The sequence below is a fragment of the Myxocyprinus asiaticus genome, chromosome 32, assembly GCF_019703515.2.
Source record: "Myxocyprinus asiaticus isolate MX2 ecotype Aquarium Trade chromosome 32, UBuf_Myxa_2, whole genome shotgun sequence".
Lineage (NCBI taxonomy): Eukaryota > Metazoa > Chordata > Actinopteri > Cypriniformes > Catostomidae > Myxocyprinus > Myxocyprinus asiaticus.
In genome coordinates this window covers 26,068,683-26,140,771 of record NC_059375.1, presented here as the reverse complement: position 1 = coordinate 26,140,771, position 72,089 = coordinate 26,068,683, and the positions used below count along the sequence as shown (strand labels likewise).

The following is a 72,089-nucleotide window of genomic DNA, read 5'->3' as shown; positions in this document are numbered from 1 at the left end:
AATCTATGGTGATAACAATGCCAATATGTTCTATAAAAATAACTTCCTCTATGTTTTAAATGAATATTTTGTCTTTATTTTTTCAACAGGGTTATTAGTCCAGAGGTGTGAAGCTGAGAACAGTCCCCTCTCCACCTCTGAGTTTCTGCTCCAAAGCCTCACCCCAACCAGACTCCAGATGTTACTGATATTTTTTTGTGACTGTGCGGAAAACCAGAATTGAAAAAGACTTTCCCTGAGCCCTATAGCCTTTAGATGTGTGATGCTATCCCTCCTGCCCAGCTCTTTATCTATGATGATGCCATGCTATTCTCTTAAGTGTTGTTGTCATTCCTCTGCCCTTCCATTACAATGCCTCATCTAAAACACACACACTTCCAAACATACACTCTTTACACACAAAATAAATGGACTGGAAATGTGAAGCTCAGAGGCTGATATCAAAGGTTGACATGGTCTTTTAGGAGCATGGCTGAAAAAAATAAATAAAAAAAAATAATAATAATAATAATAAATTCCCGCATGACCAGTAATGTAAGAAAAGCAATACATTTACATTTCATCAGGGCATGTAGCAATGTGTGTTTGGATCTTTGTGAGATCATAGCCATGTTTGAATTTATTTAGTCTTGAAAATGCTGCAATGTACACAATGTCAAGTTGTGTGTACATTAAGAGATACATTATATTCTTTTAGTTCAGTATGTGTGGCAGAATAGAGTTACTGTGAGCTTGACCAATAGACTTAGTGTGTGTTTTGTTAGAATATTCTAAGAACAAATATGTTAATTCACAAAATATGAGATCATACTGTATACATAGATACTGTAAAACAAAGAATAATGATCTTAATGTAGCAGTGCTAGACTTGCAGCTCTTCATTAGCTTGTCTTTGTACACTTGAGATTTAGTGTTGATGAATATCGAAAGAGATTTGAACAGCAGAAACAATATAGTTGTCTGTTTTGTCTGTTGAAAAAAAAAAAAGGCGGTGGACCCCTTCAGGTGCTAGGACAGAAAGAAAGGAGTAAAGTCCTTCAGTGTTGTGGAAAGAGATCAAATCTTCAAACACATCCCGCTCTGTTCTGTCCTGACTTTGTTGCAATTCATGTGAAGTCAGTGTGCAGCCATAACAAGTCTGTGATACCTGCAATGTTAAAGCAATACTACAGCACCATTGCAAAGTTTGTGATTGGTCTGTTTTGTAACACTGTGCTATGCTGACTTTAGGCACAGTGTTTGACAGTGGGGATGTATGAAGTGATCCTTTGCTAATAAGATGAGTGTTTACACCTTCATTAAGCCTTTAGTCCCTCCCACTTGGCCACCCATACCCCTCCCTTGTCCTGTCACTCAACAGTGTGTTCAGATCCACCCCAAAGCTTGTGTCTGTTTTAGGTAACTAGGATAAAACTATCAAACATTGCAGTTTGTTTTTTCTTTGAAGCCACAAACAACTGAAGACTGCATGTTGCCTTATCAGCAAACTTACACCGATCAGCTACAACATTAAAACCACCTGCATAATATTGTGTAGGTCCCCCACATGCCGCCAAAACAGCGCCAACCTGCATCTCAGAATAGCATTCTGAGATTCTGTTCTTCTCACCACAGTTGTACAGTGCGGTTATATGAGTTACCGTAGACGTTGTCAGTTTGAAACAATCTGGCCATTCTCCGTTGACCTCTCTCATCAACAAGCCGTTTCCATCCGCAGAACTGCCGCTCACAGGATGTTTTTTGGCACCATTCTGAGTAAATTCTAGAAACTTCTGTGCATGAAAATCCCAGGAGATCAGCAGTTACAGAAATACTCAAACCAGCCCATCTGGCACCAACAATCATCCATGCGATTATCTGATCAGCCAATCATGTGACAGCAGTTCAGTGCATAAAATAATGCAGATACGGGTCAGGAGCTTCAGTTAATGTTCACATCACCCATCAGAATGGGGAAAAAATTTGATCTCAGTGATTTGGACCGTGACATGATTGTTGGTGCCAGATGGGCTGGTTTGAGTATTTCTGTAACTGCTGATCTCCTGGGATTTTCACACACAACAGTCTCTAGAGTTTACTCCGAATGGTGCCAAAAACAAAAACATCCATTAAGGAGCAGTTCTGTGGACGGAAATGCCTTGTTGATGAGGGAGGTCAACAGAGAATGGCCAGACTGGTTCAAACTGACAAAGTCTACAGTAACTCAGGTAACCACTCTGTACAATTGTGGTGAGAAGAATGTAATCTCTGAATGCTATTCTGAGATGCAGGTTGGTGCAGTTTTGGTGCCACGAGGGGTACCTACACAATATTAGGCAGATGGTTTTAATGTTGTGGCTGATCGGTGTATATTCACTTACACACACACACACACACACACACACACACACACACACACACACACACTGATATCTCTCACAGACACACCAAGTTAATGATCAAAACACAGAAACACTTCTCAGTCTTTCTTGAGTCTCTCTCTCTCTCTCTCTCTCTCTCTCTCTCTCTCTCTCTCTCTCTCTTTCTGACAAACACACACTCACACAAATGTCCTAGATACCTTTTAAGTTGGAATCAAAGCAGGCAAGCAGATTTTTATAAACTGTATAAGTGAAATAAAATGTTTTGTTAAAATCTACACAGTTGTATTATATTGATCTAAATTTGCTAGCAGGATTTGAGAACCTTTCCTTAGCAAATGTAGTATGCACTACATCTATTACAGTATGCACTAAAAATGTAGTGTGTCCTATGTACTATGCAGGACATCTACAGTACATGCACTACAAATGTAGCATGCATTAAGAATGTAGTAGTGACCATAACTGACCAGTCAGAATAAACTTATCCATACTTTCATCCATATACATAGTGCATACTTAACTCTGTAGCACATAAAAAGTACATGAAAACAACACATTTTGTTTCCAACCAAATGCGACTCCTGCGTCATACACCAAGTCTTGTGAAGGCATATGATCACTTTGTATGATGAACAGACTGAAATGTAAGTCCTTATTCACTTTAATATCAAATCAAATCCTTAATAAAGTCCATTAACAGTGCTGAAATCCAACATCGCAGCTACTTCAATAAAATTGAACCTTATTGGTTCTTGTGCGTCACACCAAAGAGGTTGAAGTTAAGTGAGTGAGTGAGTGAGTGAGTAAAGACTTTAATTTGTCTGTTTGTCATAAAAAGTCTACTTTCAGAAGACTTGGTATATAACACAAAATTCTACTTTTATGACCATTTTGGGTGCTTTATTAAGAATTAAAGTGAGTCCCTATTGCATTGAATTCAGCCAATGGGACATTCATTGAATTTCCTTTTGTGTCCACAGAATAAAGAAAGTCATATGGGTTTCAAACAACATGAGGGTGAGTAAATGATGACAGAATTATTATTTGAGGGTAAACTATTCCTTTAACATCAACTCTACCCACTAAATTGATGCCAAACAATATGAAATAAAAACAGCACTGTCCTATTTTTTCACACCACATCACTTGGAACTTAGGTTGTTACTGAAGGCAATTTTATTTTCAATATAGCTGAACTAAGCTTAGTTAAGACAGTAGAAGATAAAGAGAGATAGAGATTCTTTTCATTTCATTAACCGGTTATTAACCGTTAACCGACAACCAAGGCATGACAAATGCAAAACAGTCTATACTGGCTGAAACAAAACAGGCTCACATGACTGATGTGCATATTTTGCAATAGTTTTTACATTATCATTTTATTTAACAACTATATTTCCTTGCTATATTTCATAAACAAATATAGAATGGATCACCCAGTTAATCTTCCAGGTGATAACTTCTGGCAGTTTAACAATGCAAGTATAAAATCAGCCTTAAGGCAAGATCACATTGTACCTTTGTACGGCGAAGAAGGCGTGGCCGGACATTGAATGCAAAACACTAATTGCCAAGCAGCCTCTTTTTAATGCTGCACTTTATACTCTGTGAGTAATATTTCAAAGAAATTCATCAATAAAATGATATCCTTGTCCGATGTGAATATTCAGTGTAGCTGTGTACGAAACACCGCCCACTCAGAGGTCACTGCCAAACCAATCAACTTACTATTCAACGCGGTGAATTCACCCATAGAACTGCATACGTAGATGTCTCATTTGGCAATTTATAAGAGAACATGTAAAATACACAGTGGCAAGTCCTAAGATTCATGAGCCTAGGATAAACCAAGTTCATTTTATAGACAAACATTGCACTAATACATTTCTGAGGAAATGTCTGGTAAAAGAATCCTATCCTAGTCCTGTAAGACGAACTTACATTCTTAATCATCATAATAGAAAAGCCAGATGTGAAATGAGGAAATATATTTCTTATCCCATAGCCCCCAAATGCAAAGAAGTGCACTTTAAAATTATAAATGAAATCTATCCCACTAAGAGTTAAATTTAACATGGAAATCTCGAATGTATGCTTATTCTGTAATTCTGATATAGAAACAATGGAACATTTATTTTTTTATTTTTTATTTTTTTATTGCAACTCTGTACAAGGTTTTGGAGTGATATATACAACTGGTTGTAACAATAAATTCCTTTAATACCCTCTTTTACTTGGGATGTTGTTAAATTTGGAATAATATTCGATGACAAAAAAAATCTATTTTTTGATAAATAATGTAATAGTTTTGTCAAACGTTTTTATCCATAAATGTAGATACCTAAAAACACCACCCCAACTACACATTTTCAAAAATGAACTATCTATATACAGGTGCATCTCAATAAATTAGAATGTCGTGGAAAAGTTCATTTATTTCAGTAATTCAACTCAAATTGTGAAACTCGTGTATTAAATAAATTCAATGCACACAGACTGAAGTAGTTTAAGTCTTTAGTTCTTTTAATTGTGATGATTTTGGCTCACATTTAACAAAAACCCACCAATTCACTATCTCAAAAAATTAGAATATTTTGACATGCCAATCAGCTAATCAACTCAAAACACCTGCAAAGGTTTCCTGAGCCTTCAAAATGGTCTCTCAGTTTGGTTCACTAGGCTACACAATCATGGGGAAGACTGCTGATCTGACAGTTGTCCAGAAGACAATCATTGACACCCTTCACAAGGAGGGTAAGCCACAAACATTCATTGCCAAAGAAGCTGGCTGTTCACAGAGTGCTGTATCCAAGCATGTTAACAGAAAGTTGAGTGGAAGGAAAAAGTGTGGAAGGAAAAGATGCACAACCAACCGAGAGAACCGCAGCCTTATGATTGTCCAGCAAAATCGATTCAAGAATTTGGGTGAACTTCACAAGGAATGGACTGAGGCTGGGGTCAAGGCATCAAGAGCCACCACACACAGACGTGTCAAGGAATTTGGCTACAGTTGTCGTATTCCTCTTGTTAAGCCACTCCTGAACCACAGACAATGTCAGAGGCGTCTTACCTGGGCTAAGGAGAAGAAGAACTGGACTGTTGCCCTGTGTTCCAAAGTCCTCTTTTCAGATGAGAGCAAGTTTTGTATTTCATTTGGAAACCAAGGTCCTAGAGTCTGGAGGAAGGGTGGAGAAGCTCATAGCCCAAGTTGCTTGAAGTCCAGTGTTAAGTTTCCACAGTCTGTGATGATTTGGGGTGCAATGTCATCTGCTGGCGTTGGTCCATTGTGTTTTTTGAAAAGCAAAGTCACTGCACCCGTTTACCAAGAAATTTTGGAGCACTTCATGCTTCCTTCTGATGACCAGCTTTTTAAAGATGCTGATTTCATTTTCCAGCAGGATTTGGCACCTGCCCACACTGCCAAAAGCACCAAAAGTTGGTTAAATGACCATGGTGTTGGTGTGCTTGACTGGCCAGCAAACTCACCAGACCTGAACCCCATAGAGAATCTATGGGGTATTGTCAAGAGGAAAATGAGAAACAAGAGACCAAAAAATGCAGATGAGCTGAAGGCCACTGTCAAAGAAACCTGGGCTTCCATACCACCTCAGCAGTGCCACAAACTGATCACCTCCATGCCACGCTGAATTGAGGCAGTAATTAAAGCAAAAAGGAGCCCCTACCAAGTATTGAGTACATATACAGTAAATGAACATACTTTCCAGAAGGCCAACAATTCACTAAAAATGTTTTTTTTATTGGTCTTATGATGTATTCTAATTTTTTGAGATAGTGAATTGGTGGGTTTTTGTTAAATGTGAGCCAAAATCATCACAATTAAAAGAACCAAAGACTTAAACTACTTCAGTCTGTGTGCATTGAATTTATTTAATACACGAGTTTCACAATTTGAGTTGAATTACTGAAATAAATGAACTTTTCCATGACATTCTAATTTATTGAGATGCACCTGTATGTGGACTCGCTGAAAATAATGACTATTCCCCAAGCCAGAAAACTGTTTTCATTGTTAGATAAGTTTGGATTCATATAACAAACCCCTACAAATTTTATTTTATTTTTATTTATTTATTTATTTTTTATTTTTTTTTGTTTTCTACTTTTGTTTTGAATTATACTAATGTGATTGTGACCTCAGTCTGTTATGTGAAAGAGTTCATGAATAAGTTGCCAATTTTGTTGTATTGTAAACATTGAATCAACCAATAAAAAAATAAAAATAAAAAAAATGTCTCATTTGGCTGGGTCGGATACGTCAATCACGGCGCCATCTTGGAATGGTCAACAAGGAGATCTGTTTAAATGTAAGAGAATGGAGAAGAAGCCTGCATAAACTCCTTTTGTGTGGAAACAGTTCATCATGTAATGAATTGACTGACTGGGTAAAAAATTTCAGTTTGTTTGCCATTATATATTCATTTGTAGAGGACTTTATTTGCAGTTTGCTTTGGGAAAAAAAACTGTTTTAGGAGTGAAGTCAGGATTTTTTTATATCATCTAAAATACAGTACTGGCCAATGTTTATGGAAAAACAGATAATTTGAAAGTTGGCTGGAAAAGACAAGGGACTTTTGCAGACCGTGTCTGCCAATTTACATTCATGTGTTGATGGATGGCTCTTGACCTATCAAATATGGCGGACGTGCCGATGTATTGCGGTCCATAGAAACAGCTGCTTATAAGGGATCTAGGTATATTTATGAATTCACCAATAAGAGTTCACCAAACTTGAACTCCATGCTAAATCTGAGAGGGGAAAAGAGTGCACTGATGTAGCTTCTCCAAATATTAGAGATATGGGAAAGGGGGTAAAGAACAAGGGTAATGAACTGCATAGAATCTTGTATGAGCTATAGCACTGCTGGATTTTCATTTACAGTTGAAGTCAGAAGTTTACATACACTTAGGTTGAAATCATTAAAACTAATTTTTTTAACCACTCCACAGATTTAATATTAGCAAACTATAGTTTTGGCAAGTTGTTTAGGACATCTACTTTGTGCATTACACAAGTAATTTTTCCAACAATTGTTTACAGACATATTGTTTCACTTTTAATTGACTATATCTCAATTCTAGTGGGTCAGAAGTTAATTTTGTTTTTAAGCAGCTTGGAAAATTAGGAAATTAGACAATTAGCTTCTGATAGTCTAATTGGCGTCAATTGGAGGTTTACCTGTGGATGTATTTTAAGGCCTACCTTCAAACTCAGTGCCTCTTTGCTTGACATCATGGGAAAATCAAAAGAAATCAGCCAAGACCTTAGAAAAAAATTGTCTGGTTCATCCTTGGGAGCAATTTCCAAATGCCTGAAGGTATCACATTCATCTGTACAAACAATAAATCTGAACAAACACCATGGGACCACGCACCCATCATAGCGCTCAGGAAGAAGACGCATTCTGTCTCCTAGAGATGAACGTAGTTTGTGTGCGAAAAGTGCAAATCAATCTCAGAACAACAGCAAAGGACTATGTGAAGATGCTGGAGAAAACAGATAGACAAGTATCTATATCCACAGTAAAATGAGTCCTATATCGACATAACCTGAAAGGCTGCTCAGCAAGGAAGAAGCCAATGCTCAAAAACTGCCATAAAAAAGCCAGACTACAGTTTGCAAGTGCACATGGGGACAAAGATCTTACTTTTTGGAGAAATGCCCTCTGGTCTGATGAAACAAAAATTTAGCTGTTTGGCCATAATGACCATCATTGTGTTTGGAGTAAAAAGAGTAAGGCTTGCAAGCCGAAGAACACTATCCCAATCATGAAGCATGTGGGTGGCAGCATCATGTTGTGGGGGTGATTTGCTGCAGGAGGGACTGGTGCACTTCACAAAATAGATGGCATCATGAAGAAGGAAAATGATGTGGATATATTGAAGCAACATCTCAAGACATCAGCCAGGAAGTTGAAGCTTGGTCGCAAATGGGTCTTCCAAATGGACAATGACCCCAAGCATACCTCCAAAGTTGTGGCAAAATGGCTTAAGGACAACAAAGTCAAGGTACTGGAGTAGCCATCACAAAGCTCTGACCTCAATCTGATTTTGTGGGCAGAACTGAAAAAGCGTGTGCGAGCAAGGAGGCCTACAAACCTGACTCAGTTACACCAGTTCTGTCTGGAGGAATGGGCCAAAATTCCAGCAACTTATTGTGAGAAACTTGTGGAAGGCTACCCAAAATGTTTGACCCAAGTTAAACAATTTAAAAGCAATACTACCAAATACTAACAAAGTGTATGTGAACTTCTGACCCACTGGGAATGTGATGAAAGAAATAAAAGCTGAAATAAATAATTCTCTCTACTATTGTTCTGACATTTCACATTCTTAAAATAAAGTAGTGATCCTAACTGACCTAAGACAGGGAATGTTTTGTATGAACAAATGTCAGGAATTGTGAAAAACTGAGTTTAAATGTATTTGGCTAAGGTGTATGTAAACTTCTGACTCCAACTGTAAACTGAGACACTCCAAACAAACATCAAGCCAAAACATATTCATAAAGACCACACCACTCCTTAAGTACATTGCCCTTTGGGGATCCATCAGCCCACACCCAGTAGCCTACATAGAGCAAACTATAGACCTATCTATTTACAGTAGATGGGCCATTTACTTAACATAACAATTATACTGTTAAACATTTTTGTGAAAAAAAAAAAACAAAACAAAACAAAAAAACAAACAAATAATCACTGATTTCTCTTTATCAAAGAAAATACTTGCAAAAGTCAAGATATCAACATTTGATGTAGATGACAGTTTACGTCACATTGCAAAACTCCTGTGAAAAAACGTGATACTTCTCGCTACTGAGCTTTGCTTGCACGTGTCTGGAACAACTCTGTGAAATGATGACAAAGCTCTGTCAGTGTGTATCTTAGCTCTTAGGAGATTGTTAAATAAAAAAAGTCAGATACGTTGTGTTAACAACCTGTAATAAATGTTCCATGTACTTCAACTTAAAAACTTTAAGTTAAATTAACATGGCTTTACAAATTATTTCAACTTATTATTTTACATTTAGTTGAAAAAACAGTCTAAATGTAAAATAATGAGTTGAAATTATCTGTAAAACCACATTGATTTAACTTAAAACTTTAAGGCAGCAGTTGAACAAGTTTTAAAGTTAAAGTAGATGTTTTTTTTCCAGTGTAATATTTGTCAAAAGTGTTGTATTATTCTTCTAAAAATCTTCATTTGTGTTCAGCAGAAGAAAGTCATACACATCTGAGATGGCATGAGGGTGAGTAAATGATGAGAAAACTCATTTTTGGGTGAACTATTCCTTAAAGATATGGCTAGAGACATCTAATGTAAGTGTATATCTTTTTAAACATATTTTTCCAAAAATACTGTTCTACTCTTCCTGTATAAAAATACCGAGTGCACCTTTAACATATATAGGAGAAATTAAAACCTTGGAACATCTGTCATCCAATTAGAATCAAGCATTCAGCAGTACCATGAAATAAGGAAAAAAAAAAAGTAAAATAATTCATTCATTTTAAGTTGCGATTATTACTGCAGCAACAAGGGCACAGCTCATCGAATCCATAAACAATTCAATTTGCCACAGAGAACAAAAGTGTTTAGCTATGAAGCAAGCAAGTTACATGAGCATAGGCCAATCAGAACTAAAACAAATAAACAAACAAACTAAATACTCATACTTGTAAGCTCCATTTACCAAAACTTTGTTTACTTAAGTAAATTAAGGATGTTGAAATGTCTTCATACCACGCAAAGTATCAAAGAGACATGGGTTTCTAAATTAATGTTTGCCATGGCACCCTGTGAGGTTGAACTGACTAGCAAGGTCATTTGTCTTAAAAAAAAAAAAAAATGACAGACAGGATATGCTCCTCCCTCCAATGTCCCCAAGGACTAAGACCTAAAGTTGAGATGTAAAAAAATATATAGTAGAAAATATATTTACACAAAAACACATTTTCGTAATGGTTACAGTGCAGTAGCGGCAAGTGGGGTAAGTGAAGCCAGTGGGTAGGCCTTCACTAAACCACCCCTGCATCTAGAACTCTGTATCATTTGCTTATGTGAGAACACTCCCCATGTTTCTGGAAGTCAGACTCACAGCTTCAACTGCACAGCTTTCACTTCAGTAAAGCTCTTTCAATGGAAAAGTGACCACCTCAGGCAAGGTCACAAATACCTGAACATAAAGGCTGATTTATAATATTTGCTTGAGTAATGTGCAAAAAAAAAAAAAAAGTATTAGTTGGATAAAACAGTAATACAATTTTTTTTTAAATCATAATACTGTATAGATGAGTGCAAATTTATTAAAAAAGCATAGTAAACCTGTCTATTTCCCCATGCATACCCATAATGTACATTCAATTTGAAAAAATAAAATAAAAAAATAAACGACTTTTCACCTCTTGTCCTAAATGTCACTTCTTATGAGTGTTTCTCTGTGCGTTGTGAAAACAACTGTGACAAAAGTTGATTAGGTGTTTATGGTACTTTTATGGTGCTTTATTGTCTTTTTTGGAGCTTGACACAATATAGTTATATTTAATGGAAAAGAGTTGCTTAAAATCTTATTTTGAGTTCCAAGGAAGAAAGAAAATGTGAATTTGGACATCTCTCTCTCCCTCTGATCTCGTCACATCCTCGGCCATTATCATGAGGCCTTTAGGGAGAAAAAGGTTTTAGTGTTAGATAGATAAATAAATCAAAATTCTCTGACACTGCTAAAGAGAGTCAAAGGTGATTTTTATTTGTAACCCCCACATTTTATGGGACAATTTGCTAGCTAACTGCAAATGTTATAGTTTTCAGTCTTTCGATGGCTAGATTACTTCCGGTGCTAGTCAAATCTAGGCTCGTTAAATCTTGTCTTTAACTTCCCTGAACTCCAGAATCTCCAATTACAGGAAACAGGTGTAAAACTAGGTTAAATGCAGGCTATATACAGTATCTTTCCTTGATCAGAAAGTTTATATTCCTTGACACACAGGAGATGATGGTGTTCAGGTTGTGACTGTTTATTTTCAAACGAAAAGGCGGGAGGAGGCACACTAATGCACGCCAATCATCAAAGCTTGTGGGTGAGGGGACTGCATGATGCAAGTGCTGTGTGATTTATTTAAATAAGAAAAATTTTGTTAAATTAAAACATTAACACATGTATACACACAGTATATGTAATGTATACACACACACACAGATACACACAGTATACACAAAACAATTTAAAAGCGCACAGAATTTATGTCATATTCTTTGAACCATAACCAATTAATTGAAAATGAATCAATTAAATCAATATTTTTTATTTTATACAATCATAGTTGTTACCTATTAAACTAAATCACCTGCAAATAAAAATTCTTAGATAATGTTTATTTAGGCTATAGCCCAAATGGGGCCCAAACACCCTAAAAAAAAAACAAATATTGGGCAGCCTAACTGGGGCCCACAACCTTAACCAAGCTGGGGCCCACAATCAGCCCATCAAAGTGACCACTCTTACCCCATGCCCAGATGACATCCATATAACCCACTTAAATCCCATGTGGGTCCACTTGGACATGTTGGCCAGGGTGCAGGGGCGATCGGTCAGGTACCCAGAGAGCGTTGCTGCACTAGGCACCTGCCTACATCGCCTTTGCCAGGATCCGCTACTGCGTTTATCAATGTATATATGTGCACTTTCTAATGGATGTTGCTGCTGTTTTGCACCTGAAATTCAATTTCAAGGTTCAATAAACACCAACAACACCCTCCAGCTAGGCTTGTCTTAAATGTTTTGTCTCATAAATTGTAAGACTGCTTACTTCATGAGTCACATAAACCGGTATTCAAACCACATTAACTCTCCAACAGTAAATGTGAGTATTTCCTGTACTCCAGATATATTTGTTTTGTACTACTGCAATGTGTTTAATGCCATGCCCTGACTATCAACATTATACTGATGTTGGTTTATAATGTTGAAGCTGAATGACGGGTCTTATTCAACGATAAAATGTATTAAAGGAGACACTTTTCCTAATGGTGAATACTAATTTTATGTGTGTGAGTGGAAAAAGGCAGATGAAGAGACCAACAATAAAGAAAGCTGAAGACTCTTCTGGAGGTGGATGACTGAGTAGGGGTGTTTCTCATCTGAGGCTTTTGGGGTGTGTGTAAAGATGTTAAACATGACAATCTATAAGTAGATAAGTTTCTGATGCATACGCAGAGTTTGTGACTGACATGAGCTCTCGACAACACCAGACACCTCTAAACATGAACTTCGTCAAGGGTGCAGCAGACGGGAAGGTTGACAAGATAATTGATCAGGCTGGTAAGTCAGAAACATTTCTTAACCCCTTTAGAAAATGCATCTAAACTAGGGCCCTATGAAATCCATTTTAGCATCACAGTATTAAAGAAAGCATTAATGAAAACTTTTTACAGCATTCTTGATTGAGATATTGCTTAATTTAATGTAATTATTATTTAATTATTATTATTTGTTACTACATTGAATATTACATTTTACTATACAGTAGTAATATATTTCTGTTACAATTTCTTAAATTTGTTAAACTGTCTAGTTAAACTTTTTTGCAGAAAACCGAATTAAGCAATTTGAGTTAGTATGTTTTTGATGACATCTTCACACCTCCAGATAAGCAGTTCGCTATAGGGCTTATTATGTGTTTATTAAACTGCAAAAGGCTGCAATTTAATTATCTAATTCTATATGGTAGTCTGCATGTGCTGCACGCTTCAAACTTAACACGTGCTCTGCTGGCTGTAATATATCACAAACACAGTATGCACGTGATGCTTATGCGGTGTTACAAGTGTATGCAGCCGGCTTTACACATTCCTTTTGAAGCACGCAGTACATTCAGACTTTAATTAAATCTCAGCCTTTTGTGGTTTAATCATCACACTAGGACATAACGATTTTAATTTGATTAATTGAGAATATATTAATTTAATCCCAAAAAATAGTTATTTCCATTTTTATGACTAGACTCCATGATTCCGTCCTTGTTTTCTGCATGGCGGAAATCATAGGGCCATATTTAACTTATTTTGTCAGTTGAAAGAAACAGAATGAAATTTGCCTGAAAATGAAACAAGTACTCCTAACAACCAATTAAACACTTTCAAGATACTATTTGCATGAAGTGACATAATTGGTAGCATTAACTCTAATGTAACAATCAGCTGATGTTGCCAAAGAGAAAGTTGGAGCAATAATCGGAGGTGGAAAAGACATGAAAAAGGCAGCAGGTGCAAAAGACCCCAAAACAGGAGGTACAATGTTACTTTCACTGAAAGATCACAAACCTACTGGGATTTTTAAAATAAATCAGCTTAAATGATTTCCCACGCTCATATTTTAACCCTGACCAATGCATTCTATCTCCAGGCATTGGCGACATGAGTGGCAAAGGTGCCACTGACGCTGCAGGCAATAAAGCCACTGATCAGGCAACGGGTTTCGGGAAGATGTTAGGATGAGATTGCATTCCAAACCCCTCCCCCTTTTTCTGACTTCTTTGGCAGCACTGCCAAAACACTTATTATGTGTCTTCAGAAGCTGTATATGGTACTAGAAAACGACAATGTCTAAGCTGATAACTTAAAAAATAAAATTCTGTATTTATCAGAGGATGGTATAAAATCTTCTCCATATACTGTATAACTTACATGAAGCTCTCAGGTGACATGAATAAAAGAGATATAGAAAAAGATCAAATCAATAATGATTTCTTTTATTCTCAACAAAAAAAGGCAATATAAATTTCCAAGACAAAGTTCAGATATGGGTGCATAAGCTTGGTGGACAACTTACTCTAGGTTTAACATTCGTTGCACATTTACAACTAGCAGAACAGATCTCTACAAGTTATGGGGAGAGGAACTGGCTTTGATACAAACAAAACCTGTATCAAAATGTACTGCACACTTTTCAGCTAGAACTTCTAGAACATCTCCAGGGCAAAACATTGAGAGGAGACAAAAACATTGGTTGGGTTTTACTTTGTGTGATGTACTGCATGAACTACAATGAAAAAAGTAAATAATTTCTCTGTTTATAAATCTCCTGCTCATGTGTGTAAGGCATCTTTAGAGCTGTCTTTCATTACTGTAGCAATCACCATTTATATGGTTTGCAACAATGAACAATAAGAAAGTCAAACCTACCGCAAAATGAAAGAGGACAAAAATACACCAAGTTGAGCACAGTTATATTTTCAGGCGAGAGGAAGCAAGGATGGGCCAAAACAACAGTCAACGGACATTTAAAATTGTGCGCTACAGCTGCATTTTGCAAAGGACCACATAAGTCAACCACAGATCAATACAAAAATCAGGGACAAAATAAACATGTTATAACAAGACATACTTAAGAAACCTGATTAATTTTGTTTTGAGACTTTAGGCTACAAAATGTACAGCAAAGCAGTCAAACCTGCAGCCTCAGAACACAATAAACAACTTTAGAGTTCTCAAAAACTCTGTAGAACGATAATTTTGGACTATGACAGTGTCATGGCTTCATAATAGAGAAGGAACTTTGTGGGGTTAGCCTGATGTAAACTCTGATATGTTAAAAAAGGTTGTGGAGGGAGAATCAAGAGATAATGTATGTTTTCATCTTCTTTTTGCAAAGGGCATTTTAGGTTGCTTATGTAAAGGTCAGGCCAGCTTCATTGTACACCTTGAAGACCTTTTCAATGGCGTTGACATACGCTGCCGTCCGTAGATCCAAGCCAAGGTTGTACTTGTTCGCTGTGCGCATAATTTGCTGCAAAGGAAAAAAAAAATACATGTTTGACTACATTCTATACAAAAGCTACAACGTATAGAGCACAAAAACTAAGCAAAATGCCAAGCTTCAGTGAATGTTAAAGATTTTTGCAGAGGGCAAGGTGGTTTTCATTCTGTAATAAACTAACATCAGTCTGAGGCTAGGGCTGAGCATTGTGGATGACAGTTCATTATAATTCATCGGTTCCACAACAACACAATGCTATAATTAATCAGCTGACATTGAGAAAAGGGTGTTTCTTTGTTCTACCTGGTTTTATTTTACATGTGGTGTAACCGATTACTCTATGGGCTATATCTGTTTCAGTGAGTATAATGGCCTTCAAAGCTTTTACTTACCCTGGCTGACCTTTCCATGGTGTAGGCAAGACCAGAGTGCACAATGTCCTTCTCAGAGGCTCCCTACAAGTCAAAGACAAACACCACAGATTTCTACAAAAAACTAACATGACATGTAAGAAGAATTGCAGGTTTTTAAAAGAACTTCCAACACACACAAACACACAAGGCTGAGAATGTTAAGACAGAATGGATACTCACAGCTACTCGAGCCTGGAAATCAGCAGTGGGGACAATAGGGATTGGGCCACCCTGCTTTCCAAACTTCCTCTCAAGACTCTCTTGCACAGACACTGGAAAAAACAAAAAACAAAAAATTAACAGAGTGAAAATTAATTACAGATCAACCTTTTTAAACAGAAGTTTGTGGTGTCATGTTTAACGATATGCATGCGTTATTATGGAGCCTTTCATAAGGGTACAAGCTGTCAAGAGGTTACAAGAGTGAGTTATCAACTACAAACAAAATCATTTACATACATTCTGATGATGGGCAATGTTTTAAATGTTATCTTAAATTGTATTTTTATGCTGCATAAAATTAAGGGATGCAAACTCATAAGGGGTGAAAATGTAGAGACAGTCACTGGTGTTTCAAGGGTATGTTTCCCATGGATTATTTGAAAGAATAAGCTTAAAATACATTCTAAATTCATTTTAGTTATGTTAATGATTAAATGAAAGTTTAAACCCTAAAAAAAGTTTCACACATGTAAACAAATCATAAGCAGAGACAGGTCCAAGAAACATTTCATCAAACATATTTTGGATTCAAAAAAAGCAATTTCGCTGAAAATTGCACTGCTGGTTTGTGAGTAGTGACTTTTTTTCTGTCACAATGACACATCTCTTTCATGATAATGTAATGCATCAATACTCTGGTTTCCATCCCATCTAATTACCGCAAATGACATTAACTGGCTCTTTTTACAGTGAATTGGCAGGCTGCTGGTGCCTGGATGCCAATTAAACTGGTAAAACCACAGACAGAGGGAGAGGGAGAAACAAACAGAGGGTGAGAAGGGGCATGTGACTTAGTACATAAAGCACACAATGGGAAGGGAGGGACAAACTGCACTGAAGGAAAGAGTGTCACATGCTGCTGATCACTGCTCTACATAAAGTCTGACTGCATACTAAGAAAAAGGGAGGGAGGTATGTAAGGAAATAGAATAAAGAAAAACGAGAACATCAAGGGTGTTACAGAGAACATTCTGAAGACATAAAGATGCACGGTGGCAGACTTTCATTGATTCCATGCTGCTACTCTTTGAATGACAGGAGCTGAGAGGATGTCTTGCAGGGCTGTTAGAAAGAATAAACTGTTTTGAATAAACAGTATACACATACTGAGCAGGTGGTAGTTGGAGTCCCTCTCATATTTAAAGGTCAGGCGACCATAGCTGACATGGTTCAGGTTCTTCAGCCACTCAAAGTAAGAGACTGTCACACCGCCAGCATTCAGGTACATGTCCTAGATGTTAAAGAACAGCATGCACAGTCAGTGAAAAGCAAACAACAATTTTTGAATGTTGAAAGAGTTTAGAATGTTCATTACACTCAATGCAATTCTGCACTTAGAAAAGGTGAACAAAATGCGTCCTTTCTTATTTCTCAGAAAGGACAGATTACAAATTGATTTGAGAGAATTTAACATTTAAAGCACTCTTACCGGAATGACCATGATGTTCCTCTCTAGGAAGATCTTGTCAGCATCAGGTGTAGTGGGACCATTGGCTCCCTCAGCAATAATCTGAATCCATAAAATGTCCATATTGACACAAATTTCAATCCAACGCAGTTATTAAATCCCATATTGTGGAACAGAGTGCTACAAATTTTCAATCATTCAGGGGGTCTAGATGAATTGTAATGGATGGACCTCTTTTAAATGCCATCACTGCATGGAGATCTCATTTACAGTTTAATGCAGTGTTCATGTATACTGTGGACAGCTCTATGCAAATTCTATTGCCAAGAAGAGCCCCTTGCTAATGATTTACTGAGGCCCATTATGCTACTACTCCCATGTTTACTGTTTGTCAACAGCCTTCAACTGGAGCGCTTTAAACCATACAATCTGAATGATGCTCTTGATGTCAGACCTTAGCTTTGATATTTCGAGCATTCTTCCTGGTCAACTGTTTTTCTCCAGCAGCAGGGATGAGGATATCGCACTGTGCTTCCAGAATGTTCCCCTCGTAGGCCTGAGAGTTGGGGAAGCCCACAATGGTGCCGTGTTGCTAAAGGGAAAGCACAGACATATTCAAAGGGAAGTTCCCACTAAAGTTTGAAGAATGCTGATTGTAAATATAGAGCCATTCCGGACCAGTTTGTAGTCCTCCAGCTCTTTGGGGTCCATGCCATTGGGGTTCCAGATGCTGCCATCAATTTCAGCAATCCCCACACACTTAGCACCATAACGGTGAAGGTAACGCATGGAATGTAGACCCACATTACCGAAACCCTGTGTGATAGGATAAGAGAATAAGAAACCAAATAAAATTGTGGTTTTAACACATGATCCTGAGAACATTCACCAGATATCCTGTCATCAAGCAGTCTGCTTCTTTTGGGGAAGTGGCTCCCCCATGTGGTTTGATTTACCATAATATAAAACAGCATTGTTTTTTGTTTTTTTTTTTTGTTTTTTACACTTCAAGACTATTTCTGAAAAGACTTTATGTGAAATGTAAATGCTGGTCACATTAAAATGGACAAAAGGGAAGCACTCATGCAAACTCAGTGTAACAGAATTATGCAATCATCTCTCCTGAGGCTTTCTCTTACACTAATGTCTAGGCCATCCTTTCTCTGCTCTATTTAAATCCATAATACAACGACGTCTTTTCATCCCCTCCCTACACATTAAATCTTTAAAAAGAAAGTAATTTTCGGAAGGCAGTAATCCCAGATAAACAGCTGATGAGAATCCCTTCCCCCTAGAGCCTGGGCCATACTGATTGACTTGAAGAGCTTTAAACACTTTGTGATTAAGACTGAACTTCATCAGAACATAAATACAGGGACAAAACTAGAGGTAGACCGATATCGGTTTTACAGATTGATCGTGCCGATGGTTGCTATTCGAAACAATTGGTTATCGGCAAAAATCTATGCTTCATATCTTGTGAATAATAATAAAACTTGATCCTCATTAAACCTCATCTGGTAAAGTATACACACACTTTATTAGGAACACTATGGTCCTAATACAGGGTATCTGCAGGTATCAGCTCATCCAATTTAATACTTTTTAATACACTTTTCAAGACCTTTTCAAAAATATGTAAGACTTGCTCATCACTTCACTCACTATCGGGGTTAATGCATATATTTACTCACCACTAGATGCAACATGAACTCACATATTAAAATGAAACGTTGCTAATGCGAGAGTAAAGGGCTGGCTTGGTACTGCATGCCTATTATGAGTATTTTTATGCAGACATCTACAGTAGTTATTAAAGTTCATTAATTATGCTTATATTCATTACTATAAACAAGGTACCTCGACTGGATGTCACTCCAAAAATCTTACATAAACATCCATTTGTTTGTGTTTTCAGTGCACTCACTGAGGCTCTTGTAAAACATGAGCACAAATTTTTAATTTAATTATTTATCACACATTATACATTTGCACATATACAGTGAAATTCTTTTTTTCACATATCCCAGCTAAGCTGGGGTCAGAGTGCAGGGTCAGCCATGATACAGTGCCCCTGGAGCAGATAGGGTCAAGGGCCTTGCTCAAGAGCCCAACAGTGGCATCTTGGCAGTGCTGGGGCTTGAACCCCTGACTTTCTGATCAGTAACCCAGAGCCTTAACTGCTGAGCCACCACTGCCCCCACTGAGCCACCACTGCCCCATGCAATAGCCCTGCATTACTGACACTACCAACAAGCTTCTCCTTGAACTAGACCAAATCAAATTATATGTGCTGTCATGCCACACGTGAAACTTTTTGCTTCATCGGAGCTATATTTTTGCTATATCGGGGAACATTGTTTGAAAAAGCTGGCAAATATCTTCGTTCAACCTGAATGAGTGGTGCTTTACCACTGTTCTGACACATAACATAACTTCAGCCTGCAATGAATCAGTTGCCGTTTATTTATTTGCACCAATACAGCAGTTCAGTTGGCCTAATAAAAAGCAGTATTTACCAACATATATTTTTACAAAAAAAAAAATTTTATGTGCAAAAATTACAGTACAGTTTCACACACTTTGGAACCCATTTGAATATTATTTTATTATATTATTAATATTAATTGCGGGTTGCTTCCTTTGTGGGTTGTTTTTATATAATAGTAATATATTTCTGTAGTATTACTTCACCTTCACTTGGAGCCTTTATTTTGGGGGAAAGCTCAGTGTTTATTTAACGGTTTACATCGTTCCTCATTTTAAATCTGGTTAAACACTGTCATCTTTTCTGTGATATTGTGTCATGTTTTTAGATTTGTATAATAACTTGGGTTTGACTCTGGCCTTCAGGACAGCCAATGGAACAGCACCCTCTTACTTTAGTTCACTCTTCCAGGTCAATGTCCCCTCTCGCTCCCTGCAATCTAAGAACGAGCGACGCCTGGTGGTTCCATTACAACGTGTTAAAAAGTCGCTCTTCTGATCATTCATATTCTCTGTTCCTCAGTGGTGGAGAGCGCTTCCACCAGATATCTCCAGATATCACAAACATAGCTGTCTTTTGTTCCAAATTGCATATAGACTGCATTTAATATGCACAGTTTTACCATTATCTATGCAGCAGATATTAATAGTCATCTTCAATTATTTGTATTTTTTTATAAAAAGCTTTTTAATATAAAGTAATTTCACCATATCGTGTGATATCCTAAAATACTCAGTGTTGTAAAATATTTTACTAACTTTTTCTACTAATTCATGTTCGTATTCATTTCAAAATTAGTTATTTCAATATGGGACTTTTATTTTGAAAAATAATGACACCGGCATCTCGTCTCATTATCTGTACACACACCAACGCAGAATGACAGCCAGGGGCATAGATTACAGGGGGGAACAAGCAAGTACAACCCCCTCCCCCACCCCCACCCCCACCCCCCCCAATTTTCAAGCCAAATCTACGCCCTTGGTGACAGCACAGGACAGCGTCGGTTACAGCTACAAATGCACATATTGTGTCACGCTCCATCATTTAAGATGTAATTTTTTGGAGAAACACGATTTTAGTTTACGTTTTTAAATGATGTCACTGTGACAGATTGCGGTAATTGGCCATTCAAACAGAGAGGGGAACAACGCTCTTTCCCTCAAAAGACAAAAAAAATATGATTGAACCTCTGAGGGTATGTTGAAAGATACGGTACAACTTACTGAAATGTGTCTTCTCTCATGTAATCGCACAGTCTGTTAATGTTGAAATGACAGTGGAGAAAATGAATGGGAATATCTCGAGCCCCGGAGCAGCACTCACGGGACCAGCGCATATGTACACTGAACCAGAGATAATTTGGCAGAGATGGGCCACTTCTATTAAAATTAATGGGAGAAATTGGAACCCTCAACCAAGAAGCTCTAGCGCCCAATGGTCAACAGATGTAGAAAGGAAGTCCCGCCTTACAGTTAAAAGAGCCAATCACCTTTTAGATAGAGACATCACCTGTCAATCAACTCTAGAACGCATATGCAAATTAACTATACAAGTCGGGAAAATTTAGTTTTTTAGCATAATATGAGGTAAAGTATCACAATTTATGATACCAGTATTGTCAGATTTTATTGCTGATTTGAAATATGTCCTTTGATTGTCATTTTGACCAACCGTTTTTGAGATTTTGATCTTTCTCCATTCAAGTAGATAGGAGCTGCACTGTCAGGACTGGAAATAGCCTCCTGAGAGCATTCCAAACATGGCCGACAGTGGACTGACTTGCTAGAAGAATTTGCACTGAACGTACAAGTGAAAACTGCGCTCCCACTCTACATGATGGTCCTAATAAAGTGCCCGATGTGGTCTTCTGCTGTTGTAGTCCATTCGCCTCAAGGTTCTGCATGTTGTGCATTCTGAGACGCTATTCTGCTCACTACAATTGTACAGAGTGGTTATCTGAGTTACTGTAGCCTTTCTGTCAGCTCAAACCAGTCTGGCCATTTTCCATTGACCTCTCTCATCAAAAAGGTGTTTTCATCTGCAGAATTGCCGCTCACTTTTTAGTTTTTGGCACCATCCTGAGTAAACTCTAGAGACTGTTGTGTGTGAAAATCCCAGGAGATTAGCAGTTACAGAAATACTCAAACCAGCCCGTCTGGCACCAAAAATTATGCCATGGTTGAAATCACTGAGATCAAATTTTTTCCCCATTCTGATGGTTGATGTGAATATTAATTGAAGCTCCATACTCATATATGCTTGATTTTATGCACTGCACTGCTGCCACACTATTGGCTGATTCGATAAATCGCATGAATAAGTAGATGTACAAAACCCTTCATCTGGTGAATATAAATGCTATAAAAAGCCTAAATTGGTTAATACTTAGAGCATTGTAACGGAGCCAAGTCTCTGTCATTTCAAATAAGAGCCCACTGTGTGTTTCGGGATTAATTATAGTTAAAGTCCCGCCTTATGCACCAAATCTTCATGTTTTCCGATTATTATTTGGATTTTGGTTAAACAATAAATTATATCTGGGGTTTTATTAATTTTGGACTCTTGTAGAGTTTGTGCCTGTGCCTGTCATAGTAAGGAAAGACCAAGAAAATGTTTATTAATCAATCTATAAATCGATTTTTACAACTAGTGGCCGATTATTCAGTTATCTGCCTTTTCCACCACCTTAGTTATTGGTATCTGCAAAATCCACTATCGGTCGACCTCTAGACAAAACAACATTTTATTTATGTGGCTCTGATTCTTAATTGTAATTGTGAAGTCAAAAGAGACTTTCACAGAGCTGACAAGGAGAGTATGGTTGTAGTGTGGGTACATTCTTTTGCAGTATATTCTGAAGGAGCCATGCAGCCCATGAAGGGAGCCGAGAGTTATACTAGAAGCTGACAATTGATTAACGCTTCCCTTTTTGGGCCTGCAAAACACCACATGAGAAGTTCTCGGCACTAACCAATGATGTTTATTGTACAGGGAACTGCCAACAACTACCTTTGTCATAGAAAAACTTCAGACAATTATCCAAATATAATAGGCAGAACTATTTAAAGTACAGTTATGTTCAATTTACTTTACTTTTATGCATTTAGCTAAATATTTTCACTTTGTGTGTTCCCTGGGAATCAAACCAAAGACTTTGGGGGGTAGTTGTTGGCAGTTTATGGGTAGCTCAGCGAGTAAAGACGCTGACTACCACCCCTGGAGTCGCGAGTTTGAATCCAGGGCGTGCTGAGTGACTCCAGCCAGGTCTCCTAAGCAACCAAATTGTCCCGGTTGCTAGGGAGGGTAGAGTCACATGGGGTAACCTCCTCGTGGTTGCTATAATGTGGTTCACTCTCAGTGGGTCACATGGGGAGTTGTACGTGGATACCGCAGAGAATAACGTGAAGCCTCCACAAGCACTATGTCTCCGTGGTGACGTGCTCAACAAGCCATGTGATAAGATGCATGGATTGACAGTCTCAGACACAGAGGCAACTGAGACTCGTCCTCTGCCACCCAGATTGAGGTGAGTCACTATGCCACCACGAGGACTTAGAGTGCATTAGGCATTCCAAATTGGGGAGAAAAAGGGGAATAAAAAAAAAAAATAGAAAATTAAAAAAAAATATATATATAAAATGTCCATGTTATTTTTAGATGCTCTATGTGTCTGTACCTGAATAATAAAAGTTTTGTCAGTAAATCCAGGGGTCAGGCCCAGCTTGCTCATGTAGGAGGCTTCATTTATAAAGTTCTCAATGCCGTGGAAGACACCACGACCAGTGGCTGAGATTCTGCCATGGATACCACCCTGGCTAATGGGCTTTCCCGTCACGCAGGCGTGGGCATTGATATCCTAGAGACATACAAGACAAACAAAAAGAAAGTTGACATGAAAAATTTTTGGAAAGTTGACTTGCTATACGCCATCTAAAACAATTATTAACAGCAAACATATTTTTATAATTACTATGTGAAATGTGAAAGAATGTGAAAGTGGATATTTACGGTAAATAAAGGACTTAAATATTGATCCGTTTCTCACCCACACCTATCATATCGCTTCTGAAGATATGGAGTCTTATGGATTACTATTATGTGGCCTTTGTGATTTTTGGACCTTCAAAGGCCTGGTTACCATTAACTTGCACTAAATGAACCAAAAGAGCTGAGACATTCTTCTAAAAATCTTTGTTTGTGTTCAGCAGAATAAAGAAAATCACACACATCTGGGATGGCATGAAGGTGAGTGAATGATGAGAGAATTTTTATTGTTGGGTGAACTATCCCTTTAAATGTAATTTTATCTTTAAAAAAAGTACTTACGTTTATCTTAAACATTCATATAAATTTTAACAGAAAATCTTGGTGTTAATAAGAAAAAGCTCAGACCCATTATGATTCAACTATCCAGATATTACGCAAGTGATAATACACATAAAAAAAACACCGATTTAGGCTTTCAGCTTCACATCAATCAATAGTGGTTGTTCATAGGGAAAGATGAGGACAATATATGGAAACACTGACACACAATTATAATAGCTAGACTGTTGTGAAGGGGTCATGTGCTGTTGTGAGGGGTGTGTGAGAGGGTTCACACACCTCAACCACATGACAAGCTTCCCCAAGGGCAGCTACTGTAGCCCTATTTATGCAAGTGAATGAGAAAAAGCTAGTGAGATAGGAGATCCGTGCTCACAGATGACGCACAAGAGCAAGTGGCAAGGGCGGAGGTTACTGTAGGGGAAGGACAAACTCAAAATAAATAACAGCAACCTAATAGAGCTGTTCAGTATGCAGTCCTAAAACCCACAAGAGAATTAGCATTTGAGCCATGGGTCCCCTTGGGAATTTCTAATGGGCTTTTAGAGTAGTGGTTTTCAATTTATGAGTGAAATAAGGTCTGTGGTTACTTGAAGAGACTTTTAAATTTTTTCTACAAAAATTATTTATTTAGTTTTTCCTTTATTTCATTCCATTCTTGAATACGTGGGATAGTATGCAGCAACACTACTGCCCACTTTCTGTGTGCATAACAAGATGAAATCTGCTATCCTAAAAACCCATTAGAAATTCCATAGGGAACCAATGGAGAATTAGCCGTCCAGTTTGGCCTACAAATCATGAATTAACAGTTCTATTAACCTCCACACAAGTGGCCATATTTAAAAAAAAAAAAAAAAACAATTGACTGCTAATAACTGATGTTCTGTAAAATCACCCTTTTCTAATAACAATCAAACATCTGCAGGGCTGAGAAGAGAGATCAAAGCATCTTATTACTTCTAAGATTTTAATCAAGATGAATTTGTATGTCTGATTAACCAAAGCTACACAACATCTCCTTCGACTGCCTCTTTGCACATGAAAATTTGCAGAGACTGCAGTATTGGTGCACAGGGATTAATGTCTCAAACTCAAACACGCTCCAGTTCACTAATATCATCAATCATTTACTTTTCCCTTGTAGAAGAGTGACAGAAAATATCCCTGCTGTTTGAAACATATCAGGTCCTGATCAAGCAGGAATGTTCTCCACATCTCTAATGCCCCAAATTCCTCTTTTAGTCAGAGTATGCAATTCTCAACAAATAATTAAAAGATAATGTCTCTGTGTCAATAGCAACACTATGGCGCAATCAGTCAGGAATGAGCTGTGAAATGCCCAGGTTGTCAATTTGCCAACAAGAACCAACAGGATAGAGCAAATATGAGCGAGGGAACGGTTCCTAGAAGTCACACTATCAGTGCATGGACAGATATGGATCAATATGCATGGGAGACTTTATATCTTAGGTATAACTGTGTGTGAAGGTAATTGCTAAGAGGATTCTCTGCTTGTAGTACTAGTGCTTGTAGCCTTATCTAACATTAAAGGGATAGTTCACCCAAAAATGAAAACTATAGTGTCATTTACTCTCCCTCATGTCTTTCCAAACCCGTATGACTTTCTTTCTTCCATGGAACACAAAAGGAAATGTTAGGCAGAATGACACTTTTTTTTTTTTTTTGTATGAAAAAAAAAAAAAGATGCAATGAAAGCGAACAGTGACAGAGACTGTCGTCCCTAACATTTCCATTTGTGTTCCATGAAGAAATAAAGTCATATAGGTTTCGAAAACAAGAGCGTAAATGATGACGGTAGTTTCGTTTTTGGGTGAACTATCCCTTTAAGGCTACAGAAGTGGCAGTGTTACATAAAATGTTGTTTTCTGTGGTCATGCTGTTGCCAGGGTGATGTTTGGGTGTGACTGGATTTTTCTGGACTCTTGCCTTTTCCACAGCCTAACTTGGCAAAAATCATGTGTTTGCTCCAAAGATTCTTGCTATGTCCTTTCAGGATTGGTACAGCTGGATGTCTTTTACACTGTTTCTCCACATAAATATTAGAACACTCCAATTTAAAGGTAGAAAAAGAACAAGACAGTATTGCTACTTTGTTGTCATGGTGACAGTGCTAGTACTTTCTTTAATTACAGCCCTTTAGGGAGCAATAACCCTGACCATAAGCACCAAGCCAAACACAGAGTGACTGCAAGAAATGCTTGCATTGAACAGTCAGGATTAAATTGAGAGATGGAGGGAAAATCTGCATGATTTTTTTTCTGCCTCATACTCCACTGATCTCTTTCTTTCTCTGCTACTTGATGGTCTCATCCAAAATCATACAAAAGAAGCAACACTCATATATGTATATTTACACTCGTAAATGTATATATAAATCAGAGGTCTGGTTGCTATTTTCCATGCAAATAAAGGCCTGACTTTTCAGTTTATTGGGGCACAAAGGTAAACATTGCACAGTGTGTTGTATAGATAGGCTTAACATTATTAAAGATGGACAAACAAAAGTCGTAAGTCTGCTGATATAGCTACAAGAAGGTGAAAGAGCTCTACTCCTTACATACAAGCTTATTGAAGAATCTAATCTCTGTGGACTGTTGTTTGTTCCATTTATTGCTCAAATACCTTTATAGGTCAGGTGTCCACTTCTTCCAAGTTTTTTTCCAATACAAATTATATTATCAGCATAATAATTAGAGCGAAAACTTCAACCAAAAAAATCATGTACATTTCTGAATTTCTTAGTATTTTTAACCCATTTTGTTTTTATGACAGCATGCACTTAAGCTGGCATGGACTCAAGTTTTTGCAAAACCTGATGATCCATGTTATCCCAGCATGATTTGAGAATATTCCAAAGGGCATTTTGCATGCTTCAACGGAAGCCAAGAAAATCTGACCTTTTGTACAAAGGAGTTAACATGGTTAATGTCACAAATTTGCTTACATTTAATTAGTGACCTAAAAATAGTGAAGAATCTTAAATATTTCACATTCATTCTACATCACTTGTTAAAAAACCAAAGGGGGATGCTATACCGCAGAAAAAGTGTACACTTAAAATGTTAAAGTTTCCGTATACATAAGTCAGTCATTCTGCATTTATATTACTTAAAATAACACAATAAGGCCTCAACTTCTGCGGAAAGTAGCATCCCCTAGAGGTGATGGGGTAGAAATATTTAAATGAAAATAAAAGTCCTTCACATAGCACTTAAATGGACAAGTCATATATCAAATGAAAGCTCTCATTCTCTGGAATGTGTACAGTTTATTCTGTAGCCCTAACACCACAGTTTGAAAGATTTTCAAAGAATCACAAAGTGAAATATGATTTCTGCAAGTCATCAAATACAAACGTCATTTATGTGCCGTTCACTGCTGCTGTAAGCCCCAAATAGATAAAAACTTTATATCTGCTTTTTTCTTATGCAGTTTTCTAAAATATGAGCCATTTTTTATATGTCTGTGAGCTTGCTTGGCTAAATAATCTAATGTTATATCTTAGATGTCCAGAACAAAATATGCCATCCAGCAGGAAAACATTTCTGAAAATATTCGATTTTTTGCATTTAGTCCACAGTATGTGTGAATGGTGAGCTTTTAAATTTGAGAGAGAAAAATTGCAGGTGGCAGCCCAAAAATACACCAGAGTTTAAGGGGCTAAAAATCCTAAAACTTATTATTAACCTTTTGTTGAAAGAGACTGGGCATTATTCTACAATTGACAGTGATTCCAATGTTTTGAAGACATGTCAGAGGGAGTTTTATGGGTATATGTGATAATAAGGAATCATGAGAGATGGAAAGTTGCTTACAGTGTGGGCAATAGTGTTGGCATAGGTGTCAGCAATCCAGGACATCTCCCTCTCACCGGTGCTCATGTCAGGGGCAGGTACATCAATGCCAGGTCCTGAATGGAAAGAATGAGACAGAAGGGAAGAGAAGGACAGAGGAAGGGGAGAAGGGAAAGATACTTTATTACAACTTGCCAGCTGTACGAGAGCTGTAAGAATGCAGAATGTGGTCATGTGAGCAAGCACAGGGGAGACTCCAGTTTCACACCGGTTCACATTAAGCATGCTAAATATACCATGGCCAAACCTTTATGTACATTACAATATTTCAAGATACAATGCAATGGAGCTCCACTTTTCCTATAAATGATCTGAGTAGGCAGCTTGTGTTGTTTTTTTTTTGGACTGTTGGAGTTTAGTGCCCACTTTGACACTGTGTAGAGAGCAAAGTGTCCATCCCCCACACAAATAGCGGCCACTTTAGCTGGCATAAACAGGCAGGCATCCAGATAAATAGCTATGTGGGCAGCCTTGCACCCTGAATATATTTCCAAAAACAGCTCCAGAGGGGGCAGGGAAGCAGGCAGCAGGGCTGATTCCTGACAGCAATGAAGTACAAAAACTCTTCCGGGTTAAAAGAGCAGGGAAGTGAAGTACAGTTAAGGAGTCTATGGGAATGTTCTGATAACTCCACCTTTGTTGTAATGCAGTGACATCACATAGTTCATAACTAATATTGACAAACATCTTTATTGTACTTCAATTAAGTGAGAATGGATCTGCCAAGATGATAAATTAAACTATGTTTAATGGATTAATTAGTGTACTGTAATAAAAGGTACTGTACTTAGGCACATTAGATGTTTCACATAAACATTTGTCTTAATATGGTTATATCTTCTTTTTGAATGTTCACTGCACTAAGTATTAAGATAAATGATAAATAAAAATGATTCATGGCATTATTTTTTAAACATCTTAACTATACAACATTTAAAAACTGCCTAAAACTTTTGCACAGTACTGTACATTCTGAGTTATTTTGGTTTCCTGGATGCCTTTGGTGCCGAAGATGTTTACGACAATTATTTGGTGCCTGGATGCCTCCATGTGGTTTTATTTGAGCTATGCAAAAAATGTGCTAACAATTGCTTAGCATTCAAAGAGCAAAGAATGCATCAATATAACTCACCAATAAATCCCTTTTTGGCCAACTCAATGGTGAATCTTCTTGTGATTTTCTCCAACTCATTATCCTGAACGGAAACAAAAAAGAGAAAAGGGTGAAAAGTAAACAGGAGTACATATTCAGGGCAGTCTGTTGTAACTCAGAATAAACAAGTTAAGCTTAAAATAGATAAAGAATGTGCAATTTTATGAACTTTTATAACATGACAACCATAAAAGGTAAAGTCCATGTTATGTGCCTGACGTTAAAGAACCGCTCTTTATCTCCAAATAGCTCAAGGTAATTGTTCATGGAAACTGTATAAAAAAAAAGTATAAGAAAATCCTTCAAAATAGCTGCATCCAAGCACATCCAACAGAGTACACAATTTGTGCTCTCTGTCATTGAGTGTGCACAGGCAGATCCAGAACCCAGCTCGAGCTATAACGAACATAATTTTGCTGCTTTGAAATAATATGAATAAGACTATTTGATGTGTGTGTGTGTATTTAGAAAATTAAGAATAAGTTTTAGTGCAAACTTATTGATGAATCATGATTTCTGCGTGAAAATGTCCGTACGCAGATTTCACGTGCAAATACGTGCATACACACAGTTAGTAAATGAGACCCATTGTCAGATTTATAGTACAACTTTACATGCAGATGAAGAAAAACAAATGCTAAATACTATAATTTTTTAAATGTACAAACCCATAATCAGAACACTGCAATAACAAGCAAGTTTATAGAGCGCTATGGAAGTGGAAGTAACAGGAGATATGGAAATACGTTCACTCCTCCCTGCAGCAATATGAGGTTCAGAGAGAGGACCCAAGACAGAACACACAGTACATATACTGTACATGATCATTTCAGTTAGACTAAAACAAAAATACATTTTTTAAAATTGGTGATGATAAATGCATTAGTCTGACTGAAAAAGTACCAGTCTGATTCTTGCAAAGTCGGACTAACAGACCTAGATAACATTTTGTATACACGATAATCAGACCATAACTGGCATCTGCATTGTGTGCATGCTCTGAAAGACAGAGGTGACACGTGACATGTATTTAACTCTGTGTATTTGATGTCCTTCAAATATTCGATTATGCATTGTGTCATGTACACTTGGACAGACAGATGAAGACTGTAGCTTGACTATGCAAAAACATGCTGTAGTGCATGTTTAATACAGTCTATATATTATGTAATGTCTGTATATTGTGAACTTCACAGGCCTGATATTAAATTGAAACAGTAATGGGTAGAGGATACATCCAGAGAATGGCTCAAGCACATGAAAAAGAAGGACTCATGGAACAAATTGAGTTTTCCCTTCATTGAGCCCATGAAAAAGGCAAACACAGCCCAGAGATAATAAAGGAGCTATTTCAGGATCACAGAGACTGAGAGAGATGGTCTGTGTGCTCAGAATGTATAATGTTAGTTCGTGTTGTGTACTTACGGAGTAATTCCTGGGGTTGATTTTCACTCCAGCTTTAGCTCCACCAAACGGAACATCTAGAAGAGGATAAATTACTTGTAATCTATGAGACTTTAGAGGCTGAAGGATTTTCTAAATAAAAATAACTCAATGACTTGAGTTATTGATGTATAAATAATCTATTTGAGTGTAAGGGAGAGATCAGAAGAACCACGCACACAATTCAGCAATACATCAAGATTAGACCTTGAAAGATGACTCCACTTTAATGTTTGGCAAAATAACATGAAGCTTACCCACAACAGCACACTTGTATGTCATCAAAGAGGCCAAAGCTTTAACCTCATCCACAGACACATCCATGCTGTATCGGATACCTGCAAAAAAAAAAAAAAAAAGTAAATTGGTTACAAAAGTCTGGGCAGATTTTTACTCTTCCGACTAATAAAGATCAAAAAATTCCTAGAAGAAACAAAATGGGGTTTATTATAAAAACATGATGATTTATAGGATTATGTGGGCAGCCTTGCACCCTGAATATATTTCCAAAAACAGCTCCGGAGGGGGCAGGGAAGCAGGCAGCAGGGCTGATTCCTGACAGCACTGAAGTACAAAAGCTCTTCCGGGTTAAAAGAGCAGGGAAGTGAAGTACAGTTAAGGAGTCTATGGGAATGTTCTGATACCTCCACCTTTGTTGTAATGCAGTGACATCACATAGTTCATAACTAATATTGACAAACATCTTTATTGTACTTCAATTAAATGAGAATGGATCTGCCAAGATGATAAATTAAACTATGTTTAATGGCTTAATTAGTGTACTGTAATAAAAGGTACTGTACTTAGGCACATTAGATGTTTCACATAAACATTTGTCAATATGGTTATATCTAACCATATGAGGGACAAAATGGGGAGAAACAAAATGGGGTTTATTATAAAAACTGACATTCTGAAGCTACACAGTCTTTGTCAATTTTTCTGGAAGAACTTATCTTCATTCACAAAGAATGGATAAACACGACAGAATGTAATCTCTGCCAACAAGTAAGACATAAGTCTTACAGTTGAAGTCAGAATCTTACATACATTTAGGTTGAAGTCATTAAAACTAATTTTTTAACCACTCCACAGATTTCATATTAGCAAACTATAGTTTTGGCAAGTCATTTAGGACATCTACTTTGTGCATTACACAAGTAATTTTTCCAACAATTATTTACAGACAGATGGTTTCACTTTTAATTGACTATATCACAATTCTAGTGGGTCAGAAGTTTACATACACTAAGTTAACTGTGCCTTTAAGCAGCTTGGAAAATTCCAGAAAACGATGTCATGCCTTTAGACAATTAGCTTCTGATCGGCTAATTGGAGTCAACTGGAGGTGTACCTGTTGATGTATTTTAAGGACTTCCTTCAAACTCAGTGCCTCTTTGCTTGACATCATGGGAAAATCAAAAGAAATCAGCCAAGACCTCAGAAAAGAAATTGTGGACCTCCACAAGTCTGGTTCATCCTTGGGAAATGCTGAAGGTACCATGTTCATCTGTACAAACAATAGTACGCAAGTATAAACACCATGGGGCCACGCAGCCATCATACCGCTCAGGAATGAGACACATTCTGTCTCCTAGAGATGAACGTAGTTTGGTGTGAAAAATGCAAATCAATCCCAGAACAACAGCAAACGACCTTGTGAAGATGCTGGAGGAAACAGGTAGACAAGTATCTATATCCACAGTAAAATGAGTCCTATATCAACATAACCTTAAAGGCTGCTCAGCAAGGAAGAAGCCACTGCTCCAAAACCACCATAAAAAAGCCAGACTACAGTTTGCATGTGCACATGGGGACAAAGATCTTACTTTTTGGAGAAATGTCCTCTGGTCTAATGAAACAAAAATTGAACTGTTTGGCCATAATGACCATCATTATGTTTGGAGGCAAAAGAGTGAGGCTTGCAAGCCGAAGAACACCATCCCAACTGTGAAGTATGGGGGTGGCAGCATTATGTTGTGGGGGTGCTTTGCTGTAGGAGGGACTGGTGCACTTCACAAAATAGATGGCATCATGAAGAAGGAAAATGATGTGGATAAACTGAAGCAACATCTCAAGACATCAGCCAGGAAGTTGAAGCCTGGTCACAAATGGGTCTTCCAAATGGACAATGACCCCAAGCATACCTCCAAAGTTGTGGCAAAATGGCTTAAGGACAACAAAGTCAAGGTATTGGAGTGGCCATCACAAAGCCCTGACCTCAATCTGATAGACAATTTGTGGGCAGAACTGCAAATGCATGTGCGAGCAAGGAGGTCTACAAACCTGACTCAGTTACTCCAGTTCTGTCTGGAGGAATGGGCCAAAATTCCAGCAACTTATTGTGAGAAGCTTGTGGAAGGCTACCCAAAACGTTTGACCAAGTTAAACAATTTAAAGGCAATGCTACCAATACTAACAAAGTTTATGTGAACTTCTGACCCACTGGGAATGTGATGAAAGAAATAAAAGCTGAAATAAATCATTCTCTCTACTATTGTTCTGACATTTCAAATTCTTAAAATAAAGTAGTGATCCTAACTGACCTAAGACAGGGAATTATTCTACGATTAAATGTCAGAAATTGTGAAAGACTGAGTTTAAAAGTATTTGGCTAAGGTGTATGTAAACTTCTGACTTAAACTGTAACTAGATAGTGGGGATGTCATAAAATATTGTTATATGGATTATTGATCGGCACGTTATTCTATCAATATTTCTTTAGTAGGTGAGTCCGGTGTGTGATCCCCTTTAATTTACCCTGCTGCTCACAGTTTACCAAAGTTGTGTTGAGAAATATGTTTGAAAAGACAAAACCCTATTATGCAATGAGCAGCCCAATTTCTATCTGAAAAAAAAAAAAAAAAAAAAAATCCCATATATATATATATATATATATATATATATATATATATATATATATATATATTATCGATGTGTGAAAAAGGCATCGATCCCAAGCCTACTAGATAGGTAAATATTGTAGAGACAAACTTTAATGTTGACTTGACAAAGCCTTTGTTTGAAAGATAGACAGATGAAAAGGGAGAAGGAACATTTTCTGCATACCATTTCATTAAACTAAAAAATTTATTAAAAAAAATAAAAAAATAAAATTAAAAATCGCTTGCAGCACCTTTAAAGCCATGATATCCACAGTTTTCCTGAGCAATCACTGGGTGGCACAATGATGATTCTAATTGCCTGTTTTCTGTTTCTGGTCTCGAGACGCAATGCAAAACTAAGGAGTGATCCAGATGTGATATTTGGAGTAAAAAGGAATTTCACACACAAATTCTGCAGGTTGTTGGTTGTCATAGCAACTCAAAGCAGTTAATGATATCAACGAAAAATTAACTTGGACCATCGATTCATGTCATCAACATCAACAAAAAACAAAAATAAAAAAAAAACAGTCATCTCTACTCTGTGAAGTATCGGCACTAGAGAGCCAAATGTTTTTGAAAACTTCTAAAATGTAATACTTTACCCGCTAAGAATAAACGCAGATGAGGGTGAAAACACTGGAGACTGGAAATTGAAAACAGGTGAATTGTGGAACACATCCACGTTCAGGAAAAATATGGATAGCAGACCCTGTGAGTGATTGTTTACATTTTAATTTTTTGACAGTTAGTTTACATTTAACCAATTAATTTTATTTTTGATCATCCATTGTGCGAAAACAGTTATTCCGATCAGTTACAAAAGATATAGCTACACAAGTTAGAACAGTCTGTAGGTCTGTGCAGAGTTTGGTGGATGTAGCTTAAAAGCTCTAGGAGTTACAATTGATAATTTTGGTCTTGGTTTAGGGATTTTGAAAAACCCTAAACAAAGTCTGTAGAATAACAGTATGTATGCTTTCCATAATGATGGAGTACTATGGCACTTTTTGCAGACACAAACCATGCTAGAAAAACTGCTGATTAAAAAAAATACATATATATTACAATACATGGTATTAATAAAGTGTAGTTAAAAAAATTAAAACAATGCTGTTTATTAACCAATAACAAATTTTAGACTTATATAGTAGGTCATGTGACACAGGTCACCTCTTTGTGCTATGCTGCTAAAATTCCAGCTCAACCTGTGTTTTCTGGTCACACTCCAGTGGGACAGGTGCCACCATTACTCCCTTCTAGAAATACTGCCACTTAACCCTTTAAGCTCTGATAGTGTTTTTAAAGATTTCCTTTTTCAGTGGCATGCCCAAAATTAAAGGCTTATAATTCTTTAAAAAAAAAACAACAAAAAAAAAAACAAAGAGGGTCAATTGTTTTGAAGAAAACTTTTTTTTTTAAATGTATTAATGATATAGATTATGATAAACTGTGAGACCCTCAGCCTAAGAATTAAAAAAAAAAAAAAAAAAAAAAAAAAAAAAGAGTTCGTATTAAGCGACATATGCGGCTGCATAGGGCCCCTGTGGCCACCAGGGGCCCCCCTACCAGAATTTCAGTATAGCCAATTAATTATTTATGAATTTGACCATCCTCAGCCTAAGATCTAATGTGTTCCCATTGTGATCAGGGGCTCACTAAACGTTGGGCAGAGCAGAGAGCTCAGATGGGCGCATGCACATCTTTTTTCCGATCTGGAATACGTGGTTGGCAGCTTTTTCCAGAGGCTTGGCATTTCACAGGCTGGCTGAAAGCGAGGGTCATGGCAGCGACTCGCTTACCTGTTTCCTGGACCTGAAGCGGCACCCCGCATTTAAGGACAGCAGTGACGAGGTACTATTACATGCACATCAAGTGCATTTCTTCCCACTGCCAGCAATGTATTTAAGTTCAGTCACAATACTTATACTACATAAACTGATGTTGTTAGATTATATACTGTTTTATTATACACCAGAGACTACACTCCGCATGGAGCGGAACACTTTAGATGCGGATTTAAAACAAACAACGAAAAGGTATGTATACGGTACACTACAGTAGTCGTTGTCATATCATTATAAAGTAATTAATTTGTTGACTAGATGCTACATTAATAAAGAACAGCAGAATGTTTGTCGACAAGGCTGAGAGGACACTAACATTAAAGCTAACCTCAAGCGGATAGAACAATGTGACAGTCTGAGCCGCTTCACTACCGAGTTCAGCCGAATACCACTGTTATCTGTGAATATTGCTACTCTACATACAACTGTACTGAATAAAAAACAATGTGGTATTTCGCTGTTATTATGAAGCTTGAGTCTGGAGTAGTAAGAATCAGTGCAAGTGTAACACCATGTGAACTGTCTATTGAAGCGTCCCCCCCATTTTACTTTTGACCTAACATTTGAGAATATGGACCGACTAAAACTTTTTATTTATTTTATGCACATTAGTTGAAAATGAAATGTTCTTTTTTAACAGCCAGGATAGCAATGTTCTTTCCAATAATATAATGGTACTGAATGGTTTATGTATTTATTGTGCCCACTTGTGGACTAAGGAAAATCAGCTGACTTTAAAATTCAAATATTAGTTCATATATATTAATATTTATTTAATTTAAAAAAAAAATGAATTTACAATTCATTTTCATGGTTCAGTCTGTAGTTTATTTTTGTCATAAAGTTCAGCACTATTTTACTTTGTGTTATTTTTTTCATTCAGTATCAATTTTAAAAACTATCGGTTGATACATCGGTTATCGGCAGGTACTGCCCAACTTAGTTATCAGTATCAGTAAAATCCACTATTGGTCGACCTCTAGGGACTCATTTTCATGTGAATCCCCTCCTCTTAATAATGGCATATGATATTTTGTTTTGTTTATTTATTGATCAGTTTGATGTTTTTACCGATTTCAATAATATGCACAGTTCACATTTATTAAGAAATTATCAAAACAGAACAATTCTGATTTGTCTACAATTTCAAAGCACTTGTTCAGTTTTGGTCATAATACCTAAATGCATTGTAAAGTAGAGCTTCTAAACTATAAAACGATACCTATTTTGTGTTGGTCAAGACTGTAGTTATTAATATTTTGTAAAATCATTCTTTTCTTGGCAGACCCACGGTTTCCGAACTTCAGCAACAGCAGAGAAGTGACCTCAAAGGGCATTGTGAGTGTATAGCCATCTTTACACCGCAAAGGTCGCACAAAAGATGCATCTGAATAGGCATTTAGGTGTATTTACACACCAATTATAATTGCATAAATATAGTCAACATCTTGCTAGTGTTCTGTTGTGTGTTTAGAGCTCATAATTTAAATATCAAACTGTATATCCTATTATGTAACAATGAACATTTATGCAAAATACAAAACAAGAAAATAGGCCATTTTGTAGTTGCATGGCAATGAATAAATCAGGTTGGCAAGTGGATGTTCATTATCACTGATCTGTATAATCAAAGGGACATATTTAATTATACACATTACGTAAGATCAAAGAAAAGAACACTATAAAAGGAGGGTAAAAAATATTTAATGATACACAAGATCAAATAAAAAAAAAAAACACTATGAAAGGCTAGTACAAAATATTTAATGATACACAAGGAGATAAAAACAAACTATACAGGGTTCCCAGACCTTCGTTTTGACCAGTGAATTCACAAAGAGTATTCCTGTCGTTTGTGGACACTGGTTAAGGATTTAAAAAAATTTTTTTGACATTGCACACACACACAAAAATTATATTATATATATATATATATATATATATATATATATATATTTTAGAGCAGAGCATAACTAGTAGAAAATGTATATCACTATAGAGTTTTCCATAACTTATTATTCAATTAATTTCAATTACTTTTCCAAGCCTGGTTTACACATGACCATGGGAACCCTGACTATTAAAAGGAGAGTACAAAATATTTAATGATCAAAAATGTATAGAAATAATAAAGACTATAAAAAGAAAGGCTAACCAGATGAATTAAAAGGTATCTCAATGTCACATATGCTAAGGGAGTCCTATGTATTTGTGAGTACGAGTGAGTATGTATGATGTGTGTGGCTGCAGTATGGCTCAGTGCCCAGTCACCTTCTCCGCCAGCCAGGCTGCACCATGAATCTTGATTGATTGTGTGAATGAGTGTGTCATTCTCCACCACACACTTGGCAGAGACATTCAGCATTTACAATAAACAAAAATGTAACTCTGCCATCCTCCAAAAGTACATGAGAAAATAAGACTAAATAAATGAGTAATTTGCAACATTCAATGACTGCATTAGGTTGCAATGTCTCCAAACAACACAGATGAGGATGTCTGGCCTAAAGCAGTAAAATTATGCACTATAAAGTTCATTCATATTTAATATTCATAACATTACTGAGAAAGCAACATACAGGCCATCAGAGATAGACTACGCCAAAGAATGAGGTGGTGTTGAAAAAAATGAAACAGAAAAAAACCTAATTTAACATAAAAGCATCCTCAACAATTTGGTAAACATTTAGCATTTACAAAAACATTCCACAGAAATGAGCCCCTTTAAGGCGCCTTTTTGTCTGCATTTAATGGCTCACAAGCGCAACAGATGTTGCAAGTGTTTTTTCCACTAGCTGAAATGGTCTTCACTTATACAGGCATAGAGGGTGGGACAGACAGAGAGGGCTAGATGGTGGGGGCTCTTAAGGAGAGGTATGACTCAGCACAGTCCTCCTACTGTATCCAATAAACAGAAAAAACACAAGAAACCTGGACAGCATCTCCCTCAACTCCACCTAGCTAACTTGTTTGAGATACAAATGTAATTTATAATAACCAGGATGTGCACTTGCGTACACAATTCTGCATGAGTCTGATTTATGAAATCCTTTCTTTCCACTACTCTTGCAAACAGGCTTACAAGCCCAATAACCTTCTGCTGATCCAGTGCATTCATGCGCATTACTTTGGCTAACAGATGATTAAATGCAAGAATCAGCCATTCGCTGACTAAGTACAATTATTTCATACACCTCTTTCCTCTGAAGGTGAAGCCTATCAGCAATAGTTGACTGAATTGCTCTTGCACTTTGTAATTTGTACCTCTTGTAAATCTTGTCTATTAAACAATGTCAGTCATAGCACTTTTTTAGTGAAAGTTTTTGAGCCATCGAGAACAAGGGTCTTTGTCAAATGAATGATCACAAGTGCGGTAACCAAATTTTGCTGATTTGCTCATTTCTGCTATTCTAAAAGCCTGTCAGCAAAACTGAACAAGCAAATCTATTCACACAAAGAGAGGATTTCTGATCATCTAGTTTTCTGATTCACGCTTTCTCAGGACAGTTATTTCAGTGATATCGGTCAGGCAGTAGGAACATTTTATGTGTGGTATTCCCAAAATGCTTAACATACTTTATGAACAAACAAAGAAGGAATTACATAGGTTTGGTGGCCATTGGTTTGTGAAGAGATTATTGCACTGAGATGCTTATTAGCACTGGACTTGTCAGGATCACATTCATGAAGTTTACTTTAAAGAAATAGTTCTTCGTGGCATTCCAGATGTGTATGACTTTCTTTCTTCTGCAGAACACAAACAAAGATTTTTAGAAGAATATCTCAGCTCTGTAGGTGCTCACAATGGAAGTGAATGGTGACTAGACCTTTCAAGCTCCAAAAAAAAAAAAAAAAAAAAAAAATCACATAAAGGCAGCATAAAAGTAATCCATATGACTCCAGTGGTTTAATATATGTTTTCTGAATGCAATCACTTTGGGTGAGTGATCTCCATTTGTCTACCTAAAGTGCTCCAGACTGATCAGGGTACTAATTTTCTGTCGAAGGTGTTCAAACAAGTTTTAGAGACCTTAGGTATTCAACACAGAATCTCTAGTGCCTATCACCCTGAGTCTCAAGGTGCACTTGAGCGAAGTTCACAGAAGTTTCGCTAGTTGTCATATTATCCATTATTTACAATTGTTTTGCTAGATCACCATCGCTGCCGGTAACTCCGCCCCTTCCGCTATGTATGGCAAGCCACTTGCTCTGAGTGCACGAAGTGTCCAACATTCCACACTCCATTTTGATAGTTGAAAATGTGCATCATCCAGTTACTTCTACTTTTTTTGCATTTTCAGTGTAAACATAGTACTCACACTACTTACACTTCAAAATGGCGTAAAACAGTGCAGAAGTGTGCGGTTTGGGACACACCTATGGATTAAACGTCATATGGATTAATTTTATGCTGCCTTTATTTGCTTTTTGGAGCTTGAAAGCTCTGGTCACCATTCACTTGCATTATATGGATTTACAGATTTGTTTTTTGTTTTGTTTTGTTTTTTTAAATCTTCGTTCTGTTGAAGAAAGAAATTCATACACATCTGGGATAGCATTAGGGTGAGTAAATGAGAAATTTTTTATTTTGGGGTGAACTATCCCTTTAAGTTCTCAAAAACAAAAAATAATACAACAAATGGCATCAGTATCTTCTCAATAGGGAAGTGGACTCTAATATAAAAGGAACAACACTGCAAGAAACAAGAATATACAAGAAACAACCTTAATTGTTCTTGTCGAACCACACAGTGTATATTTTATTTTGCATCAAAGTTAAATGGTCTCACTTTAAGGTCACATCTCATTACTTAAGTGGAACCAGCCAAAACTGCTTATGTTACACTGGCCGGCCACAGATATGAACTTAGAAAGCATTAACGTAATAAGGACAACAAATACACACGGGTGAATCGGATGTCTCCAAAATGCTGTGTGTAATTGTGAGCCGAGTGTGTCGGTCATGCAGCTGGTGAGCCAGGGTGTCTCAGCCCCACCCTAAAACTCTCTCTCTCTCATGAATCACAATACATCACCATGCCACCCCACAAATCACCCAGAATGCATTGCTGTGACATCTTCCCCTCCCACACTGCATGGCCTCAATCTCTTGATGACCACCATTCCTTAACATCTGCTATTTCAAGAAAAACCCTGCTCCCACTCATAATGACAACATTTAAAGTCACATTGTTCGACTGTATACCAACCTCCCCCATAGCAGCTAACACACCCCGGCAGATGTTTACTAACCTAACTACACAGCGGAATTGACATGAATGATCCTTTTTACTGAAGCCTTCAAAGGGAGCATCATGTCTGTAGTGAAAACACACAGATGACTTGTGACAATTTGTTGCCGATGATTGGTATGAGGGCAAAATCAGTTGCAAGTTTGGATAAAAAGTTGAAACTGGCCTGTTGGCATTCTTGACTTACAAGCAGTCTGCACACGACACATAACAACACATTTCCAAACACAAAAGTAATCTCACACATGTACAGGTGCATGGTTTGCCTGTCTGACTTGGCATTGATTGAAAGCGCAGGGCTAGTCAAATTTAGCCAAATTTCATGTTTATAACCATGCAGATATAAAAAGGACACACATAGATTTGCACGTCATTATGTCAACCATTACCAGACTGTATGTACGTCTAATAACATCTTGTTGCGCAAAGCACATGCAAACTGATCTGTTATGCACTCTTACTGCACAATGAATCAAATAAATATATCTTACCCCCTTTGCAGGGGGTTCTATGTTGGCTGTGTTGCGCCCTGTAACCCTCGATAACCTCCCATTCTCCGTTGTCTCTCTTGATGGGGAAGGACACACTCAGGACGTGGTTGCAGGGTTTAATGATCTTGAGGATTCCCCGCACACGGTGTCTCTTCTGCTCCGGCGTCTCCCGGGTCTTCAGGTCATCCACCAGCTTGTTTTCAACAATAGTAGCGCCGCGGTCGAAGAAGCCCTCCACCATCCTGAAGAAGTTCGGGTCGTCCTCTTTGTCGGCGGCATCGCTGTAATGACGCACCCTCAGTAAAGATGAGGAAGCTGGTAGAGCGGACTCGACGCAACCCGAGGCCAAAGCGTTACACGCTCCGCGAGACAGAAGCTCCCCAAAATACCGGTACATGTCGATAAGGGGCTGTGAAAGTGACTATGTAAAAAAAATTAAAAGATGATGGGTTGTCGACGAGGTGAAAAAGGGAAACGAAAAGGGGGGCAGATGAACGAGACGACGGGAGCTCGGGAGCCTGCCTCGTTCAGTGTCAGAGTGACTGCGCTCATGTCTTCTCGCGCTTTAAAAGGCAGCAGCGTGTTTGGAGGAAACGCGCGAGCAGAGGGAAGGTCACAGCGTGTCAGGAGGGAGGAGGAAACCCACGTGCTACTTTTGAATCTTTTACTCTAAGTAATAATAATCATTATAATATTATTATTATTAATAATAATAATCTTATTATTAACAATGATGATAAAAATTACTATTATTCAAGGTCCCTTATTACTACATTCATTTAGTAGATTTATTATGTATATTCCTCTTTCTTTCTTTCTTTCTTTCTTTTTTTCTTATAACCAAGCAAGTCGCTGTTTGCATGTGTTGATCCTGATGATTAAAGGACTAATATTCAATGCAGATAAAACAAGGTCATAGCTTAATTACCTGCTTTTATAATCAAAATCAAACAAGTGAATGTGTGGTTAGTGTGTTAATTATTTAATGTGTTATCGGTAATAACTTTTTATGACATACTCCAATAAACCAAGAAGGTCCTTATTTCCTGTCCTGCTGAGCATCTGATTGGCTTGCTCTAATATTATGCCCCATGCCCCTATATCTCACTAGGACCTCATTCAACACTGGGCTCTGATCCCGGGATATCGGCGGGATCAATGCCGGTGTCATGAGAAATCGAGTCCCCCCTGAAAATTGGGTCTCCCTTTGATGTCACAGCAATTGTATTGGCTGAGGGACCTCTTAATGGGTACTATATTCACTGCCTGATAGAAATCCTTTAAAATCCTTTTATGATGTATGTAGATATAACTTTGTAAATATGACATTTAATGATTTATAAACCATAAGGTTCACGTAATAGTATATAACTGAAGTTATAGATTGTGAAATTAAAGATGTGTTGTTGTTTGTGTTTTTCAGATAGCCAAGAATTCAATGAAATTCAATGTTTTTGCTCAGGCATTACAAACGGTTACCCACATGGGGACTCGATTTACCGGGCGGACTCAATTTATCGTGACACCGCGAGCCTTCTGTGTGAATGCAGTCCGGTGCCGGAATGCCCGAAAATTTGATCCCGTGATCAGACCCTAGTAACATTGTTGGGATCAATCCTGGGACATGTCTGTGTGAACAAAAGCAGAGCTGATACTGTAAAGGGTGTGTGTCCTAGTGATGATGTATTTATCATGTGAAGGAGAATGTTTGCGTGCAGAATAGAGATTAAACAATTTCATGGTGTAACGTGGTTTAAAAAACACACAGCTGTCATAAATCATTGCCATTTTTTCATTCACGCCACAACTCAGGATGTTTTTCTGATTTTTTTTATTTTATATATTATAATAATTTAATTCTCTTTATTTAACACACATTATACATTTGCACATATACAGTGAAATTCTTCTTTTTCCACATATCCCAGCTAGGCTGGGGTCAGAGTGCAGGGTCAGCCATGATACAGCACCCCTAGAGCAGATAGGATCAAGGGCCTTGCTCAAGGGCCCAAAAGTGGCATCTTGGCAGTGCTGGGGCTTGAACCCCCAACCTTCTGATCAATAACCCAGAGCCTTAACTGCTGAGCTACCACTGCCCCAGCACTGTATATATACATAAGTAAAGAAATTATCGTTTCCACTGTACATATCAGTTAAATAAAAATAAAACAATCAGCTAAATTTACAGCTTCTCCAACCTGACGTCATAAAATAAATAAATTTTTCATTCAGAGCACAGCACACCAAATGTCTGAACTTTATTTCCCCCTCATGTATGGTGCGGTTGAAGTCCGCGATGTAGGAATAATTTTGGGTAATTAAAAATAATAATGTTGTTTAGCCAGTTTGTAAATTGTGACGAAAAAAGTGTCATCTCATGCAGGAAACACACCAAACCTGAAGTAGGGGCATTGTGTAGGCTATTCATTGTCAAGTGTCAAAATGACTGCTATATTATACATGACAAAGTTAATAAATGACTTTTATTGACATAATATTTTAGTTTATCTTCTATTTATTTTAATTAGATCAGATACAGTTGTTGGAGGTTACAATGTGCCCTGAACCTGTTACAACATGCCCGTTTTTAAATATAATTTTGTCCTATTATTTAATATTAATAATATTGCAATGCACCTTAATACCGTGATTTTTGATTTTTTGACAGTAATCGCTTTCACTTTTAATCTTTATTGTTCTTGGGAGGCATTTCAGTTGTAAACAGAAGCCAATAACACAAAAACAATCATCATCGAACAAAACAAAAATGATCTTATGAGCTATTTATAAAAGTAGGCCTAAATGCTGGAATATAATAAATAAAATTGTCTATCATGCAAATCTCCCTACCAAGAAGCTACTCGCCATCCGCACAGATGATTAAATTAACCGTCAGTTTAGTTTTACCATACGCAATTTATTTGTTTACAAGAGGATGAAAGAGCCGGCTTCTTGAGAGAAAAGTCACGGTTATCAGTAAACTCAAGACGCTTTACATTAGACGTCACATCATGATGTCACTTTGGTCTTTATACGATTATCCAGGGATGCATGTGAATGCGAGCACAGATTACGGGAAAGCTCTTGCAGTGTGAATGAACACATTTTGCAGTCCATGGAACAGTTCCTGGAATTACTTTTTAATGCCAGGATCTCTGTGTGAAAGGGGCTTAGGAGTAGCTTTGTAAGGAACCTAATAAAACCAAAAGTGCTATAGGTTTTCTTATAAACTACTGTTGTTTTTCTTGTTTTAACTAGCCTACTCAAGAACATGCATCTTGGGGCCTGGATAGCTCAGCAAGTAAAGACACTGACTACCACACCTGGAGTCGCAAGTTTGAATCCAGGGCGTGCTGAGTGACTTCAGTCAGGCTTCCTAAGCAACCAATTGGCCCGGATGCTAGGGTGGGAAGATTCACATTGGGTTAACCTCCTTGTGGTCGCTATAATGTGGTTCTCGCTCTCGGTGGGGCGTATGTTGAGGTGTGTGTGGATGCCGCAGAGAATAGCGTGAGCCTCCACACGCGCTAGGTCTCAAGCCACGTGATAAGATTTGCAGATTGATGGTCTCAGACGTGGAGGCAACTGAGATTCGTACTCTGCCACCTGGATTGAGGTGAGTCACTATGCCACCACAAGAACTTAAAGCACTTTGGGAATTGGGCATTCCAAATTGGGGAGAAAAAGGGAGAAAATCACCCCTACAGCACTTTAAAACATATCAAATAAAAATCAAATCAATCAAATCACTTTATTGTCACACAGCCATATACACAAGTGCAATGATGTGTGAAATTCTTGGGTGCAGTTCCGATCAACATAGCAGTCGTGACAGTGATGAGACATATACCAATTTACAATAACATCAAATAAACACAGCACAATTTAAACATCTTTTATACACATAATTACACTCAACAATATACAAATAATAACATACACTGTACAGTATACAATACTATCATCATCACATCTACTAATGCACTAACTGTCTACTTTCTTCTTAAAAACAAATCTATTCACCAATGAAATCAATCTTTCACCACTGTCTCTCACCATCCTCTATAGTTCTCTGAACAATCTGAAACTCTGTATTGCAGCACAAGCATAATTGTGCAATTGTGACAACAGCAAGTAATTATTATTGCCACCTTAGGATGAATCACTTTTGCTGTATTCCTTTTACGTACGTCGCGTTGAACAAAAGTGCTCTGAAAAAAGGACTAGTAAGAATTACTTTGGAAGTTTTTGCAGTAAGTACATTTTAATGGTATACAATTTAGTAAAATCTACTCAGGGTTGGGGAGTAATGGAATACATGTAATGGTATTGCATATTTAAAATACAAAATATAAGTAACTGTATTCCACTACAGTTACAATTTAAATCATTGGTAATTAGAATACAGTTACATTCAAAAAGTATTTTTATTACTGAAGAGATTACTTTGCATTTTATTGTCATTTGTTTAATTTAATATTTAGTCCTTTCAGATGGAAAACATTTATACATATAAATGATGCGATTCAAAGTGCATTTGAACAGCGGTGAAACACTTTCTTAAGATGTGTTACATTCATACGAGCAGACAGAGAAGTAAGTTTGAAGTAAGTTTGGAGCACAAGAAATAGAAACAAACCTTGTGTAAATTGTCATCTTTACGCTAAGCTAAAATGCTATTTCTAGCCATTTTACATGCACGTTACCAGATACGATCAAATTTTTTTATCAAGAAAATTCACGTTGAATCATAATTTCTTTTTTCTAGTAAGACCTTTGCTATTAGGGCAAAAATCTTATTCTTGATGATAATTTTTTTATTGTTTTCCTGTAAAAAATATCTAAAATCTAAAATCCTTAAAACAAGATCTGATGTATCTTGTTTTAGAAACAACACTGCTTAAGATATTTAAGTTTTTCAGAGAATGTATTTTTAACATGTGTATTTTGTCTTACTGTACTGGCAGAGTTTTTATAGTCAAAAAAGTGAAAAAATCTATCAGTGCTGAAGAGGTAATCCAAAGTATTTAGAATACGTTACTGACCTTGAGTAATATAACGAAATACGTTACAAATGACATTTTACAGCATGTATTCTGTAATCTGTAATGGAATACATTTTAAAAGTAACCCTCCCAACCCTGAATCTACTTAACTTCATGACATAATATTAATTAAAGTGGGTGAGTACATTTAACTTAAACATTTCAGTTAATACAGTAACTTTCATGCATGCTTTGTAGTCTACGAGACAACATCACCCTGCATAACAGGCAATAGAAACAAAAACAATTGGTGCACAAAACAAGATGATGGTAACAATTAAATTTTTTTTCATGAACAGGTAATTTTGAGTAGAAAATGAACTGCAGACTTCAGCAAACAAGAAGTTACCAAATGTAACAGCAAAATCAACCATATAAATGGTGTAAATAAACTTACAAACAGTGAAACCATGCAAGCTAATTAATAATTTAAACCCAGTGCATGCTGGGAACACCAGCGTCGAAAAGTTAATTAAAATGTACTTTTTTTTTACCGGTGAAATTTACTCAAATTAGCTAATAAATATGACTAGGTTTTCTACTTTAAAATTGATACATGATGATGCATTGTAAAGATGTTTGAATTTAAGTACAAATGTAGAATTTACTTAATATCTTCCAGTTCACGCTTAAATTTACTTATTTAGTGTAGAAAGTACTTAATCTTTACTGGTTTATTTACTTCACCACAAAAAAAAAAAAAAAATCCTAACCTTTACACTGACTTTACATTACCGCGGTGGACTCTGCACGGAAGATAAGATTAGGAAATATCCCAGTGGAAGCTGGTACAAATGGACCCAGGTCTGGTAAAGAAAACAAGAAAACATTAACCACAAGCTTCCGAGGGTGTATTTGATGAAAACGTCATCCAAGAGAGACAGTCTTCTTGGCATAGCTAGTCTTTGTGCATAATTTGTGTGTCAGAAATCAATACCAAAATCCTGCAAAAATATGGCTGTTCATGGTTTCTCAATAACTCTGCTAATTTGTTAAGCTTCAGAGTGGTTTACTTGGCATGTAAATAGTAGTCTGTCCTGCTTGGATCCACTATTCTGGCTCCCAAAAGAACATTGCAATATACACATGGTACAGTAATATAGTTTTAGTGGGTCAAAACAGTTAAATAAAGTGTTTAATGTTGTCATCATTCAAGGTGTTTAGCATTATTTACTGTCTTCTTAAGCTTTGTAAGATTCATTGTGTATACAGCCTACCAACAGACTGACTGAAGGGTCAGTGTATCAGGATTTATACTACAATGATTGCCACTATGATGATAGAGTTTATAGCAATAGTAGATGTCTGTTGTCAAGGGATTGGTGAAGTCTGTCCTGAGACACTAGATGCAAACAGGATAAGAGGAGATAACACTGAATTTCAGAGAGAGACAGCATATGTTTTGCAATATTCAGTACTTCCATTCACAGTCAGTATCTGGAAAATGGTGAGGAGTTGTAAAGATAAGGTAGCAAGAACTAAATGTTAAACTGGTTTGAGCTTCTACAAGTTGGTCACTTGTGGCAACAGCACACTGCCACGAGTGCCGCGCACCAATGCCTGAATAAGCAGATAAGGCTTTGGATCATAGTTAATAATAAGTGATATTATTTTGGGGGAAAAAAACCTGTAGCTAAATCAATATAGCTTAATTATCTGTAGCTAAATCAATATGTCATTAACATTTTGTGTTTATATAGGCATTATCTGATTTCTGGAGCTTGCACCTAAACCAATATATAATTCTACTAATATTATATAATATATTTATATATTATTATATACTGTATATTATTTGGATAAAAAATATGTTATGTATTATTAATAACACACATGTGCATATACTGTGTGTTTACACTGATGAGCCAAAACATTATGACCACCTACCTGATATGCTGTTGGTCCTCCGCGTGCCACCAAAACAGCGCCGACCCACCAAGGCATGGACTCTACAAGACCCCTGAAGGTGTCTTGTGGTATCTGGCACCAAAACATTAGCAGCAGATCCTTCAAGTCCTGTAAATTGCGAGGTGGAGCCGCCGTGGATCGGACGTGTTGGTCCAGCACATCCAACAGCTGCTCAGAGATCTGGGGAATTTGGAGGCCAAGGCAACACCTTGAACTCTCTATCATGTTCCTCAAACCATTCCCGAACAATGTGAGCAGTGTGGCCGGGCGCATTATCCTGCTGAAAGAGGCCACTGAAATCAGGGAATACCATTGACATTAAGGGGTGTACCTGGTCTGCAATGATGTTTAGGTAGGTGGCACACAAATGGCCGGACCCAGGGTTTCCAAGCAGAACATTGCCCAGTGCATCACACTCCCTTCACCAGCTTGTTGTCTTCCCACAGTGCATTCTGGTGCCATCACTTCCTCAGGTAAACGGATGTACCCAGCCGTCCACATGATGTAAAAGAAAATGGGACTCATCGGACCAGGCAACCTTCTTCCACTGCTCCAAGGCCCAGTTACGAAGCTTGCGTGCCCATTGTAGGCGCTTTCAATGGAGGACAGTGGTCTGCATGGGCACTCTGACCGGTCTGCGGCTACGCGATCCACTGTGTGTTGTGCCACATTCCTCCTGTGACCATCATTACAATTTGTCGGTTCGGACCAGACGGGATAGCCTTGGGCGGCCAACACCCTGTCGCCGGTTTGTGGTTTGTCCCTTATCTGACCACTGTCGGTAGATACTCAACACTGCTGACTGAAGCACCCAACAAGCCTTGCTGTTTCAGAGATGCTCTGACCCAGTTGTCTGGCCATAACAATTTGGTCCTTGTCAAAGTCGCTCAGGTCTTTACTCCTGACAATTTCTCCTGTATTCAACACGTTGACTACGAGAACTGATTGTTCGCTTACAAACTAATCTACCCAGACCATGACATGTGGGCTTGTTAGGAGATGATCATCATTTTGGCTCATCGGTATATATATATTCATATATATATATATATATATATATATATATATATATATATATATATATATACTGTATATACATACATATATTTGCCTATATTAAATTATATAATTAATTTACTCCTATTGCCACAGTGTACATCATATAAAAACATAAAAAAATAAATCAATGATTAATACAGTTGCAACAATATCAGCAATAAAAATAACACACTAATGCATTTTTCATGTGCATATTTTGCTGCTAACATAATCTAAACTTCTAAAAATCTTGTTAACTGTAAATTATGTTTTAAATAATTTATGGTTCAGAGTATTATAAAATCAAAAAATATTATGCTACTGCTTAAGAGTAGTATGTGATTTAAGCATGGTGATGATAGAAGAATAATTCTCTGAGGCCTGAGATAAAGGAAATGATTCCTGTTTTGCTGCTGCATTCTGTTCCCACCCCCTCCTCTAATATGGCTTCTCTTCACACAGGACTGACATAAAATAATTTATCATGGTAATGTTACAAAGGCCAAGTGCTTGGCCATCATTGGTTCACACACATACAACACCCACTGTGTGATTGGATAAAGGGGGAGGAGGGTGCAGAGGGGGTGGGGAAAGGCTGTAATTTAAACTGTCCTTTAATGGGTTGTTCCAACTAGAATGGCTTCCCCTTTACATTGAAAGGAATTTGCAGCCCCCTCTCGCATTGTACACTGAAAAAAATGGGAAAACGCAGGTTGTCCGATTTACTAAATTATATTATTTGTGGTCTACACAACAAAATTGTTTTTCTCTACAATGTGCACTCTGCTAGATTACATTATGTAGGGTGAATGTGGACCAATCAAGAATTTTCAGCAACATGGGCAAGGGGATTTGTAGTTCCTAGGATGTTTTGCATAGGACTTGATGCAGAGAGTAAACATGTCGAAATTAAGTGTTATTTTAGGCATTTCTGGGCAAGATGAGAAAAGGGGGAGACTTAATAGTGTTTAATGTTGTTTTATTTGGGATTTAAAACTGATTCTATTACGCTGGGTTACCACTGTGGCAAAGAGTGAAGCGTTTGCTTAGGTTGAGGATGTGTACACAAACAATATGCTGTATGGTGTTTTCTCAAGGAGCACTTAGCACTAATCATGCTAATGTATGATATTGTTAGCTAAAAACTGGAGAACATGTATAACCTTACAACATATATCAGTAATATAATGCAAAAATATCTAAAACTGAGAAACTGAATCATGATAGGGACACATATAAAATCACTTTGAGTCTACTTAATTGGGTCATTTAAAATTAACTTTATTCCATTATGTTGAAGTTACATGAACAAATTATGTTTTCTGAGAAAAATTCTAGAGCTAAACCAGAAGGAAAAATTTTGTTGATGTAGCTAAATTGATTCATGAGGGACATATGTATATTCTTAAATCATGTAAATTCAAAGCTATTTTTCAGTGTATATCATGTCTTGTTTAGAGTTGGGAGGATTTGTTAAGTTTTGATGTGCGTGTCCAATCTACAATGCCCCATGCCACCACACCCCCATCCCCTAGTAACTCAGCACAATAATTCTCCATCAGTTGTTCACTGTGTGCCTCATTAAACAAATTACTTTGCTGATCCCATATGAATAATCTAAGGACACAGAAAGGAAATTGTGACTTACTAACATTTACAGTTGTTCTAAATTATTAATTTGATGGCTGAATATTGTTCTCTGATCAAAGATACATTAATTTTCACAAATTAATCTTTGTCTCTCAAGCATTGGTGAATGAATATTCGGTCAAAAATAGTTACAAATTCTTGGATTTTACTGATATTCTCATTGTGATCTGTCAGTGGCTGTAGACTGAGGGCCCTTCACTAAGCTAAGGGTGCTATTCTAATAGCCCTGCTTTAGGGCCACTTGGTCCTGTAAGGCATGAGCTCTGTGTGCACTGCAAAAAGGACTGATTAAAAGGAGAGTGTCCTTGGCGGATCCTGTCATCCAATAGCTTGTGCTATGTAGCATGTGTTGATTTCTCTGGTCTGTACTTGTGGTTATATAAATACTCAAATACTGACATCTCTTGGCCAAAGTCAGTCCTTGTTCATTGCACTTGAATATAGGCTATATAAAGTATATTATTTATTTGAGTGGCTGGTGTCTGTGGAATAAAACCAAGTGCAAACAGTAGTAGTAGTAGTAGTAGTAGAAGTAGATGTAGTAGTAGTTGTAGTGGTGGTAGTAGTAGGCTAGTAGTAGTGGTGGTGGTGGTGGTGGTAGTAGTAGTAGATGTAGTAGTAGTTGCAGTAGTGGTGGTAGTAGTAGTAGTAGTAGTAGTGGTGGCGGTGGTGGTGGTAGTAGTAGTAGATATAGTAGTAGTTGTAGTAGTGGTGGTAGTAGTAGGCTAGTAGTAGTGGTGGTGGTGGTAGTAGTAATAGATGTAGTAGTAGTTGTAGTAGTGGTGGTAGTAGTAGTGGTGGTAGTAGTAGTAGATGTAGTAGTGGAGTAGAAGGCTAGTAGTAGTGATGGTGGTGGTAGTAGTAGTAGATGTAGTAGTAGTTGTAGTAGTGGTGGTAGTAGTAGGCTAGTAGTAGTGGTGGTGGTGGTAGTAGTAATAGATGTAGTAGTAGTAGATGTAGAAGTAGTTGTAGTAGTGGTGATGGTAGTAGTAGTAGATGTAGTAGTAGTTGTAGTAGTGGTGGTAGTAGTAGTAGTGGTGGTGGTGATGGTAGTAGTAGTAGATGTAGTAGTAGTTGTAGTAGTAGTAGTGGTGGTGGTGGTGGTGGTGGTAGTAGTAGTAGAAGTAGATGTAGTAGTAGTTGTAGTGGTGGTAGTAGTAGGCTAGTAGTGGTGGTGGTGGTGGTGGTAGTAGTAGTAGATGTAGTAGTAGTTGCAGTAGTGGTGATAGTAGTAGTAGTAGTAGTGGTGGCGGTGGTGGTGGTAGTAGTAGTAGATATAGTAGTAGTTGTAGTAGTGGTAGTAGTAGGCTAGTAGTAGTGGTGGTGGTGGTAGTAGTAATAGATGTAGTAGTAGTTGTAGTAGTGGTGGTAGTAGCAGTGGTGGTAGTAGTAGTAGATGTAGTAGTGGAGTAGAAGGCTAGTAGTAGTGGTGGTGGTGGTAGTAGTAGTAGATGTAGTAGTAGTTGTAGTAGTGGTGGTAGTAGTAGGCTAGTAGTAGTGGTGGTGGTGGTAGTAGTAATAGATGTAGTAGTAGATGTAGAAGTAGTTGTAGTAGTGGTGATGGTAGTAGTAGTAGTAGATGTAGTAGTAGTTGTAGTAGTGGTGGTGGTGGTGGTGGTGGTAGTAGTAGTATTAGATGTAGTAGTAGTTGTAGTAGTGGTGGTGGTGGTAGTAGTAGTAGTAGTAGATGTAGTAGTAGTTGTAGTAGTGGTGGTGGACGTAGTGGTGAACGTAGTAGTAGATGTAGTTGTAGTAGTGGTGGTGGTGGTAGTAGTAGTAGATGTAGTAGTAGTTGTGGTGGTAGTAGTAGTAGTAATAATAATAATAATAATAACTGAAATATATATATATATATATATATATATATATATATATATATAGACTATATCACACGAGCAAGAGTGCGATATGGCCCAACATCGGCACTGCTGTGATTTGGCCGCAGGCCGATTGCCAGGTAATCACAGCAGTGCTGATTTAGGGTCATATAGCACGATTGCGAGTGTGAAATTTCTTATATACAACAGTTCAATGAACAAGTACATTTTAAAAAATTAGGAAAAACTGAGTACGGTCATAAAAACGCATTTGAGCTTGGAACTACTTTCTTACAGGACTGATCATAATCTGCTGTTTCTGGTTCAAACCAAATGATGCGTCCAAGCCTTCGTTAGTAATTCAAAAATGCCACTTAAGAAATAGTATCACGGCTTGTGTTGTTTCTAACAAGTTATTGGATAAACAAGGATGGATGTGTGTGGGTGTGTGTGTGTGTGTGTGTGTGAGAGAGAGAGAGAGAGAGAGAGAGAGAGAGAGAGAGACGGAGCGTGTGCGATCACCTGTTGCCACTCCCAAGCAGAGATGCTGTCAGCTTTCTGAAGATCAGCTTTCTCAGTGGTAAATTATCCATTCAAGTGGGGTATTCCTCTCTATTTTGCAGTAGCCGGTGCGCAAGAGTCGATCACTATAGAAACCGCAATTACACACAAAAATGATCTTTTGCCACTACCTGCTGGCTAACATATGTAATGTAAAATAAATAAATAAATAAAAAAAACGAACAGTAGCTCTTAACACATCTGCACTGCTCTTACATTTTAGTTTAGAACGGCACGAACACATGCGGAGTGATACATACACAGTGAAGCGTCCGAGTGCTGATGGTGTGAGATCATCAGTGCTCATGGAATGTCTCTCGTCTCTCCTCTGGGGCCTGACTTACAGTTGCTGTTCCAGTTCACCCCATATATATATATATATATACAACAGTTAGTTCCGGTCCTCGAACCTGGTTAAAAAAAATAAAATAATAATAAAAAAAGCACATGCTTTATGTAGAAACATCCAAATTAACTGGTTCAGCTGGTCAAAATATTATGTAATATGACTAAACCATCAAACTTTATGAATTAACATGAGAAAAATTTAAACATGCTTCCAGTGGTAAAGTTTCCACAATATTATTATTATTATTATTATTATTGCATAATTATATAATTATATATACACTATATGGCCAAAAGTTTGTGGACAACATATGTGCTTGATGAACATTTGATTTAAAAACCTTAGGCATCAATTTCCCCCTTTGCTGTAATAACAGCTTCCACTCTTTTGGGAAGGCTTTCCACTATACTGTATGTAGTAACATGGCTGCAGGGATTTGCTCTCATTCAGACACAAGGCTACCAGTGAGGTCAGGAACTGATGTTGGTCGATGGGGCCTGACTTACAGTTGCTGTTCCAGTTCACCCCATATATATATATATATATATATATATATATATATATATATATATATATATATATATATATATATATATATATATATATATATATATACACACACACACACACACACACACACACACACACACACAACAGTTAGTTCCGGTCCTCGAATCTGATAAAAAAAACAAACAAACAAAAAAAAACAAAGTGTGTTTTGCTGTGTTTTCCACTAGATGGAGTGCAGATGTCAAAAAAATAAAAACATTTTATTGATTGTTTCTTGTCACCAGAAAAGAAAACTGTGCTAAACTCTTTTAAAAAGGGAGACATGGGGAGAGACTTTTTAAATGATTGTTTTTCATATTATATTTTCCTCTAATTCAAGCTCACTCAAATTTCTCGCCCATTCCCTTTATAACTTTTACAACCTGTCAAAATGGTTCATATCATGTTATATAACCATATCGGTCTCTTTGAACTATGTGCACAACTTTCTATGTTTTTCACTGAATGCAAAATGAGTATTTAGTCTTTTGAATGTTGTTTTACACCAGATAATTCAGTGTTGCACATGCATACATATGGCATGTAGGCACAAACATATGTGAATATGAGAAAGCAAAGTGGTAAAGTGTCGAACAAGTTCCCACGAGAAAGCTCCAGTCGTGTGCCTTACTGCCGGAAACGGTGGTTATTGTGGTTTGAGTTTTTGTGTAAAGCTCATTTGCTGGCGGACACTCTGACAATACCTCATAGAGTGACTGATCTTGAATCAGTGGCTGCCTTTTACCATCAGATAATGTCAAAATGCAATGTTTGCTATGTAGTTGAAGAACAGCTTTACATTGTTTCATTCCTATTAGAAATCACAGCTGAAATCTAGCACTAAACACTTGCACTACTTGATCTATAGGCTGGTAATTAGGTAGCAGCTGCCAAAGGTCACCTGCCGGCCAAGTTGCAGCAAAAGGGCACAGATCAAGAGTCAAAACCCCTTCTGCAGTCTGAGAACTGTCTGTGCCCGACCACAGTCACAGAAAGACCTAGCTGAGTGCAACCTCATAATAACCAACAGACAATGCATCTGGTGCTCTGCTTATTATTAAACCTTTTAAAAGAGATGGATGACACTTGTCTCATTTGAGTAAACTCTTTATTGCAATTTCTTTTAAATGGATGGTTCACCCAAAAATGAAAATTCTGTCATCATTTATTTACCCTCATGTTGTTTCACACCCATCTTTTTTCCATGAAGCACATAAGGTGTTATTATGCACTGACGGCCTCAGTCACTGTTCTACAGAAGAAAGAAATGACATGACATGAAGGTGAGTGAATGACAACATTGGATTTGTTTCCACATGCAATTAAAATAAAACAGTGCCATTCCTTGCCCATAAGAAATTTTTCTTCCATTTACTGCCTTGAAGAAGAAACTGACAATAAACAAACAAGGAATTGAAAATATTTCCACAAATATATTTTTCTCCAAATATTTCCTTCTCCACAAAGCTCAATGTGCTCAGTTACACGCAAGTTATGCAGAGTGTTGGGCCTCATGTATTCAGATAGAAGACAAAGGCAGGCCTAACACAGTCGTAAAACCTAACTCAGGCCCCCACATAACAAGTCGTAAATCTTACTGATAAAAACCACGCCAAAATCAAACAAAGACAGTCCAAAACAGACTACAAATCCCATGAAGCCTTGCTCACTAAAGGATCGAACTCTCAACTCCTATTGGATGAGGCACACAACTGAACGTCCCTCAACCATGACATCATCAGGTGTAGAAATACCTCTGAAATGCTAACGGGATTTGCTTCCAGCAACTTTGCTCGCCGTGTGTAGACGCAGCTCATCGCTGCTCTCAGGTGCAGCCTCGTGGCACAAGGAAGTAACGTCCGACTTGAAACTGTGGCCATACAATCTCCATCTCGCTGGACGAGTTGAGATTACTCTGTGTTCCACCGAACACTCTAACGGATCCGAAGGAGACCGCCGAGCAATCCGCATCTTCATCCGTTTGCCTGCAGAAGTGAAGAGATAAAAGATTTCTCTTCCATCTTCAATCAAGTCGACATCACTGATTTCTCCGCCAGCCTGCCGAGAATCAGCAGCCGTACCGCCCGCCGACAGAGGGAGGAAACGGCCTCCCGTCATCACCCAAGCCTCGAGGAACCGAGTCGGAGTTAAAGGACGGATGAACACACATTCTGCATCCTCATGTGATTCAAGTAAGAGGTTTACGTCTGGGCAGAGATAGAATATTATAGTGTGTTATTCTTGTGTTTCAAGGTTTTTGCTTGTACAGTTTACGGACCACCATGTCCGCTCATTATTAATACTGAGGGTATTAATTATCACGAATTTGATTTGCTGTATTGTGGTCCAACCACATTGGACTGTTGTGCATTTTTGCCATCGCGGGTGAGACCGGCAAACTGAGTTTATCCATTAAAGAATCAAAGAACACAGGACGGTTTACGAGCTGTCCACTGCGTCTCTGAGTGATAAACCAACAGCTGCTTCCTCTCCCACGATCGCGAAACCGGCTTTGGGGCCGTCACTTTATTCTCTCTCTCTCTCTCGTACTAACCACACACACGCGCGCGCGATCCCTCACAAACATTCTCGGACACATTTTTGGCTAGTAGATAGCTTCGTGATAAAGCTCAGCTTTGTCCTTAAGCCATCGTACAAGCGGATACACGCGGTAACTGGTAGACGCCATTGACTGGTTTCTCTCCTGCTCACATTCACGACCATATTCTCTGGCCGGAAGTCTCGCGTGACATACTCTCCACGAGAGTGATGTCCGCCATTTTGTGCGTGTCCCTCCTTACACACACACACACACACACACACACACACACACACACACACACACACACCTTCATGTGTTATAGGATTATTTTGATTTCCATATCTAATCATATCACTGTTTAGTTTGTAGTTGTAAGTCGGAAATTTATTGACTGCATTGTATTAATTATTAATTGATATTACTGCATAAATAAACTTTGTTATATTACAAAGAGAAGTGTTTTGGTTTGTTTGCATACACCTGTGTCATGCTGACGGGATGTCAGTGCTCGGATTCAAGCCTTTATTCATTGTTTTTTTCCCGAAAATCGATATTCTTCAGATGTCGATTTTCCTAAGAAAACAATCTAATATTGAGACTGTTTTACTATCTGGTTATTAGTCCCTGATTCCAGGGTGGTGCCCTGTCAATGTTAATCCTTATTAATATTCTATTGATTTTTGATAATTGATAATTATCTTTGATGATTGTTGAATTTAAATGATCAATAAGCTAGTGTTAATTTTAATTAATGTTTCATCGATGTTAATGATTAGTGATTATCTTTGATAATTGTTGATTTAAAGGATTAAAAAAGCTAACACTGATTCTCATCAATTTTCTACTGATTTTAATAATTAATAATTATCTTTGATAATTATTAATTATTGCTAATAACCAAACCCGCTCCTAAATGTAGCACACTACATTTACTGGAGCCCCATATGAGATTTTAATGAGTTAGATTCAATTAATTAATTTAAATATTAATTAATAACTAAAGAAATAATTATTAATTATTTCTGATAGTAACACTGATCTAAACAACCAGTAAAGCCCTACAAGAGGAATGTAGGCTACTCTTACAATATTGACATCCTTACTAAGTGGCTATACTCTAATCCTTATTGCTATAATACTGTATTAAACTTTATCAGAAGATATTGGACCATAAGACGTTTGTGTGTGTGTGTGTGTGTCTATAATTCTATATATGTTTATTACATGGTTCTTGATAGCAGCATTGACTACATTGTAATGATCTATTTACTCTTTCTTATTTTTGTTTCCCTTCTCCATGGAAAATGATGTCTGCCACTGAGACCCTGTGCATTATGAGAGGCTCTTGGAGATGCCTGTAATCCTATTGGGAAAAAGACTTTTGTGAGAAAAGGCAACTTACTTGCACAGCAAAAATGAACACGATTGACAAACAGGATCTATCAGTCCCAGTTCTGATATTTTATAATGTTACATATACTCTGCTATGAGTTTCCAATGAGCAGGTGATGCTTTAACAAAAAAAAAAAAAAAACCCAAAGAAAAATAATTTATGAAGCATTGTTTATTTGATAATGTTTTGTAATTGTTTTTTCTTGAACTTTAACTCTCATAGAGCACAAAACAAAAGATTATACAAAAGAAATTGATGTATTACTATATTACTATATGTTTATTTACTCTTAGTGGATAAATGATGACATAAGGAAGGCTTAGACTATTTTAACCTCGTGCGACCCCACGTCCTCATGCGTGGACATTGTATTTTGGTTTCGCTATACAAAACTCATAATTTAATTTCATTTAAACTGACTGACCTCTGTTCAAGATATTCTGAGCTATCAGTAAATGGTTAACTTTCGACGCACGGAGTCATGTGACAAAACAACATGCCGCTGATCACAGCAGAGTTTGTCTTTGGGAGAAATGCCAACAAAACTTCATCTAGTCAAAAAACTACGTTTTTACATTGAAACCTGTTTGAGTCAAAAGATTCGTCTCAAGTTTCATCCAATATGCCATTTTTTTCAATTTGAGTGATTTATCCTGAAACGCAATGCTGCTAAACACAATGTACACTATTGTGTACTTTAGCCCTATTTTCCCTTAGAAATCCTATATTTACTGTGCATTTTCACATTGAGAAAAAAAATTGCTTTCAGATGCTTCATATGGAGTTAGGATGAAAATAAGGTGTATTTTGAACTGTTCTGAGACCAGTGCAGACAGACAGCACACTGAAAGTTAAGTCATTCACTAAATAGGGAGCAAGGGAGCATCTGATAGATTTCCTATGAAGCCAAGTGCATTCAATCCAAATTTCAGTTTCAGGCTGCAGGTGATGTTTGAACCACACAACATGTTTGGCAGACATGAGACGATGGTAATCAGTGCTTAGATTCAGAATTTATAATGTATAATTTAATTGTAACATGGTTGGCAGTGATTGGATGGATTAATTATGCTAATTTCTGATTTGTAAAATGCTTCAGCGCGGGCTATCTCTTGATTGTTTGACAGTGCAAAGAGAGAACATTGAGACTGTTCCCAAAGTAAAAAAAAAAAAGGTCAAATTTTTATTTGTATAGTTTTCTTTATTATTATTATTTGTGCTTTTCCCAATACACATTGTTCCAAAGCAGCTTCACAGAAAATCATCTGTAATGTCTGTAACATCTCAAAAACATGAATAACCAACGCTCCTGAAAACATAAACAATTTTATAAAAATAATCTGACTTTCTATTATTTTCTTGGTGTTATTTAAAATTTCACAACTTAGTCCCGCTGTCCACACATGTGGTCATCAATTTTTAGGAAAACTCTAGAAATTCTTTGCTCTAGAAATGATTATTATACATGGATATTAGGTGCTACTAGTTAGAAATCAAAAAGGGAAATGGAAAATGCACATAGCATTTCATATTATAACGTTGATAGGAGAGACGAGACGGGAGAGTGTGAATCCAAACGCAGACTATTTATTTAATGTAACTCAGAAGATGAAGACATAAGATGAAAATAAAACACTTGAGATAAAGGGCAAATCATACGTCACAGCAATTTTCTGTAACATTTGAATTAACATGTTAACAAACAAACTAACAAGAACCGATGATGAGGGAAGGAAACCAGAGGCCATTTATACACAGAAGAATGACGATGGAACAGGGAACAGCTGTGAAAGATGGAATGCAGGTGAGGGTAATCAACAAAATTGCATCCTGGAAAATGAAGTACATGACTAAGGGGGAGACAAAGGGAAGTTCATGACACATATACTGTAGTCCTCTCATAGATGTAAAAGGTTGGTATTAAAACATCGTCAGTTCAGCTATAGCTACAAAGGTCTGTTCTTGTAAGAGAAGAAGAAATCCAGAACAAGTTGAGATAAATGTACTGGAATGGCAGGAGTGTTAAAAGACAAAGAGGGGATAGAAAAAAAAAACACCCCGAAATTGCATGCTCACTAATGCCAATTGTATTTATTTACAGGGAAATTTACAGTGATTTTGAAGCACTTATGGAGTTTAAAGGGAGCAACTAAATTATAAATGTTCTTAACAATGTTAAGTGCATTGTTATCCGAGGTATATAATATTATGAAATTCCAATATGAAAACTGTTGGAAATATCATACAAAAACCTCAACCTAAAAATTACTATATATTTTGAGATGTGTTAATGCTGACCAGGTTCAGAAAATTGCCATAAAGAAGAGCAACAACTCTATATAGACTTGTCAGTACAACGTATTTTGTAATATTCTATTTAAAAGGATTTTACCCAGCATATTTTGATTGGCTAAAAATATTTTTCTAGGAACCACATGGAACTAGTTACATAATATTAAAGTGTGACCTAAATCCAGATTGCACATGAACATGTATTGTCATGCTAGAACAATTACTTGATACATATTGCTGACATCATGTGGGAAATATTAAACAAAATCACTCACAACATTTAACCAAATCACTTTGTAGAAACTTCCTGTCTGACAATGTGCCAGTGTAGTTGCAATTAGATTGTATCTTGGCTCCAAAATGATGATAATATTTGCATTATTTTATTTTTCTTTTGTTCCTCAGCTACAAATAAACACAATGCCTTGGGTTCTAAAAAGCCTTGTGGGTACAGCAAAGCTAGATACACTCAACGATCCTTGTATGAGTTTGCTTGAGTCTAAAAAACATCTTTAATCAAGAAATTATATGATACTTCCACTTTTCTCCTTTTTATTCCTTAGCAACAAATACAATTATTTGAATTCTAAAGAGAATAATTCCCTTCTCTTAAACTAGATACACTCAACCATACCTGTATGAGCTTGCTTGAATCTACCAGCATCATTCATCCAGTTCCTCACATTCAAATCAATACCCGTGGTGGGACAGGCATATATTCTGATTTTTGTGGCATCCAAGCTGCAGCTTTTCAACATTTGAATACTAATGACCTAGGTAATGACCTTTCTGAGGTAGTCTGCATCCATACAAAAGGATGTTCAAAAAATATTCAACCCATCATACCAGCTTTTATTACACAATAACCAAGTATTAACCCATTTGGTTCCAAACTGTGCCTCTGTTCCACCAGTTATATTTAATTCTATTTTATCAATAATTCCAGGTTTCCATTCACTCTCTTGGCACTACTGAATTGTTTGCAGTCAACAACATCATAGTCTTGCGGGATACAGAGGTCAGGATCAGAATGTTCCTGTTTCCTAGTATGTCATAAAAAAACAAAAAATAAAAACACAGTCAAATTCTCTGTATATCCAGCAGTTCCTTTTGGCTTGTAATAGTATTTAATTATATACTGTAAATAAAGATTTTCATTGTAAATTTGCTGTGTTGTGAATTGCATTACAGGGTGTTATGCTGGCATAAACTGTCTATATATGCTAATAAAAAAACAATTTATGAAACATTTTGCTTTTATGTTTTTAACAGATTTGACATGAAAAAAAAAAAAACATTAACATATCACACCAATTACTAAAAACAGTGTCTCTATATATAATAAAAAAGCAACTAATCGTAGTATTATCCTATGTTAAGTGATGAGGGCAATTAGGCTAAGAAAAAAAGAGGAAAGAGATGTTTTGGCTGGCTAATGTGGATTGTGCTTTATTTGAATAATCTGACTATTAAAAAGTTTAAACTCCCAGTCCTGAATGTGATGTAGGCCTACACAAATATGTAGACAAAATAACAGGAATAATGAACAAATAAGGCAGTACTGACTGGAATAAAAGGGCACCAACCCTCTAAGGGGGCACTATGTTACCTTAGGGGCACACCAAAAAGTCCACCGGCTGCCTTTCCTTGCACGTTATATGTTATTCAAGGATCCTATAGAAGTTGTGGAACACTCTCCCTGTTGGATGATCGCGAAAGTCTGCTTAGGGCATCAATTTGACCAGTGCCAGCCATGACTTAAATTTTATGCTTACAACAATTAGCTAGCTTAGGTCTTGCATCTTGCTACCTACTGACCTTTTCGGGACAGGTTTTACTTTTGTACACACTCACTGAGCAATTTATTAGGAATACTATGGACTTAATAAAGTGTTTGACATGGTCTTCTGCTGTTGTAGCCCATCACCCTCAAGGTTCGACGTGTTGTGCATTCAGAGATGCTATTCTGCTCACTACAATTGTACAGAGGGGTTATCTGAGTTACCCTAGCCTTTCTGTCAGCTCGAACCAGTCTGGCCATTCTCCATTGAACTCTCTCATCAACAAGGTGTTTCCGTCCGCAGAGCTGCTGCTCACTGGATGTTTTTTGTTTTTGGCACAATTCTGAGTAAACTCTAGAGACTCTAGAGAGTTGTGTGTGAAAATCCCAGGAGATCAGCAGTTACAGAAATACTCAAACCAGCCCATCTAGCACCAACAATCATTCCACAGTCGAAAATCTTTGAGATCACATTATTTCCTCATTCTGATTCTGAAACTTAACTGAAACTCCTGACCTATATATGTATGATTTTATATATATTGAGACCTATATATTGGCTGATTAGATAATTGCATGAATAAGTAGGTATACAGGTGTTCTGAATTAAGTGCTCAGTAAGTGTATAAGCAGTATGTGCATGCAGAAGGACCACTTGATGTTTATGTGCTGAGCCACCTGGGGCCCTAGTGGTCAGTTCGCACTGCATGCAACGAGGGCCCTAGTGTTCAGCTGCCAAAAGCATTTGAGTCCCCTGGCAGTCCAAGGCCCCCATCCAGCTCTACATGCAGTTTTGTGCATGTTGTTGTGCTGGTATGTTCAGTCATTGAAATCTGTTAGAACTGCTGCAGTGAGAAAACTGAGTGGCTATCTCTTAAAATTTATCTGAATAAGGGCCTTAGTTACAGTAATAACACTAACTGAAGCCCCCTGGCAGGGTAGACTGTCATTATTGCAAAAATAAAGCAAAATTAAAGGTACAGTAACACGCTTTGAGTATAGTGGATTCAAGAAGCCTAACAAGATCAGGGAAAAAATAAGCATGTTCTGAGAATGTTTTGCAAGTAGCAGCATTTTTAAGTAAAGTCTTTATCATTTTTGTTTAGGTGTGGTGCAATCTTTAATGTTTGAATGCTACTATCCTGAGAATAAACAATCACAGACTCTCACAAATGCTAAAACTAGTTTTATATATTTTGTAAAGAAACACAGAAACCCCAAAGTATCATGAGAAAGTGATACACATCATTTAATACAAAACTGAATAAACTTAAACTACCATGTTACATATATTAAGTACATAAAAGAGAAAGCTACAAATGCATCACTGTCTATACTGCTAAGTAGACAAGACCAAGTACCAAGGCACTTCTGAACACCAAATACAAACATTTTTTTACGTGTTACAGAGATACGAAGCATATAAATCTGACCTCATATAATGTAGACACAATAGGCATGTTTGTATGAGAAAATAATATGTAAGAATTTACATGTCTTATCAAGGAAAGAGGATGGGAGATATTTTAAAGGTGATTAGTAGTGTTGGGTGGGGCAGAGTAGACATGTCTTATATGACTACACTAGAGCATATATATATATATATATATATATATATATATATATATATATATATATATATATATATATATATATATATATTTTTTTTTTTTTTTTTTTTTCATTTTGGTCTGCAGAAAATATTGAGGTCCTATTTGCATTTTTTAAAATAAAGTGCTTTAGATGACAGCAAAACTATACATTCAATACAGCATCCTTGTCATAATGATTGTGTAGAGGGGAATTTAGGGGAAAGTTGAGGTCATAGTAGAGAAACAGGTCAAATACAAATGTTCTAAATCGGAAAAAAGACATATTGGTAAGATAGATTTATGCCTATTTTTTAGCTTTTAAAAGTTCAAGGCAATTTTTAAAAGGCTTTTTTTTAAGTCTGTCTTTCTTTTATACAGTACAAACATATTATTTATATTTCATGTCAGTACACAAAGCTGAATGAAAGGGTTCTATATTGCTTATGTCACTGTAAAGATATTTAAGTTATTTGATATTTAGCTAACACTTTACAGTATGGTTCCATTCATTAACATTTGTTAATTCATTATGTATCATGAACTAACATTGAACAATATATATATATATATATATATATATATATATATATATATATATATATATATATATATATACAGTATATATACATAATAAAATTACAATTGTTCACTGTTGGTTCATGTTATTTAATTAACATGAACAAATGTTTAAATATACAACTTTTGATTTAAATTTTTTTTACTATATGTTCAAATTAACATTAACTAAGATTAATAAATGCTGTAGAAGTACTTTTCACTGTTAGTTCATGTTAACTAATGTTAACAAATGGAAACTTAGTGTGAATATTTATAATATACTGTATGGGGACCACAGCTAAATTTGCACCATTGAAACATCTTTTGTCCACAATTTTACCACAAAGGGATAGTTCACCAAAAAATGAAACTTTTGCCATAACGTACTCACCCCATCATGTTGTTTTAAACCTGTATGACTTTCTTTCTTCCATGTAACACAAAAGGAGATGTTAAGCAGAATGTTAACCTCAGTCACCATTTATTTCATTACAACTTTTTTCCATACAACAAAAGTGAATGGCGACTGAGGCTAACATTTAGCCAAATATGTCAATTTGTGTTCCATGAAAGAAAGATAAAACACATTGGAATAACATGAAAGTGAGTAAATAGTGACAGAATTTCCATTTTTGTGTGAACTATCCCTTAAAGAACACTAAGCATGTGAAGAAACATGACAATGTTAAGCATCTGAAACAGCATAGAAAGACTACAGTAAAAGTGGTATGTCCAAACACATTTTAAACAAATAACAATCAGATTTTTAATATATATATTAAAATATTACACAGAGGAAAATATACAAAGAAATCTAAATAGAGGCTGATAATACATGCATAGAAGAAAACAGCATAGAGAAAATATAATGTACATAGACAAAGAGGGAAGGTGAAAGCACAGGGTGGATGGATTGCTGCAGAAGCTCTTGATTTACGTGGTCTGGTCCAGGGCTCTCAGGAGGTCACAGCCCTGCAACAGATAAAGGTTTCCCTGTAGAGGCACATTGACCTCGCAGTCATATCGTGTAAGCTCTGGCAGACAGAACGAGTCAAAGGATGGGCCCAGCAATTGACTTATCATCCCTGACAAAAGCATAAGAGATCAGTAACTCAAATGTTACACAGGTAAAAGTCTAAAGAACAATAATACTCCTGATCTTTAACTCATGTATGATATTGAAAAATGGCAAATTTGACATTGGGGGCCCTATTTTAAGAGCAGTAGTGCTAAGCACAGCGCTATGCCATAAGTCATACATGCAAAGTCAGTGGGCATGGCCATAAAGTTTTGGTATTTTCACGTAAGCATGCATGCATGCTAAGTCTAGGCGCAAGTGAGTTTGGCGAAACGCGTTTATGGGCTGGGTCAAGTGCAATTTAATTCTGAGGTTCTTCTCCAGCACCATCTGCATTCTGTTATATAGTCCATTCCCTGTTAAACACCAGCGATATAAACAAAGACAGCAGATTCATAAGAAGTTGGTAGTGTACATGGACTGTATGCAATGAATAAGAAAAATAGTGCACACTTTTGTACATTAACAAATTGTCCTTGAATGTCATGGATGTTTCTATAACAGTGACATTCCTTTTATACACATTGGAAAATGTGGTTCTTGTCAGAATCTGGATTTAAGCTCCGTTAAATTATAGAGAATGTAAGTATTATTAATCATTTTCATCTACTGACACACAATTACTGGCTAGTTTTAACAGTGACTATATCAGCACACACTTCACTTCGATTTTGTTGGTGGAATCTCCAAACTGTAAATACGGTTTAGACTTTGTGCTGAAAACAGACATCCCTTTAAAACGTCTTAGCACAATGACCTATTTATCATGAAAATAGCAATCTGCGCTTTGCGGCAATTTATTTACATACAATACACCCTCAGTTTGCACACACACATCCACAGTTAGGGCAAAAACTCCCACCCACACCTATTTGAACTTTGCGCTGGCACGAAAATTACGCTTAGAATTAGCGCTCTCACAAAAATTGGATAAGATGTTGCGCACGGACGTAGCGTGTAGCGAAAATACAATCCTGGGTGTCATTCACTCATTTTCATTTTCAAAAGAACAAATGAATTTTAAAGTGTTGATAAGGTTCCAATTTAACATTGTAACTAGATGACATAACATAACAAAAGCACTGAAAATACTAGTGTGAGAGATGAGCAAAAGGTTTCAGCTGATGTTTTGGTTTCTGCCGTGAGGGCTGGAAACTCACCTGTGTGTTTGGGTGAAGGCAACACGTGGTATCGTCTGTTATTAGAAGGGCAGAATGAGTCTGCAAAATGCTGCTTCAGATCATCTGAGCTCCCTTTGATAGACTGACTGCAGCCGTGAGGAGCCACCACTCCACTTTGCATGCATGGAAATTTATCTATGGCAAAGAAACAAAGGAGATTGTAAATTTGAGTAAATAAAAACAAGAAGAGCCAGGGAGTTCTAACTTTAAGAGAGAGAACCTGCTTACACTTGGTATTAAAATCCATCTCAACTGATCCGATCACAAGTTGTCAGCCAAGACACATCACTGTTTATGTTGGACGGATCAAGATGGTTTAGCATTTAGACTACAAATGCAACGTGGTCCCATCCTTTTTGACCACCTAAGAATGTGGTTTGTATACCAGGTGTAAGTGGGGTCAGAGAGAGTTGACATATACTGTATGCACCTGTGAGCACATTGGTACTCAGAGACTTCCTGGCACAGAAGGCACAGCTGTCAATGGTCACTGTCTTCATCTTTTTCTGTGTGACATCAGCAGACTCATTGTGAGGAACCACCTCCTGCTGAATACATGTCACTTTAATACACTCTATGATATTTACTCTTTTCCACTGGACCATGTTTGAGATGAGTCATAAGATTTTACCTTATGAATATGAGAGAAAGAGCATGATGAGCTGAACTCTGACTGTCTCTTCCGTTTAAAGCTGTGGGCAAGAGCTGTCTGCCCCAGATTCATGCTTTTCTGCACAGGGGCAAAGTTCTCAAAGAACCTGAAAAATGTAGCATAAATTAGATCCTTGAATGAACATAATGATCCTTGCTACAGTGCCAGCAAGGCAGCACACTACTGATAGTCCTCAAACATTCTGCTAATTAAACTCCTGCAATTAATTAAGCCCGAACCACTGACCGTACACACTTTGTTTTATAGATAATTTCAGCCTTAGATGTGCTATATAAATTCAAAATGTAACCGACAGCGATGATGCCAGTGTGATACATGCAATTGCGATTAGTCTATTTGCATAGTGAATTCTGATTGGTCTTGTCTTTCTTATATATCTTTATCCATTTCTAGCATATATTTATCCATTTATAGCTGTGTTTACACTGCAAATATGTTGTCATCATATGTGCTTATTCTCAAGCACAGCTGATAAAAAACAAGACGGCTCTGATGCAGCATTTCATTACAAAGACCCAAAGCCTCATATCCAAGCTGACCTTAAATTCTTAAAACTATTCTTTTGCTGCCTTGCAAACACTGGTATTTCCTTCTGTAAATGTAAATTGACTTAATTAATGATGCTAATGTATTGCAAAATAAAGCATGTGTGTTTACATAAGGGGATGATGAACTCTAATTACCTTTGCTGTTGCAGCACAGAAGTGAAATTACATGTTTGTTGTGGATCTGCTTTGCTCTGTTCATCCATGTGTCCAATCTCTGTATGTTTATACTGTAAGGGTGGGTCAGGGGACCACTGAAGACTCTGTCTACCCCCCTCAAAGGAGAACGGGGCGCTGGGTGCAGTTTGGTATGGTTGCATGTGAACCGTGTTTGGACATGTGTTGCGACTGCCCTTGTTGTCAGAGGGGAAGGAGCCCAGGGGCTGGAAGAGGTCAGCTACACTGCTGAAGCTGTGCTGGAGGGCTGTGTTCAGGCCTGGACCTGTGTCAGGCATCGACTCATCCTGACAGATTGGGTTCAGCTGGAAGTCCTCACCATCCATGGGAATGTAGGGAGCAAGAGTCTCCAGGTCAAGATCACTCAGGTCCACCTACACACAGCCAGATAGAGAGTGGCATGTACAGATTTAGCTTGGGAGTTCATGCATCTTTGCCTCAATTGTCCCTTTTTAAATTACCTTTATGGTATTCCTGCATGTCTGGATAGTTTTAAATGGAATTTTACAGATTTTTATCAAAAATATGTTCATGGGCAATTATACAGTAGTAGTAACAACTTTTTTCCATTTTAAAATCTTACATTTTGAAACGTACATGCTGTGGATTAAACTGTGTCAGCCCTCATTCTCAAATGAATATTTATAACATCAATGAGAACACCTACATTTGCTCTCAGGAATTTAAATGAGTGCTCTCAGTCGATTAAAATATTTAATCGTGATTAATCGCATATATTGAAAGTGCTGAAAATGTACTATATGTATATGTATATGCTTCTTTTCTTGTTAAAATGCATTTATTTCCTTCTAAGGAAAGAAATCAGAGCAGTATGTAACAATAATTCTTTGTTAACATTTTCTGCATATGAAGATAGAAATGTACTAAAATACCACCATTTCAAGTAACATTAAATGTTTCCTGAAGTCTAAGTAAGAGGTTGACTAATTGAAAGAACAAGTCCCCATAGGTTGCGTATTCATTGCAATGGGCATTAAATCCCTTAAACCCTCACCCTCCACTTGGCAATCAACTTGCCGTCCACTGTCCAAAGTTTGAATTCCACATAAAGCGCTGCAGACAATGGCTATGTTTGGAATGTCAAGCTACCCAAACTACTCTACTGCATCTGTCATGACATTCCGAACATGGCCAATGTCATGTTCTGCTTTTAGGAGAAGGAAATAGCTCCAGGCAGAGCTCCAAAAAGGGCGGGAGCTCCAATCTGCCAGCAAAGATAAAGGGAGATAAATGCTTGCTCCCCTTTTTGAATTGGTGCAACCCCCTTATGAAGAAGCTACGCCCTCTATTGGAGATTGTGCCCCCATTTGGAGATCTCCAGCCTGCAGCTATACCAACTTGGCTTTTAACGCTGGCACTGCCCATGTAATGATACTTCAATTTTTCGGTAATCATTAGGCGATGCTTCGAAACTGGTTCAAAGCCAAGAACTACAACATGCTAGCTGGCCTCAGCGGTCCCTTATCTGTGCCATGTATCTAGTTTTAAGACTTGACATGCTTCTGTGGTAATTAAAGTCCACTTTACAAAGGCTGCAAATTACTTTTTGTCATAAGTCCCGTCCGTGTTTTATTTATTTATTTATTTATTTATTTTGTAAGAGGTCCTTTCTCCATCACTTGATCATTGACATGAAATTGCTGTGTGTGTTTGTTTTGTTTATGGGGTGTTCATCAGTTTAATGTCCCCGGACACATCACAAAGGTTCCAGCCTATTTCATCCAGTGTTTAAAACTACCACAGAGCTAAATGAAATGTCAGTATCTAATGCCAAAATTGGTAAATGTATTAAAGAAAAAATAATGTGTTAAAAATTAATTGCAGGCATTAACATGTTCATTTTGACAGCTCTAAATTAAATGTCAATAATCTTTTTTAATATGTCATCTTGGACTTACACTGACACCTAGGGGCATGGATGCAGTATCATTCCAATGCAATAGTTTTCAGTTATTCATGCCATTGTAGAAATTCTCTATTAACAGTCAGCCATGATTAATTTAATCCCTGAGTGAAAGTATCTAATAACAGGACTGAGATTAAGCAAGTAGTAATCAGCTGGTCATGTGATTCTAACATGGCAGCCCCCATCAGGGGACCCTCTCCATGTTGAATAATACAGTTTTTATTAAGTTACTGATTTGAGTCTTCATCTCATGTGAGTGGTCATGATTTTATACATATGTTTCAAAATTACAATGAATTTCCTCTAGAAGTATAACTTTTTAAATGAGTAAAAAATTAATGAGTGCACCTTTAATTCATTCGTTTACATATGGATTCAGCTAATAGAAAAGATGACTAAAGAGTTCATGGTACCACTGAGAGTATGTTTTAAAAGCATCAGGAACAGCTTTGTTTACTTACACTAATGTTATCAGTTGTTATCACTATCAAATGAGGTTTCTCTCTTTTTAATGAAAGTTTCTAGTTTTCATCATGTTACTGTATATTTTACTTTTTTTTTCTTTTTTTTTTTTAATGCTTTGCTATGTCACACTTCATTCTAGCCCAATTTTCATTTTACAATTTTATGAGCACATTTCACTGAAAATCCCACTGTTCATGGAAATTTCCAATTTATTCCAATGAGACTTTTTGTAAAGCTTATCAAAGGGCCTATTAGAGTATCAAGGAAGAATTAGAATATCACATTCAAAATAAAACAAAACACTTTCATGTGAAATGCTTGTGCCACACTGACCTGGGAGTCTGTGGGATTAGTTGCCAAAGTTTCTGGGGCAAATATCTTTTTTGTCCGCTCTACCTTCAGTTCACACTCCCCACTGCCACAGTAATCTGCTGGACTGCTAGGCTGTAAACATTAACATCAAAACACATTAAACCATAAAACATATAATAATAATGTATTTACTGCCATAACTGTTCTGATCTCAATAGGAAATGAGAAACCAAAGATAGAGAGGGAACATACTGTAGAGCAACTACTGCAGCTGCTTAAGCAGGGCGTGGCACAGGGCGTGGCACAGGGCGTGGCTTTGGCTGGAGCTGGCACCTGGGGAATGGTGTAGGTGGATGACAGGTTGCTATCAGGATTACTACCAGGCACTGTGTCCACAACCCATGGCTGGCTGACCACAGGCAGCTTAGTAGACTTGAAGAAAGCCGACTCTTTAAATGGTGGCCTTTCTGCAAATGCACAATACACAGTAAAACAAGTCAAACAATGCCTCTAACATAACAGTTCAACACTTGGACCAAAAATAGCTGAAACAGGATTCTGAATTCATAGAATTACTACTTAAAAAACCTAGGAAGATCAACTATTAGTGGATAAATGAGTGGGTCAGACACACCTTAAGCATCACAATGCACAAAAAAATAGTCCTCATTAAGATAGGGCTACAAGAGAGATTGAGAGACATTTCCCTTGGGTGAGAGTTACATAAGTAAAGAAGGGTGTTAATAACAACCTCATGCATCACCAAAAGCAATTTTAGAACTGCTGAAAGCATATATGAGTGTAGATTTCCATCCCATGCAGTGTTTTTAGGAGAGAAGACATGCATTTTGATGAAAAGAGAAATTAGTATACCCATTATACCCCTGTTGTGAAACACACAAACACTGCCGAATGCCATCAGTAAACTTTCAAGTGTGTTGCGATGTCTGCAAACTAGAAAACACAAATAATGCTGAAATATTTATTTTTATTGTTAAAAAACACATTAAAAAATAACTCATTTATTTAAACAGTACAAAATGGTTTATGCTAAAGCAAATGCTAAGCCATAAGATGCTAATTTGCTGTGGAGCAGAGAGATTCAATTTCCCTCTTAAGTTGTCACATACTGCGTTCCCTGCAGCAAAGCAAAGCTACAGCATCACTGAGCTATAGTACAAAACAACATCAGGTCTACCATACAGTCTACCACAACATCAAAGCTTATGACCTGGGCAGTATGTGTGTGTGTGTGATTGGTTGTGATTTGAGGTAGTGTAAAGAGAAACACAAGAATGACCAGGAGTTCATGCATGCATAATGGGAGAGGTCTTGTAACTGGGGGTTGAGGATGTGAAGAGGGTGAAGGTGTTGTAGGAGGAATGGTTGAAGTAATGGCGGGTGGCGCTCTGACCAAAGTCCAGGGCAATGATGGCATCTCCTGGCATGGGTGCTAACTGGGCTAACTCCTCAGGCTCTTCCTTGAAATGAGTGAACAGATCGGAGGCCGCTTTACCCTGGGAGAACAGTTGCTGCATGTGGTAGGGCTTGAGCAGAGCCTCCGTCTGATCCAGGGAGAAGATCACTGACTGCTCCTCAACAGAACTGAAATGCAATGACAATATCAAAACAATGTTATATTTGCATTTCCAGAAGGTAATAGCAGTGCTTGCAAAACAGCAAAAGAAGTGTTCAAGTTTTAGGTAAGTG

At 37.2% G+C, this 72,089-nt stretch overlaps 3 protein-coding genes across 5 annotated transcripts in view; 1 reads left to right on the top strand and 2 right to left on the bottom strand.

Annotated features, from left to right (window-relative positions):
* sncgb (synuclein, gamma b (breast cancer-specific protein 1)) overlaps positions 1-1,562 on the top strand; it is an 11,037-nt gene extending 9,475 nt beyond the window's left edge. For both annotated transcript variants that reach the window (XM_051668048.1, XM_051668047.1), the window contains one exon: positions 90-1,562. In XM_051668048.1, coding sequence (XP_051524008.1) covers positions 90-98 — 9 coding nt within the window. In that variant the 3' untranslated portion in view covers positions 99-1,562. The remainder of the gene's footprint in view (positions 1-89) is intronic.
* A 12,548-nt stretch (positions 1,563-14,110) lies between these two features.
* On the bottom strand, positions 14,111-41,522 carry glud1b (glutamate dehydrogenase 1b). Its single transcript, XM_051668037.1, has 13 exons — positions 40,948-41,522; positions 30,730-30,810; positions 30,455-30,510; positions 29,009-29,072; positions 27,838-27,932; positions 23,349-23,528; positions 17,860-17,997; positions 17,636-17,773; positions 17,203-17,283; positions 16,881-17,004; positions 15,732-15,823; positions 15,531-15,593; positions 14,111-15,168 (listed from the first exon to the last, which is right to left on the bottom strand). The coding sequence occupies exons 1-13, from the start codon at positions 41,342-41,344 to the stop codon at positions 15,049-15,051; spliced, it is 1,629 nt and encodes a 542-aa protein (XP_051523997.1). The 5' UTR covers positions 41,345-41,522; the 3' UTR covers positions 14,111-15,048.
* Positions 41,523-63,042: 21,520 nt separating this feature from the next.
* The window catches only part of epas1a (endothelial PAS domain protein 1a), a 38,098-nt gene continuing 29,051 nt past the window's right edge, over positions 63,043-72,089 (bottom strand). The window contains exons 9-16 of one of the 2 annotated variants that reach the window (XM_051668030.1): positions 71,794-71,984; positions 70,632-70,846; positions 70,401-70,511; positions 67,637-68,049; positions 66,912-67,038; positions 66,711-66,828; positions 66,260-66,415; positions 63,043-65,106 (exon numbers count right to left, since the gene is read on the bottom strand). In XM_051668030.1, coding sequence (XP_051523990.1) covers positions 64,955-65,106; positions 66,260-66,415; positions 66,711-66,828; positions 66,912-67,038; positions 67,637-68,049; positions 70,401-70,511; positions 70,632-70,846; positions 71,794-71,984 — 1,483 coding nt within the window. In that variant the 3' untranslated portion in view covers positions 63,043-64,954. The remainder of the gene's footprint in view (positions 65,107-66,259; positions 66,416-66,710; positions 66,829-66,911; positions 67,039-67,636; positions 68,050-70,400; positions 70,512-70,631; positions 70,847-71,793; positions 71,985-72,089) is intronic. The other variant, XM_051668031.1, reaches the window with a different exon arrangement.

Excerpts from the sequence above, each read along its gene's own strand:
- glud1b (XM_051668037.1), bottom strand. The coding sequence starts at position 41,344 with ATGTACCGGTATTTTGGGGAGCTTCTGTCTCGCGGAGCGTGTAACGCT. Across the intron at positions 30,511-30,729 it reads ATACAAGTGTGCTGTTGTGG|ATGTTCCGTTTGGTGGAGCT; the intron begins GTAAGCTTCATG and ends ATCCTCTTCTAG. Across the intron at positions 23,529-27,837 it reads CCAACACTATTGCCCACACT|GATATCAATGCCCACGCCTG; the intron begins GTAAGCAACTTT and ends GTATGTCTCTAG.